Source organism: Aythya fuligula, chromosome 2, assembly GCF_009819795.1.
Source record: "Aythya fuligula isolate bAytFul2 chromosome 2, bAytFul2.pri, whole genome shotgun sequence".
NCBI classification, from domain to species: Eukaryota; Metazoa; Chordata; class Aves; order Anseriformes; family Anatidae; genus Aythya; species Aythya fuligula.
The window spans coordinates 131,899,837-131,971,925 of record NC_045560.1 but is presented as its reverse complement, the minus strand read 5'-3'; the positions used below and the strand labels follow the sequence as shown (position 1 = coordinate 131,971,925).

Here is a 72,089-nt window from a genome sequence, read left to right as displayed (position 1 = left end):
GTTGATAAAAGGACCTTTAGGATTTTAATGTTTAAATATAGAATCATAGAATCATTGAGTTTGGAAAAGACCTCCAAGATCGTCTGGTCCAACCATCACCCTACCACCCACTAAACCATGTCCCTAAGCACCATGTCCAACCTTTCCTCGAACACCCCCAGGGACAGTGACTCCACCACTTCCCTGGGCATTATATTGTATATTATTGTTTATTATATTGTATAATTGGGATTGTATACCATAAGGACTGTAACAACAAACAAAACTCAAACCTCTATTTCCGAACTAATATTTACATGCCTATACTCTTTTTGTCTTGGGTAACATACTAATATAATTGTCCTGTTGCTACCAGCATTGTATTAGATGCCTTACTCAGCAATATGAACACAATCTACTGACTTCAGAAAGGATGCTGACTTTTTCCTATCTTTATATTTATGTTGCAGATTTTTTGATTTTAAAGGCTATGCAAACAACCAGAAAGTACACACATCATCATAGCCTGGTTTTATTTACATTTCCTCTCACCCACCTCATCTTCCTTTCTCTTCATTCCAAAAATATATCACATACACACACAAAATGTTTTAGGTTCTCCTATGACTCTACTGTGTTTTTATTTGTGTCTTTGTTTTCTGTTTAAGGTAAGGAAGAGCTACACTGCATTTGGCAATAATCAATAGTGACTTCAACTCATGATAAATGAACATAAACACACCTGCTCCATTTGTATATTTTTTTGGTAGGATATTTCAGTTAATGTCAATGGAAAAATTGGTATGGAAAATCCAGCAGTGAAATATTACTGATTTTGAAATAATTTATGTCAATTGAAATTGAAAAAGGAAAGCTCATTACTGGTATTGTGTATGGTTACGGCTTTGCATTTACTCAGCCAAGGTTTAAGCCTAAATTTGTGGTTTCCCTCTGCTGATGGTGCTCTCTTAAATAACTACAGTTGGAAGCACAAAAACTCTTAAATCATTTAGTATAACAGCTGCTATACATCTCAAAAGTTCAAATCAGTTCACCTTTTTCACTGGCATGTGGAATCAATGCAAACTGTAAGACCAGGCTTGGTTACAGGGTTGGTTAGCCAAACAGTTTTCAGTACAGGCTGTGGAAATGTAAAGCAAAGGTGCCTTCATAGCAGTTTTCTGAATTTTGACCCACGTGGTTAATGAGGCCTTCCCCACCCACTGACACAAAGTACCAGGATCGCTATTTCAGGCATGATCTGTATCCAACACTTTCAAATGGGGGTAATATTTCATCTCCTACTCAGGACAGAGCATGATCTCAAAATGTCCTCTGCAGATTGGGCCAAAGGTGGTGTGATGGGGAATGTAGCTTAGAGCTGGCTGAACCAGTTTTCAGTCATTTCTGTAACAGCTGTCAGAAGTTATTGAAAAATATCAGTCCTGGTGAGTGGATAACATCATTGGTTAAACTACCTACATTCAAAGCTTTATGTTGCAATGTATGTTGTCTGCAATCCACTGTATTCCTTTCTACAAAAATCTTCCACGTGTCCATCTATCCTGGAAGCCAGTGATGCAGATTTCACAGAGACATCACTTTTGCTTGTCTAGGATGAAAATTACTCTGCAGTTACACTGCAAAGAGCCAGTCCAACTAAAGATAAAGGAGTGTCACCCTACCACATTCCCCGTGAATGATTAAAACATGCAAATGACAGAAGTTACCTTTGCCACAGCTTTTCTGAGGAAAAGTTGTCTTTAGGTGAAGCAGAGTAGCTTCTGCCATCAGAGGAAAATGGCAATTATCTCCATTAAAAAAATAAATAAATAAATAAATAAATAAAAGCAGTGAGGTGACAACATTTTCAAAGAGCATAGGAAAATGCAGAAAAGGACAACCGTTCATGACTTTCCGTGTTTTTAGCATTTTATGTGAGTAACCCATTGAAAACAATGCAAAGGTTCATGTCAGTCATGTTTCAGGCAGCCTACAAAATCAGGGAGAGTAAACTGCCTCTGCAGACTTCCTGTGGTTCATTAACTGTTCTTTGTGTCGATATGAGCCATACATTTTATTTTTTCAGAAATAGACAACAGAGGAAAATGAAGAATGACTACATTTATTTCTGGTTTACAGCCCCACTTGAGGCAGAATGCGAGCACCTGGCCCTTTAGAAGAACAAATACAAAGTAGAAGTTTTGAATTTGCATTATCTAAACTAAGCGAAATTGAAAATTACAATCACATCTGAATTTTTCTAATTTATCATATTTTGATTTATGACAGGCCTCACGAAATGGACTTTTCAATTCGGAAATTCAATTTGAGTAATGTAGCTACTATTTTTGTAATTCATCTTGTTTTTCATGATATTTCTTAAACATGCAGCTCTGAAAATTTCTATTCAGTAAGCATTAGCATCTCTCAATCTTCTTAAGGATTCTGATCGGATTAGTATTCTCCCAGGACTGATACACTACACAGAACTGGTTTGAGAACACAGCTCATGGTAAAAAATTTTTCCAAACGTACAAGTAACCATACATTGTGTACAAAATTGTCTGCTATTACAGAGAGTGGCTACAAGTAAATGATTAGCAACTACTACCTATTTTAAATCAAATTATTATGTAAACTACTTTTGCCCTTAAATTCTGAGTATCTTTTTATATTGGACTGGCAGCAGGACATAAACTCTTTCCCACCACTTGTTTAATATGTTTCAAAGAATGGAACTCAAACTGAACTCAGACCATAGTAATTAATTACACCTCATTGTCAGACTTCAGAGGAGAAATAGTCCTGATCCCCTGAAAGAAAACAAAGATTTCTAGGAAATAATTACCAGCACTGAGAACAGCTGTACCTTCATCTTCTTGGTCTTGTTGCTTACAAAAGCTGATTTCCACATTTCATTCCATTATCAAGCACATAACTTTTGGTAGTCATGATTTTGTCTGTTGCTAATTCCCTGGGAAAAAGGCTTGCCTACCCAGTTAAACTATGGACGTGGCTTCATCAGAATGTGTTGCTGACATATTTTGAGTAAGCTCAATTTTAACATGCAAATTGATGGTTTTGAAGATGTTGAAAAAAACAGTATAATAAGTTCATAGCAGAGCAGACACTTAGCACAATGGTGTATTGACCCAGAAAAAGGTCCATCGTAGTGTTGCATAAGCCATTATAGCTCTTTCAGTGGCAGTGATGTGTTGCAATTGCCAGTGCTGAGGACAAGTCTTATAGAAAGGGATGCAGAGAGAAGTGTGTTAATGTGAGGATAAAGATGTATAACAGGCAGTCCAGAATACAGGATTTTGTAATGAAATTAATAAAAAGACAACAGCACTGTTTTATGACTTGGTATTGTGATTTAGGACCATGGAGCAATGTTTCACAGTGCGAAAGAATTAAAAATTGGTTGTTTTCCTACAACACATCACACGCTGTGTCTGCTGAATTCTTCCTTACTGTGGTCAAAAACAGGCCTTATGGCAGTCAACTGCAGCTATTTAAAATTTCTACACACAGAGGAGAAAATTATGAAGCAGCCTTCCAGTATGAAAAGTAGTACTGAAGACAACTGGCATGGCTGCACTGAATAAAACTGGCTAGTGAGGCTGACTGTGCATAGCCACATAGGATGCACTTTATTTAAAGAAAGTGCCCAAATTGTCATTTTGTGTGTGTGTTGGTTTTACAATAAGAAATGGGAGCATTCTAGCTGATTTGGTGGCAATAAAAAGGCCAGTCAGCTTGTGATTGAAAGGGAAAGGAGCACTCCTTAGACTGTGTTGTCTGTCTTGGTCAGACTTACCTACTGACAGATTGGATTAAGGTCAGTTTGTCAAAGAATGAAGATCAATTTACAGGTGATGAAAGATCTCTGTAGTGGAAAGCTAGTAATAATGCACTCATATCCTGCAAATACTTATTTTAAGAAATCAAAAAAACAGTTTTCAGGCGAACAATTGAGCAATTTTCATACCACTTGTAGCACTATATAGAGGCATTAACAGGGAGCAGTAAAACCTAGATTTTACATAGCTTCCATGAGATTATTAAAATCTGTGATGAAATCAGAAATCTGGAGTTCGAAGACTCTTGGCAAGTCTCTCATGTCCAACAGCAGCTATCAACTTTGAAGCATCTCCATGACGAGATATACGGTAGAGTAAAGGTCAGTCAAGTCTTTTCTAGCACTTTGTTGTAATGAACATCAAAAAAGGATGCATCCTAGAGAATATTCTGCTTGTCTTCCTTAGGACATGAGGCACGATGATCTGTAACCTCCAAAACAGATCCTCAGACTCAATTCAAAATGCAAAAATTCATTTTTTTGTATGGCTTTGTAGGATGGATTAAACTGTTTGTGCTAATGACAGACTACTCTGAGCAACATTTTAGGCCTATTTTAGGCCTATTCTTGCTTTGAAACAGCTCTGAAGAAATCACTAACATTATTTGCTAGAAACCTCTGGATAGGAGTGTACTTCCCTTTTTGTATCCATCAATAGAACTGAATTTTAAGTCAATGCTGAGTTTGCTTACATTACAAGCACCTGGAATGACTATGCCACCAGAGACACACAGGCGATCTCCTGCAGAAGGAAAGAAACATTTCTGGCAGGCTCTCACAGTGAATATGTCATCAAAGGGTATCAAGCTCTCTGCTAGACTAAAGATATACCAAGTTGTTGTACCTACCTCTCTGTTGGACAAGATAAAACCTGGCTATTGAACAGAAGAGACATCTTTTCGCAACCAACATCATATATTTTACAACGTAATCAATGATGAAACAGCATACTGACTGTGTTTTCATCAAGACATTATTCATGATAGTTCCACCATGAGAAGCAAAACACATTTACATGCTTAAAGGACCAAGCAGCTCTTGTTAGGGAAAATGAGAATGTGAAAAGATGATCTGTAATTGTTAAGAAAGAGCTCCAAGCAGTTGTGAGCCACAGCCCAAAATGTTACTTGACTGTGGCCATGAGAAGCAGCAGATCCTCTGAGAAGCTGAGGGAAGAATAATTCTGGTGATGGTTCCTGGTGGCAACAGCTTCTCAGTGTGGACAGGGCCAGTTTGTGCATGCTGTAAGCACACTGTGTGCTGGTGTGAATCCAGATTCAGTGAGCCTGTACTAGCTCACTTCTTCCTACAGCTAGAAGCAACTCATCAGACCTTATGCTTGCAGTGACTCATTGTCGGTCAGATTACATACCCGTCTAACATGGAAGCTGTGCTTAAATTGCTTGCATGTTACAAGGAACTTATGTGGCAAAGTATGGCCACCTCTGCCCTGAACACACATTTGGCTAGGTGCACTTATCAATTCATGTGAATTATTTGCTGCACACAGACTAATGGAAAGTAGGATGATGCAGAAACTCCTCTGAGCAGGAACAGCTTGTGTTTGGGCTGGAAAGCACACAAGACAAAGGACTGATCAATACTGCCAGCAGAAACAGCAGCAGCAAACAGAAGGGCTCTGAACACCATTGCAAATTGTGCAATAGCGGCTGCTTATTGCATATGGAGCTGCACAGTCATTTGTGTACTCACTGACCTCGTTAACCCACCCGCTCTGCCTCATTGTTATTCTTTACCAGTGATGTACAGTGACAACAGCCTGATATTTCACAACAGAAAGGGTTCTGGAAGAAACCAAGATTCACTGTGGACAGTTACACTACTCCAGACCCAAGAAGTTAACTACAAAACTGAAAACCACTCTGGAAAGTAACTTCAATAACAAATGAAATTAACATCCCAGCAGCAGCATCAGGCCCACACAAATAATGAACTGATCATATCATTACATTTGTAGAATAATCTGTAACTGTGCTTAACAAATAATTGTAGTAAAAAATCCATGGATTTTTTATTATGTCTGTTATATAATGAGAATACTTTCTGTTCTGTATTAAGGGCAAAAACATACCGTGATATTTCAATGCATAAAAAGTATTATTTACACAATGTTTTAAAACTACCACTAAACAATTTTATCAGAAAAAAAAATGTAAATTTAAATGAGACTTAATTCAACATCCAACTTTCATTCAACTTTCTGCCTGAATATATTTTTATGTATTTCTTGTGTAGGTTTTGCACCTTTAACTGATAAACAAACTGAATTTTCTCTGAAAGAATCTCCTTTCCAGGAGAACACATCAGCCTTAAATCCCTCCCACTTCTGTGTATGGAAGAATAAGGTAGCAGGTGTGGATAGCTCAGAATTAGATATATATTAGATGTATATAGTAACAGTCTCGTGGTTTTCAGTCAAATTCTGGTCACTGAATTTTGTAGTCACTGGAAAGTAGATTTTATTAAATGGCTCATATGCAGGCATTTCATATAAGTGTATGTCCTCTTACATGGCAGACTTAAGAAAAGTGAGCGTAACTTAATGTTGCCAACCTTAGGTTTGGTCAGAACTGAGATGAGACTTGGGAAAGGAATTTGTATCATCAAATCATCTGCTCTACCTGTTCTACAAGCTGCATGTTAGAATTTCATGCCAGCATGAAGCCCATATAAATGCTATGCTAAATTTATCTATGATTACATACTAGTAAGAGTTTATATGATGCCAACAGCACGTGCCTGAAATGACTTCATTAAAAAAAAAAAAAAATAAAGATTTATTTTTCCTTTAAAATGACAGTCAAGAAAAGATAGGGTATCCTTTAATGTTAATAAAATGCTAAACAAACTTGACTGCACAGGATTTGGCTCTGAAACAAACAAAATATTTTGTTTGGTTACAAGGCATGTAATAGCTTGAGGATGTGGTATCAATCTGAGACATCTTCTGCTTTATGTTAATATTTACACAAGGGATGAACAGGGTTTTTAGTTTTAGTGTCCTTAATATAAAAGTCGGTATGACTAACATAATAGCATAGACACACAATGTGACGTTTAATTATCTTTTCTCCTATCTGGTTCCTACTTTACTTTCCAGCATTCACAAACTACCAGGTCTATGTAAATACAAGCTACTGGCAGCATTTCATGTTTGCCATGAATATTGTCCTTCAATCCAAATTTCTTCTATTTATAAATGATAGTTACTTCAGTAAATGTTGTTTCCTCCCCCTCCCTTCCCCCCTTTCTATTTATAAATGATAGTTACTCCAGTAAATGTTGTTGTGTGTCCCCCCTCCCACCCCCCCTCAGATATCCACCAGATATCCAAATTTATTTTAAAGCATCACAGTCTTTTTCCTGGTCCAACGCTGAATGAATCTTTCTGAACTCCTGATGTGTTTTATCCTCATTCTAGAATCTAGAAGGACCGTTTTTGGAGCAGACATAGCCATCCAAGTAATGATTTCCCTTTTTCCAACTTCTCCGTTTCATTGTTACCTCTCTCCCTCAAGACTCTCTCTCTTTCCTCTTCCACTTTTCCTCTCCTCCTGTGGCTAATTCATCCAAATCATCCAGTCCTTTTGTCTTTGTTTTTTCTGTATATTTTCAGCAGTTCATCTTGCTCTGTTCTGCACCATGGTTTGATGAACTTGTGATAATATCAGTTCATGCCTTATTTTTCAAATGTTAGCATGGCTTTTGATCTTCCAGACTGTTTTCCAGTGAAGTCTGCTAGAACTAAATATGGAATGCTCCCTCATATCTCCCTTACACTTTCCACAGTGCTTGTGAAGCTTTTCAGTCTGGTGGCAGGACATCTAAACTCTTCAGATAAACAACTTGTCTAATTACAAACACTTTTCCTGTTAGGTGACAGGTGTACTCCATCCTCACACCTAAGCTTTCAGAGTCTTTATATGTCTACAGTGATAATAGCCTGAGTTAGCAGACTTATCTTACAGAATAATAAGATCTGAATTGGCAAAAACATCCTATGAGACTGTCTGAATCTAATCTGAAACCTGCCCTTTTACCTCTAACATTTTTCAGGTTAAATGAAACAGAGTGAGGACTAACAAGGCTTAGGCTGAGCTGTCCATATTCACATTTCTGTGTCCTCCAGGCCTTGTACAAACTGGTTATTCCCTTCCCTCCTGCTCTTCTGTTTTCTGAAAATTGTATAGCCATACTGCAGGGGTGGTTAACCTTCACTTTCATCAAAGACTTCCATCATTAATATTAATTCTTGACCTCTCAAATCAAGAAGATTCTCAACCGGAAAGTGACATAGTACATATACTAGACTTCCAGTAGACAGATAGAAAGAGCAGCCTTGGAGGATTAGATTAGGAGATGCTCCAGGCATCATCATGCCATGATCATGAAATAGCAGGCACAGCTGGGTGTCTACAGATCTAGGCTTAGGGCATCAGTCAAATGCTTGTTTCTTACAAGGGTCATGTGCCCTACAACCAATTTTTCTGCTCCTTGAGACCCACTCTCATGCAATTTGGGTATTAACGTCTGCAGGCTTCACTCTCTGTTCTTTTTTTGCAGGTCCAAGCATTGTGGCTTTTCAGGCCTAAGATCCTGCTAGATCATGCAGACATTATCAGCACAGGATTTGGACGCCTTTGGGGTTGCTGGGTAACCAGAAATTCCAGGAATTTGGGGAAGGGATGTACAAGCAACAAAACAATGAGCTCACGAGCACAAGCCCCTACTGCGCTATACAAGGTGTGCTAACCATTTTACTGGGGTTAAAAAAGGAAGAGCTCTGCAGGCAAGCTGTTATATAACTGCTATTAGGCAGGCCGCCTGCAAGCCTTTTGTTTTCTCTGTTGAACATCAGTCTCATGAACTTAGGGTTAATTGTTTCACTTTTGAAATTTCTTGTATGTCCTGATCTGCTTGCGTTATTTCCCTGGCTGCTCTTGCTATATTTATTTGCTTAATATCTTTTGCTTTCCTGAATAGCTTTACGTTTACAAAAAAATAAATATCAATACTTACAGATAGGAGTTTCATGAAAATTTAAGGAAAAAATATATACAAAGTCTGTAAGAGAAAGTAACACAAATTGATTATAGTAGACAAAAAAAAAAAAAAAAAGTAATATGAAGATAAAAAATAAATTTAAAAAAAGACCTTTTGCCATAAGAATGGAAAGACATGCCTAGTCCTAAGTAACATACAGATGAAATAACGCATTGGATGTCCATTGACAATACAAACATGTTTGCATTCAGTCACTTAGAGACTTGTGGTGACAACTCTTACATTGCTTATCTCTGTTCTTGGCCTTTAACAAGTGCTACTATCAGTATCTTGGGTGCGCTCTTGAGAACTATTGGTCTACAGACTCCATCAGGTCTCACAGACAAGGAAAGTAAAAGCAGGGATAATAAGCACACTGAGGCAGAAAGTCACAGATTAAGGAGAGTTAGGGGAGACATTGTGTAGATTAAGAAATTATCCACAAGAAATCATGCTCTGTAAAAATAGTCATTAAATGCAACATTAGAAAAAGTGTATAGAGCTCCAACTCTTAAGTTTTACAGCATGTTAGCATTTACCCCTGATAACAGAAAAACAAAAACAAAACAACAATAGTGTCTTGAACAGCCCCAGGCTGCAATCTAACTCTCTTTGGCTTACTTTCTCCCTGCCTGAGACCTCACAGAATGAAAGAACATTTGAACTTTTTCTCCACAGGCTGTGCAAAGGTAACATGAGGACAGCTTCTCTGATCACACTGATACTGAGGCCAGAGTCTTCCAATGAAGAAGTGGAGTGAAACTCTTCCTACTTCTTTACTAGGGACATTCCTCAATTTAGATCAAGTTTAAATTAATCTATATTATGAAAAGTAGATGAGTCAGAATTATTCCTGAGGTTATAGAAAATATGACCTATCTAGTGTAGATAAAAATAGTTCCTTCATCCTTTTGGGATTCATCTTGATACATTTTTCCCTCTTTAGACCCCTAAAGACAAAAGGACTCGGATAAATTTGACAGATAAAATTGCCTCTTGTTTTTTAGCAGAAACATAGCAGAACTTCATGCCAGACGTGCCAGATATCCACCTCTGGAAGCATCACCCTGCAAGACTTACAGAATGATTTTCAGAACTATTGAAACTTTTTGTCCCTTTGAACTTTACTGGAAAGGACTTGATAGCTGTTCTACTGACTAAGGCTTTACATGTTGCATCTAACAACAGTGAGTCTTACCCCTGCCTCTGATAAGGTTTATATCATCATGAAAATGTAATTACTTGGATGCAGTATGCATAACATAATGCATACAGATTATGAGCAAGCATGTGAAGGGCTACAGGGAAATGCGTGATAGTGCTCACCCAAAAAGGCCCCCCAGAAATGGAGCTTGAAACCATGGTGTATTCGGAAGGCTTTATTTGCCTGTGTGCTGGCTGCATTATTACTGTACTGCAAATGTGCATATAAAAGTAGTTTCTATTGGTTTTCTATTATGGTGGGTCTTGTGTTTGTATGGAGCTGTATCAATGACAAAATTTCTGTGATGTTGAGAAGTTTCTCTGTAAAGTGAAGGCAAAGGACTACACTTGTGCAATTAAATCCAGCTTGCATATAGAGGGGAGATGAAAGATTATATCAAACATAAACACATTGCAACAGCCAGTACACATTATCAAGTTCAAATCCCCACTAATCTGCTCCCTGCTTTCAGCTCAGAACTGAATTTACATCTCCTCATGCCCCACATTTCTGAGTCTGCCTGCTTGGCCATGTCATGGATGCTGAGTTCAGCGTGGCCGGAGATCACTTTGCTTTCCAAACCAGTGGCAGACGGCAAAGCCCGTACCTCAGCACAGGCCGGGATTTAGACATCCTGCTTGTTCTCCGCTGCCACTGCGATGAAATCGCACAGCTTGGCATCAGGCAACCCATGACACACAATGAAAACTGACAGACGTGCAAGATGGGAAGCACGCTCGCACCTCAATCTGCTGATCCCTGCCTTTATTTGTCCACACAAAACCAACATAGACTACGATAACGGGAAACTGGTGCTGCTTTCGGACTGTCGGGAGCGCTGCCGCGGGTGAGGCAGGCTAACCAAACAATTCACCATGACGCTGGGCCCAGGAGGCGCTAGGACCAGACCCCCCCGCTCCCCCAGGCTCCCCTCAGCGCGGCCATGCCGGGCAGGGACCCAGGTGGCGGCGGCCCTTGGGCTGCTGCTGCCCCCTGGCGGGCGGAGCTCGGCTCTGCCCTCCCGACGGGGAACAACCGCGGCCTGGAGGCCGAGCGGGGCTCCTCAGAGGGCCCTGGAAGTGGGGTGTGACAGGAAAACCCCTGTAATGTCATCTCTTTCTGTGGGAACGGTGGGATTCCCAGCTGCCCGTCATTTATCGCTCCGCTTTGGGTTGGATCCGTAGCAAATTCTGCCTCTCAGAGATACCTCTGTTAGGAGCACCAATACCTTTATTTCTGAAATTCAAAACATAAATAAGTAGAAATATTTCTGCATAAGCAGGTAGAAAAAAATTGCAATGAATGTCATCAAGAATAAGAAGACTTGTTCAATACTGTCATAGCCTCATGTGGGGCAGACCACCATTTTAAGCCAGAGATAGGGCTGCTTTGCCCTATGAAGCATCTGCATTTATTAAACTGACTCTTTTTGAAAACCACTCCTCAGGAGGATATGTTCATATATAAATCCTATAATTCCATATTGCAGTATAGTAGATGCTCATGTCAGTGCTGAAAATTAACAGTCCTGGGACATGCACTCCTAACCTTCAGTGTGTTACATCAGTAAGGCATCAGTGCAAGAAACACTTTCACTACAAGAAACAAAGCCACAGTAGGCAAATGCAGGGTTCAGCACCTCATTGTAGAGCTTGTGTTCTGGTAAATAATTTCGTCCAAAGCCACAGATGAAAATACATGTGTGTGATTCAAGGGCTGACAATTATGTATGTTTATAAGCAGATGACAATTTGTGAGGATAAATTGTTATGCATCATTTATCAAAAACAAACAAACAAACAAACAAAAAAGAAAACAACAAACACCATATAGCTGAATTTGAGATGCAATTATTTTCTAGTCCTTTCAGGCCATCTATTATAATCACTGACAAAGACTAATGGCATTTATATAAGAGATGAAATTTCATGAATAAAAATGGCCCAAAGACTCTTAAGACAGTTATTTTGTATATGATGAAGGAGTTGCCGTGAGGCATGCTGCACTCATCCTATGACAGTGAACAGGCAAGGATTCTTCTTCTACTGATTTTTTTTTTTTTTATTAACTTTAGTCATTTCCACTATATCACTACTTTTATCTACTTTTTTCAGTTTCATAAGCTATAAGCAACTGGTCTGCATATTTAAGACCCATTACAACTGTTTGCTGTGCTTCTTGTTGCACCTCATTCATTATTTAGCACCAGCTCCAGCATGCCATGAGGTTATGGTACTGGTCTGCATCACTTTCACACATAAATGTCTCACTCTTGTCTCCTGTATTTAGTCCTACGTTTGTAAGGAGTTCCCTGGAAATACCTGCAGAGTTGTTGTTGATTGCTTTACAAGCTTCTGCTTTGCTATGGTGCCTAAAAAGAAGCTGACAGTGGCTAAATAACAGAGTGTGCAGACTCCCTTGGTTTTGAGGGTAATCAATACTACCTTCATAAAATTCTGATATTCTACCATCATTTTGTTGTTGTTTCCATCTGGATTTACTCGGAGAAAAACCTATGAATCCTTCGTGTCATATAAAAAGCTTATCCAATCAGCCTTTGTGTGTGCATCTGTCTTTTCCACAGCAGTAATGTCTGACCTAGTGGACTGATTCCAGTCATATCTATCTAAAAATTCATTGTTCTGTTGTGGAGGGTAACCATTAGTCCCACAGAGAAAAAACAAACAAACAAACAAACAAACAAAAAGAAAAAAAAACAAACAAACAAAAACAAACAAACAAAAACCAGCACAATGTGAGATGAATCTTTTTGAGGTCCCAAAGAACATGAATCTGTTAGAGAACATCTGTGGATGACACAATTAGAGCTCACACTTTAGAAACCAAAGATAAACCTTGAAAAACACATCAATGGGAAAACAAACTTCCATGACTATATGAGGCAGACAACTACTATTTTCTTTAGAGATTTGATTAGTAGCTTTTTGGAGCAGGATCTGTCTTTTCTTTCTATGCTTTTACACCAAATATCCAGGAAACTCCTGGAACTACTAAGACCTCCAATGAAAATGCAGTGGTGCTTTCTCCAGTTTTTGCTTCAAGAATGAGATCTAGTAGGATGGTGCTACAAAATTCTAGAGGCATATGAGAAATAGAGTTTGCAGGATGTACTGTCTTAGCTGTTATGCTCTCTTTCTACCCAAAAATAAGACACAAGTTAAGGAAGTAGCAGAAAACAAAAATATTGTTCACATATAAGAAGGGTTAAGCCAGAATTATCTAGTAAATCTGTCACTTCAGTGGTGAGCTGAGACAATTTATTTATTGTATTGCAGTGTAGCACATATATCCAGTATTACTGATAGCAGCATTAAAGCAAAACAATAATTCAATCAAGCTTTTGAGCAGCTGTAAACAGTGCTACCAGTTTATTTCATTTTTACAGGAAAGTTTAAATTTCCCTAGCTGGTATGATGGATGCCAGAAAGAGCATCTCTCTCTTATGACTCTTATTACATTTTTTTCAAGTCTAATTCTCAGTGTAATCCATGCCTGTTTTATCCACTTGCAGACATATTTAGCTGGTATTCATGAGTGTGTGTGCCTGCCATTGCCACCAGTGCCACACATAATTATGAAATTGCAACATATAGCCTGGAGATTGGGTGCAGTGACACTTGGAATGGCTGACCATGGCTGGTGTGAAGACATTGTTCCAGGAGACAACGAAACCCAAAATAAATTTGATAGTGCTGCCTACACATATAAATTTCCATCAAAATGGTCATTGTACTCTCTGTATCAGGCCAAGTGTTCAGCTGAATACTATGTGTAACTCTGGCTAGATGCCAGATAAATGATCAGTTCCTCTTTCACACCTTCTTAATACTAAAAGGAAAGAAAAAAAGATTAAAAAAAAAAAAAGAAAAAGAAAAAAGAAAAAAGAAAAAAAAAGCACTGCCTGAATTCCAGCTGAGATCAAAAACATGCTGCAGAAAATTGAACCAATGAGTCAGCCCTTATCTATTGTATTCTGAATGAATTTTATACTAAAATGAACATATGAAGGTGGGCAAAATGACAGCATGTTGACATTTTTATCCCCGAGGCAACAGTGACTCAGTAATGACTCTGCTTTCCTCCGAGCCACAGATAAATTTGTAGCTGATGCTATGCAACGTAGATAGCTAGGTCAGAAACACAGACCTGTGTTTTGGAGCCAGAAGCTGCTGCAATCACACCTGAATGCAAAAACAAGTTTCCAAATATCAGATAACTTTAGTATTGAGAATAAGATACGGAGAAGATGTTTCCAGGCAGCCTCACATTCAAATGAACTATATGAGTGCTGATATTTAAACACAGCTGTGCAATATCTTGTGTTAACTTTACCCTAAAGAGTATGGATCACATCATATTTGCAAGTGATATCATTGTTGTCCATTTTGTCATAAAACAATTACCAGACATACTAATATTGTATACTAGTGTGAGCCAATAATTTTAATCAGTGGCAGAAATGCTTATTCTAGTTTGTTTGTGCAATATCTATTAATCATCATAACCCCTAAGAAGTTTTATATGTGTGATAGTACAGAAGCATATGAAACATCTTTTAGTTGAAAAACAAATTGAAGTTCACATTCTCACTGTGCAAAAGTATTTAAACTTTGGGTACTTATGTGGACAAGAATTATCTAAATAAGAGAAATGACTGCCAGAAGCTCAACAATTTCAGTATCCTTGCAATGGCAGTGAAGAGAAACAGTATGCCTTAGGAAAATTTATAATAAAACTTTGTCTTAAACGCTGTTCATTTTCCTGAAGGACATTAAATATCCCTAGGTTGAAGCTATGATTTTTGAATTCTTCCATTTATGTATACTTACAGTAGATATTTGCACAGACCAAAAACAAGTGCTTCCATTGTGCTACTGTCCCAGTTAGCAGGTTAGAAGTCACCCAAAAACATTCCTTTCATTAGAATTAGTTAAGGTGATTTCCAAAAGTGTTTGGATAATATTTTACCTAATAAAATGTGTATCCCCTGCATTTTAGTAGGAGGGAATATTTTAGGTGGAACATCAGCCATCTCCAGGCTTTTCTTTTCCTCTTGGACTGAGGAAAAATCCAATCAGGACCCCTCTCCTCTGTCTAGCCCTAATCCTAACCCTCCTGAGCCCCATTCCTAACTTCTGCTGACTTTACCTGTCCTATCTCTGAGAGAGAGTAAAAATAATCAGTTCATATTGAAGCATCCCTCATCCTACCTTTTCTAACCCTCCATGGTCCAATAGAAATCTGCACTCCAGACTTTGTCTTTCCATCCACACTACACCTAATCCAGACCCCTAGCACTTACTCCACAGGGGCTTGGTGAGAGCTGTTGTTCCCTAACATTTGTGTTTCCCTAAATCTCAAAAGAATGTTTACAATGTCCCTGGGCTTTCCGTATCTTGGGAGACCTAGCTTCAGCCCCTCTCCCTTGCTCAACCTTAACCCCAAGCCCAAGTCTTCACTCCCCCAACCATTGCCCACAAATCATGTCCCTGAGCATGGTGAGTGATCACATCCTTCATCCCATCTTTGTTAACCTTTTTGTCGCAGACAATGACAAAGGAAATGTTATTTAGAAATTTTATGTGAGCCAGGTCACCTTCTATTCATCATCCACAGCTGAATTGTGGCCAGCATCCACAATTATTTCCTAAGTTATTTTACAAGACACATCCCTGCCTAGTACTTCTATTGTCCTTTTCTGTCCATGAATTTGTCTAACTCCAGTGGCAGTAAATTCCAGAAATTATGAACATTCATATAATTTTACGTAGACCAACAAGAAATATAAACAAATAATTGCATAGTGAGAACAGTAGTTTTTCTGGTGGCAAAATAAAGGAAGATTTCATATTGGACCATCTGTTACTTTGCAAAATTGAGACCTGTTTCTGCTGCCTAGTTCATTTCAGTCACAACATGATTGATATTATGATCTGCAAAGAAACAGCAAGATCAAAGTTAGTGCTGCTTATAGGTTTCAGGGTGTGTTCACCATAATGAAGTTCTGAGCATCCAGAGGAGGCATTTGAGGCAGAAGAAAGCAATATTTCCAAAAGGTTAATCAAGGTGAAACAACAAAGACAAGATAGTTTTGTTTGGCGTTCTTCACTGATTGCTTGGCAGTGGTAGAAGGATGTTAGGCATAGATGTGAAATCCGTTCTTGTCCTCACAGAAATGTGTTAAATCTAACACCAGACACTAGCTCTGCAATCAGAGGTGATAGCCCACACATAAAGCAGCATGATTCTTCAGCATATACAATGTTGTCTTTGCACTGCTCCTTTACGATGTGATAAAGGATAATTTAAAGGAGTTAAAAAATGTTAATTTAGTACAATTAAAATTTAGAAATGAGTAAGTATTTGTCTCACCACAATTTTTGTTGCAATTATGAACACATAGGGGGCACTTTGTCTCCCAAAATTATTATAAAAATTGTTTAGTAAAGATAAAGTAACTTGAAATGTCAAAGGAGCTAACAAATACAATTTTACATCCCCCCTTGTTCAGCAGGGCCCTGGCTGCACTGGGATCATAATTAACCAGAGCAGGAGCAAAGGATCATAATAAACTTTGTCACACAAATGAACATGTGGCATTGTGGTAATGGGTAAATTTTTGCCACTGATCACATGCAAGCAAATGAGAGAAAGGACTTAGGTATAAACTTTACTGTTGAGAACAAGTATAAACAATGATACAAGTTATTTGTGTGTTTAGTCATTTTGCATATGTGTTTACTCCTCATGGGCTCTTATTTCATTTGATTTCAGACAGAAGCAATAAAAGTTTGCTTGTGACTTTGTGACCTGTGTCTAAGAATAATGCTTTGCTTGGGTATAAAATACTTGAATTTCTTATTACAAATTTGACTTTGGTGTTACATTATGTCATCTAGTTTTACAGGTTTATAATGATTGTTTCACACCTTATTGTCATCACACAGATTCCAATTACTTCAGATTGATTTTCTTGAGACAAAACTGGAAATTATGTGTCTCACCAGAACACTGGTAGTTCAGCACATCTGTCATCATACGTCAGCTATGGCCATTTTCTGATATAGGAGGAAAAACAAAAACAAAAACAAAACAAAACAAACAAACAAAAAAAGAACATCATATCTAGACAGTGAGATCCAATTCATCTGGTCTATGGGATGTATCTGTTTATTTTGTCTTTTGTGTGTGTGTGTGTGTAGAAAAAAAAGAATGAATATTTTCATAAAGACCTCCCACACCTAGATGGCAGCTGCTGGTACTGCCTCGACATAGGGAGAGAAAGGTGAGGTTGAAGACTTATCACCTTCTGCAAACTTTTCTAATAGTATCCATGTGGAAGATACTGGAACCACAGCTTGGTCCCAAGAGCTGATAGTGATAAGCCATCTTGTTAATTGTGCCCAGAATACAGATAAATAAATAAAAATTATTCCAGCCTCCAGAGTAAAAATGTTAAGATCTTGGAGTAAAATTTTTAAACTGCTATGTTCTTAGTACAAAGCTCAAGAGAAAACCAAGTAATCCATACCGAGTAGAATAAAGAAACCTGAACAGGTTCTATAGATACACAAGGTCCAAGGCTAAAAGGAATCTCTCAAAAAATACATGCACACCAAGTCAAAAGCACCCACATACATACAAATGCTGCTGAGAGCATTTTTCAGGAAAATGGAATGATATAAATTATCTATAATAGATGATAATAAATTTAGCCGTGATTAAAATAGACAATCACAGACTCACAGAATGGTTGAGGTTGGAAGGCACCTCTTCAGATCACCTAGTTCAATCCCTCTGATCTAGCAGGACTGGCTAAAGCAAGATGTCTAAGACCATGCCCAGTCAGGTATTGAAAGTCTCCATGGATGAAGACTCCAAAACCTTTCTGGGCAACCTATTCCAGGGTTCAGCCATGTTCACAGTAAAAAAGTGCTCTTCTGTGTCCAGATGGATATTCTTGTGTTTTAATTTGTATCTGTTGCCTCTTGTCCTGTCCATAGGTACTACTGAGAAGAATCTGGCTTCTTCCTACCCAGTAGTTGCATACATTGATAAGAAGACCATCCTGAGCCTTCTCTTATCCAGGCTGAAGAGTCCCAGATTCTCCACATACAGAAGATGCTGCAGCAACACACGCAGAGCTCCCACTTCAACAAGAGCTATGGGCTTTGGCTCTTTCCCAGGCCTAACCTTGGATTAACCCTAATCCAATCCCAATCCTAGACCTAACACCTTAAAGCTAGACCTTCGGCTGGCCGAGCCTTACTAGGTAACCCAACATTGGCACAAATGAAAAAAATAACAGGCAGACAACTCTTATTGCTGCTTCCCTCTTCCACTGGCAGCTTTTTTGCAGTTCCTCTCCAATGGCAGGTCTACTCTTTGTCTCTCTCCCAGCCATAGCCATAGACTCTGGCCTTCACTGAGCACTCTAATTTGTTCACCCAAAGCCCAAGTGCAAAAGTTCATGAGGGAGAACCATTTTTGCTGCTAAAAACAGTGATTTAGTGCAAAGGACCCAAAAGACTTCTCCCTGTGAACTTTTTTAACAGCACCAAGACAGATGTTCTTGGTAAGGATGAAAGTAAAGGTTAGGAAATTAAAAGCGCAGAGATACTGTTGAAGTGAGCCTGCATAGAAGCTGCCAATAGAAGAGGAAGGATGAATAAATATATAAATAAATAAATAAAGTTCTTCCCAATTAACTTTTTCACCTGAGCTGCATATAGTGGGGTTTTGGTTTAAGCCTCAGTTAAGGACAAAGTCTAGAATTCAGGTTAGGGTTAAGTTTGGGATAGAAACACAGGATAGGTTTATTATTTTTTTATATTATTTGTTTATTTATTATTTATTTTTACTCTAGGATAGGATATAGGCTTAGCCTAAAACTCTTATCTGAGTGGAGTTGCTTAGAGGATGCCAGTGGAAGTTGTAAACCATAAAAATATTCTTTTTCTCCAAGAACTACTTGTCCAAGTTCTTGTACAGTAGTCTGGGCCAAAGGCTAAGCCAAGTCCAAGGTTTAGGGCCAGGTTAGGTGCAGGGCTGAGACAAAGCATAGGTTATTGGAGTAAGGATGCAATGGAGCAGCCAAGAAAGGTGTAGGCAGCAGAGACCCTCACCCTAGGTCTTAGCTTCTGTTGAGCTTCACACAGAGCTTCCCAGCCAAAGATGTGAGAACAAGTTCTCCAGGGAGAAATCTTTTTACAGCCTACCCCTTCTATCTGTAGCCGTTTTGCAGCTTCACTCCAACGGCAGGTCCACCCTTTATTCCTCTTTCAACCCTAAAGCTAGCCCTAAGCCATGCTCCTCCTGACAGCCTACTCTTCCCAATATTTCTCTCCTCACTATGTCTCCAGGCACCCACCATCCCCAGGTGCATGGGTGATGCATCACAGCTGCTGTGCCCTGGGCTCTGCAATGAAGGCTCTTAAGGCACCCAACCTCTCTTTGCTCAGAGCCACAGTCTCTTCAGTGGCAGTGAGACACAATTAAACAAGGTGGCTGTCACTAGAGGGCAGAGCAGTCCACAGGAACTCAGTGGCAAAGCGGTAGGAAAGGGTAGAAAGTTTCTGATATTCCAGATCACAAAAGAATTAGTGACACCCAGCTGGACTTCCTTCCCATGCTACACCACAGTTATGTCGACCTTTTTAAAGGTCTGGTCATATTTCTGAAGTGAGGAGCTAACAGTACCCTCACTTACAGTTACCATTCTGCATCCGACCACCTTTTCAGAGACCTTAGTAAGTGACTCTGACACCTCTGCACTACAGAGCCAAGATAAAGATTTGTGTCAGGGAAAATCTTCTTCCACCCCCATGAAAATTTGCCTACAGCTGTCCAAAGTAAAGCCTTGAGGAAATAATAATTTGCCACAGGTATTGGTATTGGGACTCTGCTGCTGTTTCACATCTTTGTTGGTGATGTGGACAGTAGGATCAAGTGCACCCTCAGCAAGTTTGCCAATGACACCAAGCTGTGTGGTGCAGTCGATACGATGAAGGGATAGGATGAACCTCATGAGGTTCAACAAGGCCAAATGCAAGGTCCTGCATCTGGGCTGGGGCAATCCCAAGCACAAATACAGACTGGGTAGAGAATGGCTTGAGAGCAGCCCTGGTGAAAAGAACCCAGGGGGGTTGGTAGATAAGAAGCTAAACAGGAGCCAGCAATGTGCGCTTGCAGCCCAGAAAGCCAACCATACCCTGGGCTGCGTCAAAAGCAGTGTGGCCAGCAGGGCGAGGGAGGTGATTTTCTCCTTCTGCTCTGCTCTCGTGAGACCCCACCTGAAGCACTGCATTCAGATGTGGGGTCCCCAGCACAAGTAGGACATGGAAGTATTAGAGTGAGTCCAGAGGAAGGCCACAAGGATGATCAAAGGGCTGGAACACCTCTCCTATGAGTACAGGCTGAGGGAGTTGGGGTTTTTCAGCCTGGAGAAGAGAAGGCTCTGGGGAGCCTTATAGTGGCCTTCCAATACTTAAAGGAGGCCTACAGAAAAGCTGGGGGAAAACTCTTTCTCAGGGAGTTCAGTGGTAGGATAAGGGGGAATGGTTTGAAACTAAAACCAGGGTAGATTTACATTAGATATAAGGAATAAATTCTTTATTATGAGCATGCTGGGGTACTGGAATAGGTTGCCCAGAGAAGCTGTGGATGCCTCATCCCTGGAAGCTGTGGATGCCCCAACCTGTTTTAATCTGCCATTGTAATTGTCTTTGTATTCAAACCCAGCAGCATTGCCTCAGGCTGCAGCTATATGGATCTTAGTTATCAGCTCAGTTCTCCTCTCACTCATTCAGTAGTTCCTTAGAAGTAACTCCATGTCATGGTACTGGATTTGCTTAGGGCTTTTCAGGGAGATCCTTTACCAGGGTCTGTGAATGAATGGTACCTACTCAACAAACATGCATTGTGGTCAAACAAATGAAGGCTGTTTTTGTCAGTGGTGGGAAAAGCTGCCCCATGGGCCCTACTGAGGAAGCTTTTCCATGGCTGTCTTTGACATTTGACCAAAATGTGAGCTAGAATTTTTAGAAGCCTTCTGGGGCTTGGAGTCAGAGACAGTGGTTGGGAAGAAAGACATCTGTGACCTTATATTCTTAGTAGAAACTTGGCAATTGCAATTGAGTCTTTAAACAGCAAAAAGTTTCTGTCCTTCATCTCCTGACCCAGGGTGACCTCACACATTCACCGAGGAGGAGCTGAGGATCCCCACTGGACATGCTGCTCAGCGGCTTCTCTGCAAAGCAGATAGTATGGGCATGGGAAATGCTGCTGTTACAGGAACTGGACTGTCCCAAGTGCTACAGAGCTGGAGAGGGAGCACATCTGGAGCAGCAGCAGTTCCGCTAGCCCATCCTGCTGTGGCCAGGCAGATGGATATTAGTGCTCTGTAAGTGCTCACCAGTGTGAAGAGCAAGGCCCAGCCAGTCATTTATAACAGATGAGCAGAACAGCGGATCAAAGGACCTTTCCCATTCCAGCTGAAGGTTCTGCTTGTTGTAAAGATCCTTTCAACAGCAACAGCTGCCACCCCCAAACAGTGACCAACAATCCCATTTGGGAGGTTTGATTTCTCATGTGACCATTGCCATGTGCCAAGATCCCAATAAATTATGAGTTGTTTTTTCCCCCTTTTAGCACACCCTCTGACCACTTGTCTGTGCAGCACACCACTGGGAGCTGCCAAGAAGTAGCAATTTTCACACTAGCAGAGGCAACATTGGGATAAGCCCAGTGGTTCTGTCTCTCTGTGTGGTAGAAAAGGAGACCAAATCCCATCTGCACAACTGTCCTTTCAGCCAGCTAAGAGGACTGAGCCTTTTCTGCAGGTTTTTCCTTAGCTGTTTTGAGTGTAGCAGGCAAATTTAAGCTGCAACCTTTTTTTTTTTTTTTCTTTTTTTTTTTTTTTTCTCATACTCCATTTTCTGATCCTGATGATCCTTGATGATCATCTGAAGCAATTCTGTCCAGCAACTTTATTGTTATAATTATCTGAGTCCAAATTTCCCTTCCTTCCTCCCTTTCTCTTCAATCTCCATTTCTTTTCCTCCATCTCAAGACACAGGATCTATAAATTAGTAAGGAAGGCAAATGTAGCTGTTACTTAATAAGTTGTTATATATATGTGACTTCAGGCAAATAAATACAATCACTCCAAAAGCCATTAGAGTCCTGTCATAAATATTCAGGAATTTCTATAATAATATCTATGTTCTTTAACATACATTTCTTTTTTGTATATATATGTATAGTAATTTTAAATTGTGAGCCCTATGACCTACATGAAGTGAAAAGATAGATGTGGCCACACTGATGTGGTAATTCTGCTGTCAATAACATCTCTCATTGCTATGTTGACAAGTTTCTCAGAAAAAAAAAAAAAAAAAAGTGTCTAGGATTCACTATGCCATGCACTGCATAAATCACCAAGGGGAAAAAAAAAAAAAAAAAAAAAAAAAATGAATTATGATCAAATGTTTGATCTCATTCTCTTGTGTCTGGCAATCATTTAAATGTTTTTCTGTATAGATTTTTTTTTTTTTTAAAGCTAATTGTATTAAATGTGTTAAATGTGTGCAGTTACAATGAATGAACTGATGTTCAGGCTTTTACCTTCCATGTTACACACTTAAGATCAAAGCATGACCTTTCATGCAACAGATCCAATCTATTTAAACCTATATTGTATATCAATTCGTACACTTAAAATTAGTATTATATAACATTCATTGATCATTAAATGAATAATTACATTATTAAGGAGCTATACTCAGCACTGATTTTGTGGGACACTCCTCATGCATGGTCCTTAAGATAAAGCAGAGATCATTATTAAATATTATATGTTTCATCACTGGACATGAAATGCTTGTTTTCCTGGCTGCTACTTGTAGCAAAGTTGCACACCTTGCCCTCTGTATTGCATATTGAATGGAGTGTGAACACTGCCTTGATGGCTAGGCTCCTGTTTGATATCCAGCTTCTGGAGGACTCTGTATTCAGACAGAGGTGGCCTTAGAGACAGCTCAGGCTCTTGCTTGTCTGTCCCTCCATGGGTTCAGCTTGAAAGCAGGCTGGGCTTGATGTGTTCATACATTTTTGTCAGTACTGCAGTCACTAATGCTCAGCGAGGATGAGGGGCTGAGGATGGATGACTCATAGGAAGAAACATTTGTTCACCCCACTGCAGAACTCCTGTGGCCAACAGACCCTAATCCCTGTTCCACCTGTTCCAGGTGTAAAAACAGCTGCATAGACCAGAAAATCTGAGACAGGGACTTCCATTGTCTGCATAGACTGCATTAGAGCATATCCCTGTTCATGGCCATGATTCCTATGTAGTGTTAAAATCAAAGCAGCGCATAATCAGCACCTTGTACTTGTTACCCCCGCAGTTACCTCTAGCCTTGTCCTCTGTAGCACTTTCCTTTGTATTTTGTCAAATTGGTGAACCTTTGCATCCCACTTCTGGTCCATCCACAGTAACACTGAACATACATGCAAATCCCTATACATCTAAGCACACGCATCTAGCTTCTCTATGTCATTTTCAGAAAGCTTATAAATCACTATAGCAAGGGAGATATAGAAGAGAGTTAACTATTTGTAGGTACCTAATATTACAGAAACTGTCTAATTTCATGTTCTCGGGTTTTACCTAAGAATCACTTATCTGAAAAATGCACCTGTGCACTGCACCAGTGCAGATTTGCTTTCTCAGGTTTTGTAGACTGCACCTATAAGTATTTTCTAAAACAAAGGAACGCTAATGGGAGAAAAGGTGAAATGGGCTACATGGAGCAGAAATGCATAAGAACAATATCGGGTGGAAAGACCCAGAACTAAACAAAGCCTAGTTAGGAGGTGATGGTGTGCAATTCATAACAGTACAATCCCAGGTACTGATGAACCCTAAGGTACTTCAGTATGTTCCCCCCTTTAATCAAGACTTTGTCCATGAATGAGTCTCTCAAGGGTGCTTTTCCAGGAAAGCAAAGAATGCAAACTAAGCACAATATTTCCTGAATATGCACTTTGTAAGATACTTAATATACACTTAATAAAACCCAAGAAATACCTATAGATGTTGAGAAAAAGGGATAAAAAAATTAAAAAAAAAAAAAAAAATGGTGCATCAGTGATCCCCAGCCTTTCTACATAAACAGCGTTGCACTTCATTTGTCATTACTTCCTTAAAAAAACACAAAAACATGCACAGCTAGTGCACATTGCACACTCCCTCTTTCCTTAGGTGATTATTGCCACACTGTCATGTGCACTGACTTGAATGGTATGCTTGCTGAAACTCAAGACTCCCATCAAGAATGAAAATCTGTCCTGAGCTGTCTGCACAAATGTGTTCTGGCAAAGTCTGATCAGAGTAATCCAGGAATGAAAGTTTGACCTAAGCTGTTTGGTTTTATCAACTCTAGACTCACTCAGTGTGAAATGCCACAGATTGATGACTGTCCTCTCCCTAGGCAAAGCCTGAGTGTGACTGACCTTCAATAGCAGCCTGAAGGGAATACATAATCACATGGAAACACCTCAAAAGAGGAAAATGGAAGACAAGGGATGCAATAAATTGGGATGAAGTTCCAAGAGCAGGAGCACAAGCAAAAGTTATCACTCCTTCAAAAACCCCAGCACCAATCAGTTTGCCAAGATAGGCTTAAGATCAATGATCTTGATCAGTGATCACAATGATGCTCACTGAGACTAATAGAAAAACAACCTTTTCTAAATTTAAGAACTGATTCTCAGTTCAATCCTAACCTGTTTATGCAATTTTTCAGTATCCATATTTCCTCTCGAAGGGAGCACATCTGATATTCTTCAGTGCCACATGTGTTAGGAAGCATATAGAATTTATATGCAAATATATAAGTAACCTTTGTCAGAGTAGTACACCAAATCCTGTGCCCTTCCTATCATTTTGAATGCAGAAGGACTGAAATACATTTGAACTGAGACAGTTATAGCACAGCTAATAACGAGAAAGTTAGTCCACATTCCTATGGCTATGGAAAACTATTCAGTGTAGTGCACCTCAGTACACTGAGAAACCTAAGAAGAGAGGAGTGGAAAAAAACAGTATTTCTACACGTAGAACTGTTTATGTTACTGTTACAGAGGAAACATTTTACACAAGGGATCACTGAGTGGATATGCTTGTGTTTCAGAGCTCACCATTAGAGAGTGGAGGAAGATACCACCACTGGAACTGGCAAAATAGCTATTTTGCTTAAAGGCCTGCATTCAGACTGAGCTCAAGAGATGGGGGTTATATTCCACTAACCAATCTGGATCTATTATCTAGATTTTATTCATCTTCACAATGAAAACAATTATAAAGGCACATTTTGCCTAGACAGAACATAAGATGTGTAAACCAAGAGCTTGTCTAAAAAGGCAGCTAACTACAAAACTTAAATAAAAGAGGTCAGGACTGGCAGTTACCATGGCACCTAAAATATGGTGGTACACAAATATATATATTCTAGCCTCAGAATTCTGCCATATTCCTTTCTATTCACAAGAAGAACCCACATAGCAAGCATATTTTTTTTCAGCAAACTGAAGAATAAAATCTTCTCCAAATGCAGATTTTGTGACTGTTCTTTAAAAGGATTGTTGGCACACTGGACATACATGATACCATGCAGTTACCCAGCTGGAGGGGAAGTGGGTTTAACACTTTTGCCAGCCAAGCTTAATATGCCAATAACTAGGTCCTGGGAGATTCTTTATCTTCTGAGAAGCAAAGCTGCTGATTTCTTGAAGAAAAAAATAAGTATTTGGAGGGCTAGAGAGGCAGAGAAAAAAGGAACCACGACTCTGTTACTATGACAAGTAGCATGCCACTAGGGAATTTCATGTGGTTATGAGGGGCCCCAAGTCCCAGTTCCCAGAAATGCTGCATTCATTATGGTCAGTGCCTGCTTACTGTAAGTTGTTCCTTGGGCCAAGTGTTGGCACAACTCTAGATGTCTTCCTGGGGAAATTTCCACGATCCATCTTCCAGATGAAAAGAACCTGCCAAAGGCCATGTAGTACCACAGTGGCTTGAGCCACTGGAGTTCACACTTAGGCTGAAATAATTTTGTAATGCAAGACTGATATCAGTTATAGTCTGAGGGCTAGCTTACACTCTGTGAAGGCATTGTAGGAAACGCATCCTGGCCTGGCTGGACAGAGCAAGACACAGGGAGACACCCAGGTGTCTGAGGTGAAACCCATAAGTATCACCTCACAGGTCTGCCAGAATAAACAAAGGAATACATGTAAACTACGCAGCTTTTATGGAGAGCAAATATACACTTAATCTTCTAGTGAATCACCTTTTTCACACAAAGATCATCAGTGATCCCTAGCAGAACAGCTGCTCAGACACATTCGGCTATGGCCTCAGAAAACTCCCACACCAATGTCATGAGTAAAAAGATATAAAAGAGCTGTTCTGCCAGGTTGGAGGGTCAAATAGCAGCCTGTAAATGTTTGTAATAGGGGAGAGTGTGGCCACAGATATTCATTTCTCTCTTAATGGCCTTATGCAGAAGTAAAAAGTAAAGAGAATTTTATTATTATTTTTTTTTTTTAAACAGGAAAACAAAATATAGGTGCCCTTCACAAGAAATGAATAATTTCCATCACACTTTATCTTTTATATTGCTGGAGGATTGCTCTCAGTTTTGAATTTGCTCTGATTTTATTGTTTTTTGTTATGAAAAAAAAGATATATATTAGAAAGTGTCAACTCCTGAAACACTGATCTAGAATGAAGACTCTTCTGAAGAGTCTCATTCTTTTTATTTCCTTACAAGAGAACCAGGCAGGGGAAAAAATGAGAGTGATTTAAAAATCTCAGTACCAAAGAACAAAAACTTCTCAGTTTCAAACAAGAACCACTGACTAAAACAAACTCACTTCTTATTATATGCCATCAATTAAATGCATTATATCATGTTTTGTCTTCAGCTCATGTCTATGGAACTTACTGTGGTGGTTTTATTCAGGTGGGCAGCCAAGCTCCACCACAATCGCTCTCTCACTCCCCGTCCTCATAGGGAAAGGGAGAGATGAGAACAGTTCAAGGGTTGAGATAAGGACAGGGAGATCACTCATCAATTACCGTGATGGGCAAACCAGACTCAGAGTAGGAAGATTAGAGAAATTTGTTGCCTATTACTAACAAACTAGGCAAGTGAGAAACCAAAGAAAGAAACTAAAACCACCTTCCCCCCATCCACCCTCTCCCACCTCCTCCCTCCGAGCAGCACAGGGGAATGGGGGAATGGGGTCTGCAGTTAGTCCCATAACACTTTGCCTCCATTACTCCTTCTCAGTCACTTTCTGCCCCTGCTGCAGCATGGGCTGCAGGGGGACAGCCTGCTCCACTAGGGGCCTCTCCACAGGACGCAGGGGAACTTCTGCTGCGTGCCTGGTGCAGGGTTGGTTCTCACTCCTCTCTCCTAGGTGCTGTGTAGCAGCGTTTTTTTGTTGTTGTTGTTTGTTTGTTTGTTTGTTTTTTATTTGTTTGTTTGTTTGTTTTCCCTTTCTTAAATATATTCTCACGGAGGCACAAACAACATCGCTTATTGGCTCAGCTCTGGCCAGTGGCAGGGCCCTTATCACACATGGGGCAGCTTCTGGATTCTTCTCACAGAAGCTAACCCTACAGCAACACACTACACTTGTATTGCTATAATTCAAATTAATAAATTTTAGCAAAACAGTAAACTCACAGAAAGAGTGTCTTTCTCACCTTATAAGAGCCAGAAACCTTTCTGAGATCATGAAATTTCATGTGGACTATTCTCATACTTCTTTGTCCTTTATAATGATCTTTTTGTCTTGACAGACAAGTCAAGTTGTTTCCTTTTCCTCTTCTTGGAGAGTAGCCCACACAGGAGCAGGAGGTCTGGGGGGAGCTGCTGCCCATGGGGGACCCGTGCTGGAGCAGTTTGTTCCTGGGGGATGGACCCCATGGTATGGAGCCGTGTGGGAGCAGTTCTTGAAGAGCTGCTGGATGTGGGCAGCCCCCGCAGGATCAGTATGAAATGGACAGCATCCTGTGGGAGGGACCCCATGTGGAGCAGGGTAGAGAGTGAGGAGGAAGAATCAGCAGAGACCAAGTGTTATGGACTGACCACAACCCTGTTCCCCTGTGCCACTTGGGGGGAGGTGGTAGAAGAGGGTGGATGAGGGAGAAAATATTTTTAGCTTGCTTTCAGTTCTCACTGCTCTAGTTTGTTATTGGGAGGTAATAAATAACATTAATCTCCCTATGTCGAGTCTGTTTTGCCTGTGACAGTAATTAGCAAGTGATCTCCCTGTCTTTATCTCAACCCATGAGTCTCTTTTCATCACATTTTCTCCCCCTGTTCTTTTGAGGAGGGGGAGTGAGAGAACAGTGTGGTCAAGCTTAGCTGCCCATCAGTGTGGAACCACCACAAACTTCCAGAAGAAACATGATAGTAAAGGTCAGAGTATTTCAAGCAGGAGCTGGACCACTGCTGAAAGGTTTATGAACTTTCAACTAAGTAACTGACTTAACTCTCAGTATTTCAGGCCAGACACATTACAGTTGTTAAAGGGAGCAGCCCCTGCTCAACTTACAGTATTTCTATGTCCTTCTCAGCATTTGAATGGGGATGAAAGGCAGAAATAAATTAGGGGCAAGACTTGAAAACCGGCTAAATGGAGTTATGATTTTGAGTATCCCTCTTATATGTGATTCACAAAAGCAGGCGGTGGAACAGGAAAGAAAAGTAAGGATTTCTGCCATATACAGAAGGTGCTTACTGTCCTAAGAACATGATCCCATACAATAGTGCCAAATAGTAACACTCCAAGAAATGTGGTTTAAGTATGTGATGAGATTTAGTTTGAGAAAAGAATAAAATCTAATCAAAGGACAGGTTGGGATTGCTAGAAGAAAAGGGGAAGAAAAGTAAGAAGGGCAGCTCTGAAATGAAACAGAGGAGGAAAAAAAAAAAAAAAAAAACCAAACACATTTTAGCAGCAGCATTAGCAATTAGATCTAAAAATATTGGCAAATTTTGTATTCATTTTTTGCTTTTGCTTTAAAAATTAAACCAAACATAATTATCAGTTGGTCACAACCAGACTAGATTCAATAAAAGTTAAATATGGAGTTTTTCTTCCCATAAACTCTATTTCCATCATGATTATAAAGTATAGTAAAAAGATACAACATAGTACAGGACTTGAGAAATCAATTATTTTTGGCTTACAGATTTATGTCAAAGTATTGTAAATACAAGTGACATGAAAAAATGATCTATTATAAAATTATTACTATGTGATATCTTGTCTGAAGAAATTATATTGGCAGATCTTCACTTCCTCTTTGCACATGCAAGATGATGAAGAGGCTGTAAGTGTCAGGTATGTGAAATGCTTGAAATAGCTTTTGTGCTTATCTGCTGTTCCACTACAAAGCAAAGTCATCTGTATGTAGGACAAACATATACACCAATTCTATGACTTTAAAAAAGGAAACTTCAGCCAGAGTTAGGAGTTGCTTACTGTACTCTACTTCTGTGAATATTCTTGCCTGACATTGGCTTACAAAGAACCAGTTTCAGAACTGCAAAATATTTCAAGGGTTTTGTTGAATAAACACATAGCATCCTCCTCAGATGCTCAGCTGGCTGCTTTCTCAAAACCTTACACTGATCTTGGTGGTCATTCTCTTTCTATCTGTTCCGATATAACAAGACAATGTTGTACTGTCTCAACCAAACTGTTTATCTCTAAAGTTTGGGTAATGTTCTATTGGGCTATAACACAGGCAAAAACATAGGCAATATTTTAAGTAAAAATGGGACATAGCACCTCCCCACATGACAGTATCTACATGTCATTAGCTCTGCTGAAGTTAATGGGGAGTAAGATGGGGGGATATGGTCATGAGAATTTTATTTAAACCTCTTAGTCCAGAAAAGAATATGAGAAAATGGAAAATTACTACTATATGTATGACAAAAGCTACATTTTTTTATTGTTTAAGGTAACTAGCATGTACAAGAGTATGAAAGAGGTATGTCACACTGTTTCAGATTGCGGAATGCTATAGCCAAGGTATCAGGTTATAGCAAAAAACTCAGATGTGTGCCAAACTATGGAAAATATCACAGTCATGTATGGAAACCCCAGCAACAGCCAAATATTTTCTGGAATATCTGCCAGAGCAGAAAGAGCTCAAATCTGGTTCCACAGGCCCCATCTGCAAAGTTTTCTTTCTACCTGTCTATAGTTTTCCACCATATCTAACCAAAATATGCCTGATTTAGTTGCTTTTTTTCTCCTTTCTGTGGCATGGTGATAGCTATCCTAACTCCCAAAAGCTCTGCAATATGCCTATTAAAATTCTAAGCCTAGGCAAGACCTAAAAACACTGTTAGTGTCAATGTTGTTACACTAATCCAGTATATATATGTGGTCCTTGATGAGATTATTCTCCATTCACTTAAGGAATTCACATGGTTAGCACTATGCTGTCATGAACAAGACATACCCTGCTGAAAACCATACCTGCACTGGCGGAAAAGGCTGTTAACATAAGAAAAAATTAGACAGCTTCAGTGCTAATCGATATTCATACGTACAATGAATGAGTTCAATACACTGTAGGACTTAGCAGTACAGCTGTTAATGTGCAGACAAGATATGGAAACATTTAATGTCAGAGTTCCCAAGACTATTACGGTTTTATTAAAATAATTCAAATTCAAGTAATTCAGGTAGTGGAAATGGCACCTGCATCTCTTTTTAAATGTTCAGGCACAGTGTGACTGGAAAAGAAGTCAAGAATGAAAATTCAACTTGAATTATTTGATTGTAAAAATGCTGGATACATCTGTCGTGAGCTTTTATCAGACTGACATTTCTTATCTACTGAAATATGTTTGATCTGGACCTTGGACCACTAGTGCTGATACTCAACCCTAAGCCCAGAGTACCAGAATATTCAAACAACAGAAGTTAGTTCTAATAAAAACAATGAAACATTGTGATATGAAAGTCCAATAAGATCTAGTGAACCCAAGCTTCTGTCAGAATATAGTATTAACAGTATCAGCATGACATAAAAGTCTTACCTGGCAGCACACCTACAGAAAACACTTGCCTCTTACAAATTCTTCCACAGAGAAAAGAGAATCAAGATCAATCAAAATATAAGGTAAATATGAGATAATGCACAGGGGGCAATTCTGCCACAGGTTTAGAGAGCTTGAGTGCTCTGCTTCCTCTTCAAAAATAGTAGTAAGTACTATGTTGGTGAGTGAAGCAATGTTCCTTACAGTCTTCTTCCATGGGATTTTCTCATATATTTACCTGGAAAGCAAAAACATCTTCAAGAAGATGGTCAGGAACACATATTTCCTGTGATACCAACTCCTGAATAAGGTGATTGATGTTATCCATGCATCCGTATTAAATTTTGTCCTGATCTGGTTTCCTGTATCATCTTCCTTGAAAATTCCAGAAAGCTTCAAGGCCCCAAAAGAGACACAACTGAGAACCCTCACTATTTCAAACACTCGTGTACTGTCAGGAATAAACAGAGCGATGCTTGGCCTCCCAGTGAACATTCCTGCCATGCATTTCACACCATCTGGCCATTTCATGGGCTCCCACCCATTTTTGTCCTACTACCCATTTTTGTCCCTCTGCATGCTCTGCCACTAACTGCATATGGAAAAAGGGAATACCTTCTGTTTTCATACACTGTAAATAAGCATTTGTTCCATGGCCTACCCTGGTACAATGCCCATCATTTTCTTTCATGTCTGCTGTCTCTCATTTTAAATGTACAGTCTTTTGGGTGTTTTGTTTTGTCTTGTCTTGTCTTGTTTTGTTTTTAGATGAGGGATTATCTTCTTTTTCCCTGCATTTTGACACAGTTTAACACAACAGTTTTCTGGTCCATGTCTGGGCTTTTATGCTCTGTCTGCATGAGCAAGCAGAGTGAACCAGTAGGAGCTGACACGGAGAGCAGAAGGGCTGTATGATATTTCATATAAGCATTTCATGAGTGCACCAGCTGCCCTCTGGAGCACATTGTGCATTTCATTTTCATCTAAAACTTCTCCACAATCCAAACCAAAGTATAATAAATGGGAGTTTCATTTATAAACTACACTCCTGACCTGAAGCAGAAAACTAACTCAGACAGATGTCTTAACATTAGTCACATGAAAAACGAACAACAAAAAAAAAGCCTCTGCCCTTTATACACTTTCAACATTAATTGCTCAGCCATGAAGGTCTATTCTTTAGGCATGATTTTTCTCTCATGTATCAACTTGTGTTGCTAGATAATGTTAGCGAAGTTATTCTCAGTTTACTCAGGTGCGATGGAGACCAGAACTAGGCTTTGGATCCTGGGGCATACCACCCTGCAGGTTTTACACACATTTAAAATAAGTCATTTTAAACTTGTCTTCTGGCTGCATTCAATCACAGTCAAAATCCCCTAGTAAAACAGGTCAAGCTCTTCCCTTCTTTCCCACTTCAATTTTCTTCACTTGGTCTTCCCACCTTCCATCTCCCTTTTTTCCTGTTTGTTTGGATGTCTGCTTTCCTCTCTACATGTCTTTATTCTGTGGCCAGCTCCACCCCCACATCCTTGCAGGCAGCTTTAACAAGCAAAACCTCCTCATCCATTTTTTTTTTCTCCTCAATATAATTTTACACTACATTACCCAATCTTCTTGTGGCTCTAGCTGCAACTGAGAAAAATAGCTCATGGTCCACCTTACAGCCAGTCCAGCCTTCCACTATGCCCACACTTTCTCCATCCTTGCCCTAGATTATCACCACGGCTTCCTTGTTTTTTTCCTTTATAATTGGAAAAGCTGCAGCTTGATTTCTGGATTTCTCCTGTACTCCGGTCACATCTCTGGTTAAGAAACACCACTTTAATCTATATACCCTCTCTGTAAGTATCTTTCCTTCACACACTTAGGTACACACGTGGAGACTACTCTCATCCAGGAAATGACTTGGTACCTGCCGCTGCTGAAACAGCAAGTTTTTCCAGTGCAGGTTGGTGTTGGATGCCTACCAACCTAAGGGCAGGTGGCATGTGTGAAGATGGGAGCTGGGGATGGAAAGAAATGGTGTTATGTAATATACACAACATAGCACACTTTTGCAGCATACCAAGTGTTTACCGCACTACTCATACTCAGCAAAGAGGAAAAAAATCTATCTCCATTGCCTGTCTTAAAGTTCTTAACAACTTTGGCACATTAGGAAGACACCTGTTTTAAATCACTTTCACATCCATCTATTTCCCTCTGCATTCCCTGGAATATCCTGCCAGTAGATTCCAGTTATTCAAACTTTAATCCATTATAAATGCTGTTAATCTAGTAGGACTGCTCACATGATTAAAGTTAATCATGTATAGATGTCTTAACCCAAGCACTCTAAAACTTACCAAATCCCAAGATAAAGTTCTGAAAACACAGGTGGAAGCATAAATGAAGCTCCTGAGAAAAATCAGTGTAGAGATTCAATACTTTGAGAAGGTATATGTAGCAATGCTACTATTGAACCACTATAGAAGAGGGAAACAGAAAAATTTCTAAATAAAACATCATGCTTTCAGCTAGTTTTAGATTACTTTACCATACCAGCAATGAGTTCAAATGATTGTCATATACTGCTCTGAAACGGTGAGATATTTGGACAAGACACAACATATATTGTTTTCTCTTGTATTTATCTGCAAACTGTATCAACTACTCCAATCTAGACTTATGCATCAGTCAAAAATCAAAAAGCCTTAATGAGATGACAGAGAACAGCATTCCCATATTGCAGCATGTGTTAGCATACCTGCTACAACGAAAGAAGTGCACAGCCTCCTGGAGTGCTTCTAAGCTGTGTTAGATTGGGGTAAAGTTTTCCTAATCATGTCCAACATGAAATTATTTAATTCTTCTACTGTAACTACTGCACTGAATAAGGAGAAATTTGAGGGTTACAACAGAAGCTAAACGATTTATTAATTCTACAATAAAATACATATAAATTCTACAATAGTAGTTTTCTTTTCAGTAAACTACTAGAAGCATAATTACTCATACAAGTAGTATTCTAATGTTTGGCTTATTTGAAGACTAGATAAAATTCTCCTATTTTCATGTTTTTCTATGTTATCAGCATCTTTTTATTTGAATTATGTCTCAGAGTTCCCTCACTAGCAGACTTTAAGTACTGGGGGAACCATAAGCCAGCACATAACTGGGATACATAATAAAGCAATAGAGTTTTAATGAATAAAAGTATCATTATGTTCTTTACAGTAGCTTTATATTGTAGTAATGTGAAATCTCACTGAGTAAAAATGATTGTGAGCCTGTCTGGTGCTGATCGTTGGTAGTCAACTTGAGCACTTGTGCTTGTGTCAGATTTCACAACAAAATAACCTACTCAGCCTGCAGAGATCCCAAGTGGAATCATTACCCCAATCAGTGTCAGGGAACTCTGAGGATCCGTAGCTCTAACTATGTGAACAATGCTCCCTTATGATGACAGCATAAATCTGTGGCATATCAGATGTGCAAAATGGTCTTAATTCCTGACATTCAGGGCTTTTTCCAGTGCTTTTGAAGCTGTAATTATTAAGTAACCTACAGGGAATTATTTTAATCTTCCCTGCTTCTCTTAACAAAGAATTGTTTTCTCAGCAGTTTTACTAAAATAAAGAAATAAAAGGAATGACCTTCACATATTTTATCAGAAAAAAAACTGTAGCCAATTATCTGAAAACAAGCAGCAACACTTTGCAGTAGCAAAACTGATGACAGTGTAGTACAAAAATCAGAATTTAAACTTGGAGAGCCACAGAGGTCTCTCTGATTAGCTGGGCTGACAACCTGGTCCTTTTGTCTTACATAAAGTGGTCTCAGCAGTTACAGTATTGTTAAGTTATATAACTACCCAATAATAATAATAATAATAATAAAGGATATTTCAATCTATACCCTGCTAGTGAGAGGTATAGATCTCATTGAATGCTTGGGTATCTGGAAGAGCACTCCTGCTACTGATGGGATTAATTGAAAATCTGACCTGGTGTCTGTTTTCTGAGCATAACCAACCCAGTGCTTTCCTTTGCTATCAGACTAGACCATACTAAACATCATCTGCAGCTGCTTTCATACCCTATCCAAGGATTTACACCAATTAGCCAGGCAGCCTTTGGGAACTACCTCTTGGAGAAAGGAAGAAATTAGTTTAATTTTGTTTTGTGTTGTGCAGCAGTTGTTGCAAGACTGCTCTATCTTAGAAGTCAAGGCAGTGAATTTCTATCTTGTTAAAAAAATAAAAATGCTCTTAACCTCCTGTTACAAGCCTTGCAAAATTGGAGCTTTCTCAGGCCAGAGGCCAAAAGCTTTCTTTTTACAATCTCTAAAGACCATGTCAGGTTTCTGATTCACTATAAGCACAATACTTATTGTGAAACTCAGTTAAATGCTCTCCTGAACGTACTTCCTCAGCAACTTTATGGTGTGAGGGGGAGAGTTTAAGTTAATTGTTCAGTTTCAGAAGGGGATTAAAGATAATTATGAAAACAGTGGGTCTTTATACCAGTGATGGCTCACAGGCTCTTCAGCAGCATGTGGTTAGTCAGCAGTTTAAGTGTTGCCTCCATGCCAAGGTTTAACATGACACAGGTGCTGCTAGATAATCTAAAGCCAAGTCTATGGAAAGCAGTAAAGCAGAAGGCTCTGTTGGGACAGATATCCACTCTCCTTCTCTTACTCTTCAGTGTTATGCAGATATGGTGGTTCCCAGAGACAAGAGAGCTGGCTGCTTCTTCTCTCATATGAAACACTTACATATGTTAATGATTATGGGGAGATCAATAAAACTTCCCCCCAAATCCTTTTGTCTCTGTCCTAGTCTATGTCCTAGTGTACTGGCTGTGCTCACATTGTTAGTGTATCTTCCCTCAGCATTCTGATTCTTCTCATGAACACACATTCTGAAAGTCAATGCATTTTGGAAAGCCACAAAACTGATCTGATCATTTACTGTGAACTGCAACCATGAAACCTCCCTACCATGTACCATAATCTCTGGAATATTACCCAGTGCAGAAAATCCTGGAGATTTCTGAGCGTTTCCACTGGAGACTTGCTGACGTGGTTCCACAGATTTCTGCATCCATTCTCCTCACCTTGTTTTTGTAGAGAGTCACAAACTGTGGACAATACTCAGCCCCGCTACTGAAGAGTAGAACAAGTACACTGGCATTAAAAGAAGTAAACCCAGGAAACACACATCACTTTTTCCCACAGGTATACAAGGCAAGAATGCAGGGTCAGTGCAAAGAAGAACCAGTCTCATCACATCTATTTCAGACAACAACATGTGCTCTGAAACTAGGGAACCAGCTTGTGTTTTGTGTAAGTGTGGTTGTTAATCCAAGCTGCCCTGTGTCTCTGTGTGGGATCACCAAGCCTCAGTCTCATTGTAGCACATAAAGAATGAAAGGCACAGCCATCTCTCTTCTCAAAGAAGTTATTTGCTCAAGTTCATTCAAGTGGTCTTTAATCAGTCCCACGCCTTTGGTATGCCTTGCCACCACTTATCAGTGAGGTACACTCCTGGTTTTGGGAGTCCTGAAAACCCAAACAGTAATAATGCTTATTTACATAGCATGCATGTGCTTCATGTATGTATGGATATACATTCAGATAGATAGATAGACAAATAGTGCTTTAAAAGCACAGAGTCACAGGTCTATGTGAAAAAGGCTTTGAGGCAATGGAGTCAAACATTATCCAAAACAAGCCAGACATGTTTCAGCTTGAGCCAGCATGTTCAGTTGGAGGTGTGATATGTTCTCTAATGACCATGGTTAGGGATTATCACATGTCCTTCTGGAAGGATGGATTTCTCCAGCTGACAGATTGAAGAATTCAGGCCCAGAGAGCTGTCACTGCTGTACAACTGCCTGTGAACAGGACAGAACACCTGTGCCAATCATTTCTTGTGATCACAAATATTCACCATAGGGTGCTTTATTACAAGGATGTAAAAAATGTACAACAGCCTATTCTAGCTGTAAGGGCTGTGTTTTTGATGAAAAGATGTCATAGAAAAACCCAACATCAGAACAACCAAAAAACCCCACAAGTTTCGAGGAGTGAAATTACACCTGAGGTAAGTTTCCACATGCTTTTCTTTGAAGTGGCTGAAAACAACATTTTCCCCAAGCACCTGAGGAAGGAATGTACATTGAGATATTTCAGTGAGAATGTGATCCTGTTGTCTTCCATGGGGGGAGTATCTAGTAATTCTCAGGCTGATAAAGTGAGACTATGGGAACAGGTCTGGTGCCATGTGTACCACAAATCAAAAGCCAAATACAGAGAGCCCACAACTGTTACTTGGGAAGCAGCATAAACTGCAGAGCACAACTGTGATTCATCAAAAAAAAGCCCAAAACTTAGAAACTGTTCCCACTGTGCATAGTGTGTTCTCGGCACAAAGCCTTTATGTGCGCTCTGCAGAATAAGGCAACAGAACCAGGGTAGCTGGGGGACAGAATGGAAAATGAATTCCCCACCAAATCAATGTACATCAGGCTGTACAAACCACTCTATTCAGCTGCTGTCACCAGTTAGCATCTTCCTTTCTAAGAAATTCTACAAAAAGAATGAGATATTTACTTGGATACCTCAAATTTTTAAGAGAAATAATTTAAGCACAAGTCATAATAAAAAGGAATAAAACAATCTTCAGACACACTCGGGGGATTAATCTTCCTCTCTTTTTCATATCTTATTACCTGCTTTTCCCATCTTTCTCCCCTTATTAATAGGTAATAATATTTGCCTAGTCTTGATGTTATATTGGGTATCTTGAAAGTGAGTAAGGAGGCAAATTGCTAGCCATAAATACATCAAAGTCTGAAAATACAGAGCAAATACAGAAATACATAAAGGTCAGTTGTGTTGCTTTGACTGTCTTGTGTCCTGACTCTTCCCACTTTACCCTATTCTTTCATGTCATTTTCTGCTTTCGAAAACATTGCTGTGGGGCTTCTGGTTTAAAAGCCAGAAGCTTCTGGTTTAGAAGCTTCTTTCTTTCATCTATGAAAAGATTAAAGATTATTTCCATCATCTATGGAAAGATGATTCTTTCCATATATACCTTCTTACTCATTTTCAAGGATGCCAGTGACCACAAGTACACCTGTGCCTTTAAAGTGTTTCAAGCTTCAGGAAGACTCGCATCACCACAGAGCTCGACCCAGCTGAATTATTTGTGACATCTGCAGAAGATGAACAGGGACTTGGAGAAAAGGCTATCAATGAATCTTGCAATGTGGCTGAATGCCTCATGTCTGCATTTCTGCTTTAAAGGGACTGTTCCTCATTAGCACTTAATACAGCCGAATATGCATATAAGCCATATAAAATAAAATATAGTAACCCACTGTTTTCTACCTGACCTAGATGAAAGTTTTGTTCTCCCTTTTTAGCTGGTATTTCTGCTAAAAATCAGAGAGCTGGGGCTCCCTGCTTTCACTGTGCTTAGAACTACACCCCCACAGAGGAAATGAGCAGATAGAAGTGAGATGTGTAGGATGTTTTGACTACAGTGACCTGTGTTCGTGAATTAATTTTTCAGTGATTAATTTTTCTTATAGTTACAGAAAGCAGCAAGCTAAAGGCATGGGAGGACTTCTGTAAAATAACAATGAACATGGCCTGAGGGGAGGGAAAATTGCATCAGGCATGAACACATTCTAAGTGCTGACTCACCCCACATTTCCTCCCTTGCTGCCTTCAAAACTCTCCTTAATCTCCTCATACTTTCAATTTACAGCTCAATTTACAACTTCAGTGCCCTGCCGCCCCCATTCTTTAGCTTTCTGTTTTCTTTCTACTCCTACACTTTTTTTCCTGATGCTTGCTGAACCGCTGTTCTTGATGTCATCCATTACCTCAGACAGTCCCTTGGACTTAGGAAGGATGTCTGCAAAACAACTTCTAAAGCCCATCTGCACACACTGTCTCGTATCTGCAACTGAGGGAAAACAGTCCTGAGCCTAATTTATTTTACCTTTTACTAATTATGAATAAAAGTGCTATGGAAGCACCTGCATGAGAAATTCAAATGACACTTTTTTTAGAGAGGTTACTTGGCTTGCAAGTTTAAAAGAGCTAATAAATGTGATTCTAAAGGATGAGGCTGACCTCAGCTTCATTTACAGAACCCAGACAGCTCCTTCACAAAGTGTGTCTGGAAAAGCACCATATCATTAAAAAAAAAACACCTGAGATTGCATGTCCCAGTTTTGCATTTTCATAAATTGCAAAAAAAATAAAGCCTACTCTAAGCTCTAAGATATACAACTTAGGTTATTTTATAATAACAACTATCTTCTAATTCACAGGACATATACCACAGAACTGACTGGAGAAAAAGAAGTGTTTATAGTATTGTTTTCTCATATTTGTATGCATCAGGACATGTTCTTATCCCTGCAGCTAACACTGTGTTGGGTACTGGTGTTCCAACAGGAAGCTATGCTTAGAGCTGTCCTGGAATGACCCAGCTGGGAATAAAATACATTTAATTGAATATTTTAAAAATAAATATATTTGTTTTCAAACACAGGAATCACCATAGGCTTTACTGGTATAAGTCATTCATTCAAGTGGAAGTCTACGTAAGACAATGTGTCTAACTCAGAAATGCATACATGCAACATAAACAGCGTTAACTCATCTGAATTATTTCACAATATGGCTACAAGCCATAACATGAACACCACAATGCAACATATTTGGAAAATTAGTTGGGAAAAAGCTAAGAATGACTAAGCTAAATTTCCCAACCAACACACTACCTGTTTGAAGAAAGAAACAGAAGTGAGGACATGGTCCAGAAATTTTCACAGTGAAGAATCTAGAGACAGGATGCGTATTCCCATCAAGAAGCTCAGCAACATCCTCCTGCCCTAGAATGTGGCAGCTAAGAATCTATTCATGACACAGCAGTAGATAATTTTTATTCCTGGAGCTGAATCTTAATTCCCTTTCAGATTAACAGTTTTAAATACACATTGAACTTCTCTGTTGTACAATCAGCTTGTGAAGGGGTTGGTTGATTCATATGATATTACATGAAAGTCATTGTGTAATCTCACTAAAAGAATTGCTGTAGATCTCTTAAGCATGTAGCACATTTAAGATGCTATTTCCTTGCGGTCACATAAAACAGTATCAGTACTCTTGTGGTTCAAAGAAACATCTGAAAAAGATACCATCCATCCTTAATTTCCATGAAGGCATATTACAGAGGATATTGACAAGTATTTCCATAGAATTATTATTTTTGTATGGAAAACTGGAAAAAAATTGAAAATAAAAACATACAAAACAAAAATTCTTAAGTAAATGTATTTATTAATGTTGCATTTCTTAATGCAGAGATACTTTTATTTCAAGTATACGCTTACAATCCTGCTTCATTGTTTTTGATTCCAAAACAAAAGACAAGGACACCCTGGTCAACTGCTTTTTGATTAGAAGACTCAAACTGTGGTTTCAGATATTTATGCACAAATCTCATTGATAGCAGAATCAATATATTTGCACATGAACAGAGAATTTGCCTAAAAAAAGAAAAAAAAAAAAAACACTAAAAAAAATAACTTGCTATCTTAATATCCTTTTAACACAAAAAGCTAATCGCATACATGAAAAACCATATATTTAGGATACTAAGATAAAGTCCTCAAAATCCATGTCACTGATTGCTACAACATTAACATGCAAATTAGTCTTTTAATATGGACAACCAGTTGTGACACAAATACAAACAACTCTTCCCTGATTCCATAGTTTTAACTAAGTATAATTCAGCAAATGCTATTTGCAGAATAGACCTCTAACTGTCCTGTTACACCTGTGCTTTGCTTTAAGAAGTTAATTGCTGATTTTGCTATCAATGGTAATGAAACAATTTTCTATCCTTTCATATTTTATGTGAATATCAAATACAAAAAGAGCGATCTCATTTATTAATGTGCAAAACTGGTGCAGCTCAGAGCAGAATATGCTTAATCTGAAAACAATTATTGAAAAATATGGTTTTATGCTGAAAACAACTGCAGTATCTTTAGTTTGTAGCAAGACAAGCACCAAGGGACACGTGAGCAATAGGAAATGCTTTTATAGTTGTTAGTAGCATCTTCTTTTGTCCTTCATATTAATAACAAAAGCTAATTCTAAAGCAGTAATGAAGAGGCAAACAGATTCTCTATTTCCAGTTTAACGATAGGATTTTCCTATGTAAATTTTGCCCTCCGAAAGTAAAATTCCCTTTTTACAACTCAAGGTTTCAGTCTCCAAACATACAGCTGGAGTTCCATCTAAATGCAACAAATGACCCAAAACAAGACCATCTTCTAGTTCTAGAGGTCATCTCGCTTGGGAACAACCAACCTGAACCAGGTCCTAAAGGAACGATGCGCTCACCATCCTGAAATACCGAGGCTGAGTCGGGCGCCAGTTATCAACCAGGGGGAGATCAGGTTCATTCTCAGCATTCTTGGATAAGCTACGGAGCTTCGCCATCTGCAGGAGAGCAATATCGAAGTGTCATGACGGAAATCCCTTGGGAACAAATCCACAGCTCAAGAGTTAAACCAAGGAGGCTCACCCAGCCCCAGAAGCTAGGGAGAAAACCTCATTCAAAGTTGTGAGGATGTCCTTCACCCCATCACAAGAACTGTACTCACCTTCTTTTCCTAGCACTAATATTCTTAGAAATAGTCAAGAGACAAAACAACGTGAACAGAATTGTGAGAAGTTTAGTACCATCACTTACGTATTGTCTACAGAACTGTGTACAGCTACAGAAATAGGAAGTTCTTGGAATATGTGAATAGAGCAGCCTGTCCTAATAAGCTTCTACTCTAATCCTGCCTTAAGATCTGATTGTTAAGCAGCCACTGGAACTGAAAGGTGTTAAGGCTAAATTTTAAACTAAATTCTAAACTAATTGTTCACTTCTGTGGTGGGTCTGTAGCAGAGGATAAATTCTGCTGCAGTAACACAGAAAAAAATTACTAGTGACAGGAATATAAACCTGGATGATGACTTGGTCAAGTTTTCAGATGGTTTGTAAATAGTGTCTGCAGCTTCACTTTTTTTTGCTCATGTTTTAAATCAAGGTCTATTCCTGTTGAGGGATGCTGTAAAAATTTTGCCCATGCTCTTCAAAATTGTATAATGGTCTTCCTCTACAACTTTCAGATTTTCAAAGGAAGCAAAACACACACCCACTCAAAGATAGATTATATTCATTTGTTGCCACTGCCGTGCATGACATTAAATAGGAAGCATATCAGCTGTGATTCAGACACTTGACATTTCACGTTCTGAATGGCTTACTGTGAAGAGGATTGCATACATTTTTCTGTGCATACACTTAAAAATGTAACCTCATGCATGGCACACATCAAATTGGCTCATAACTGGCTTCAGTACTCTGATGAACCTAGCTTCTAGAGTACTGAGTTCAAGCACAGTGGAAGCAGAACTTCTGTCTGGACTGTAAAAACTGTGTTCACAGTGACTACACTCATTCCAGTTTATGGATTGAGCTAGCTCACGCATCTCAATGCTGCTCTTCACCATGTGGCACAGCAAAGCCAACTATCTCAGTTTGTCTGACAAATGATATGTGAGGGTCACATTTACAATCAGCATAATATGCATCAGCTGGATTATTCATCTGAAACTGAGTTCCAGATTTCAGATGAAGAACAATTTCAGATGAGAACTGTGAGAGATAAAAATAGTTCATCAGTTTTGGTAATGTTGAAAAAGTACTGTTAGAGAAGAGACTGATGCTTTTTGCTTTGTGGAAGACACCTACACTGAGTTAAAACAAACAAACAAACAAAAAAAACAACAAACAAAACCATCATTACATATATCCAGGCTATAACTACATAAAGGTGAAAAAAATTAGTCTGTAATTGGATAGAGGAATTCCACAGTTAAGTTCCTATCTTTTCATTAAATGTAACCTGAGCAGCTAGGCCACCCTCTCTACATCTCACGGGGATTTCTGGTGAATTGATTTTTCCTACAGAGTACTGATTACCAGTGCCTGCACTTATCCTTGTGGCTAATATGCTACTACCATCTGGCTGCAAAAGCATCCAAGTGATCCAAATGCATATGCACTTCAGATAAGCACCATTAACAGGGCTGCAATGGTAATACACCTTCTAGGATCAGAAATAATTAGTAACATGATCCTTTCCTATGAATACATTATTTAGACTGCAGATACTCTGGAGTAAGTGAAGTTTTTCTATTGCACTTGCATACAGCACTTCACATACAGTACTAATTCTGCCTCAAAAGAGTTATCTCAGGAAAGGGACGATGTCCCATCTCTATGTCAAAACTTCCTTTTTACCTTAAATGCTCCATTTTTTTGCAGTAGGGTCAGTTAGAGATCTGCCCGTATGTCTCCCAAGACTCGCTAACTTCAGGTAAGCTGAAAAAAAACTATAAACCCAAATACAGACTATAACCCAAATACAGACTATAACCCAAAGTTGGATCAATGATGTGATTGGATATTCCTTGCAAAATACATTTTAAATCAGAGATGCTCAGTAATGACTATACCTTCCCTAAAAAAATTTGTAGTTGATATTCTCTAATATAAATCTCTAAGTAGATTTATTTTGTAGAAACCAGCCAGAGCCTATTTGTATTTTTCACACAAGTACCAGCTTCAGAGTATCCCATATATTTTAATTTTTGGATGGGCAGAGAAACAGGAGGCAGATCAAATCCATAAACTGTGAGAATTAAGCTGTAAGTTATTTGAATACATTACCATATTTCACCTCTTGCCAGCTAAGGTTCACATCATACCTGAGTTCTATTATTTGAAAGATAAAGAGCCACATAAATGCAAAGTAGTAGCAAACAGATTTTATTTTGTGATACATGGATATCAATGAATACAATGAAATGCCTTATCACCCTGACGACCTAAGATGACAAGTTATGTGTCCATATATAACACCTACTTAACATGTCAGTCACTTGATTAATGTTCATTTTCTCACTGTGGAGTCTTGAAATTGGTGATATCATATCACTGCAGTCTGCTAAATAGAGGAATAATCTCAGATGAGAAAACTGACTTGTGTGGTATTAGGCACTGGCTGAAAGGTGATGAAAGAGGGCATTCAAATTTCTATAAATGGGACTGGGGAGAATGAACATTAACAAGAAATACCTCTTCATAGTAAATGACCAGAGAAGGCTTTCAGGTTAATGTGAAATTATAGTTATCTGATGCTTCTCCTGTTTGTAAAGATACAGACAAGGGTATCAAGCAGGTAACATAACACTTCCATAACTTTCTTGGGTACATGAGAGAATCAACAAACCTAGCAGATTTATATTCTGATAAAATATGTTTTTTAAGAAAAGCATACCATAAGACACTTTTGAAAAGTAAAATGTTCAAAAAGATGGAAATGCCAAGCTGCATTAGATGAGATCTGTGGACTCTGGCTTCATTCAGTGCAACATATTTATGGTACCTGTTTATTATTAGACTGACCCACAGCATTTCATTGCAGATGGTCACTTTTTCACAGCAGCTTTATTTCATAATTTTTCCAGTGATTGCCCTCAAACATCATGAAAAACAATAAACGCTTTACCTAAGGAAGCTTGAGAGAATACAAATGATTGAAAAAATCCTGCATAATCAAAGTTGTTGGTGCAAACCCAACAATAACCTTCAGCCAAATGCTTTAATGTTCTGATTTAAATGGCTGAAGAACACAAGTTAATGGTTACAGCTTTCCTACAGTGGGTCTGGGATAATGCAGGGTTTTGGGTTCTGTGTATGAGCCACGTCTAGATCCTTCCTTAACTACTAGCAAGAGTTAATACCATGAGAACACAGAGACAAGAACAAAAAGAGAATTACCTCTTTTCTTTAGCTGATGCCACAAGGGATCTCTTGCCCATGAGAGCAAGAACTCTCATAAATAGTAACTACTGCTTGCTATCAGTTCTGCCCCAAGCAGCTATAAACTCTTACCATCTACACTGTGTTCTGACTTTATTGATTTATAAAGGTCTCTCTGATGGCTGCTGAGTTGAACAACCTTTCTGACATGGGCTGGGAAACAATCAGTTGTTCCCAGTAGAGGAATAACAATTGGAGAATGATAATGCAGAAGTCATACAGAGATAGATAAGGAGATGGGTCTAATAGGTTGATTGCATATATTAGGTTGTAGACTGCAGTCTTTTGAAGATTTTTGCAGGTTCCCTATGGATTCCCAAGATAGTTTCTAAGGCATCCAGTTCTTTACTTTCTTTTTAATCAAGCAATTTCTCACAGAAAGCAGTAAGCATTTCATTATCAAAAGATAAGATCAGTTTACTACTTGTAACTAAAAAGAAGTGTGTAAAATATTATCTAATTGAAGTTTACCTGGTCTGAGCTGACTATGATAGGCTCTCTAAGTATAATCCAAGTGATGCACTCTTCACAAGGTGGAGTAGTGAAAGAACCATGGTATGTCCAGTAGTCATGAGACTTAGGGAAAAGAATTGAAGGATCGAAGTTTGGAAAAGGAGCTTCTTTCCCCTTAAAACAAAAAAGCAAACAACATTTTCAACAGCTCTAGTTAAGATTAAGTGAAGATTTAGCTCTGGCATAGAATTTGAAAACTATAGTCATGCCTCTTGATGTTTTTTGTCCTGAGAATTCCCAGCAATCTTCCTATTAAAAACAAACAAAAAGACCCACAAACCAAACAGAAAACATTGTTACCTTTGTTTTGATGGCATTTATTTCTTCAAGAATTCTCTTCATCTCTGGTTTAGGAGTTTTCCCTACCTGTAAGGAAGAAAGCATGAGCAAACCAGAGTTCTGCTGATCAGTTTTCTTCCTTCTGGTATTTTTAATATGTGCATCCAAACATATATTAACTATAAAATTATAATGCAACAACCCAACCTGTCACTCCTACCAGCTAAGTAAGATACGTATTTCATCTGTACCTTCTCAACCTTCTCTTTGTACTCTAACAGGTATTACGATCCAAATGAGGAAATCACACCAGTACAGAAACCCTGCATCACAGGTAATTACACAACACAGTTATTCCTATTGACAGTGAATTTTAGCCTGAGAAAGACATCCAACTCTCCAGACTCAAGTACAGACTTTGGAAAAAGTTTAATTCTAGTTTAAAGTCAAGACTTCATGGTCAGATCTATTGTTTGCAATTGCTGATCTCAACACAGATGTCCATCTATCTCTGGTGAATATTAATTAAACAAGAGATAACAAAGGCTGGTATTTCAGGCTAAGACTGCATGCCCCAAAAAAGGATTTTTAAAAAGGATAAGTCCATTTTGCCTAGTAGAAAGCTCATGAAAAGCTTAGGAGACGTATCTGTCCCTGAAATCAGTCCATGACTAGCACAAAAAACAACTGATTGCTATTGGTCCAAGGGCTACTATTGACATTGTGTCCCTAAAGAAGGGAAAAATGCATATGAATTTACAGTTTCCAACAGCCACATGGTGACACTATAGCCACTGGGACAAGCGTGTGGAATATTGAATGCCATTGGAAATACCATGACTCACGCTCTGTAACTTGAAAAGCATGCATTACTGAAAGTCAAGCCCTTCACTGTGGTATAATCCATAGAAAATACAGAAGAAAAAAAACTCAGAAGTTTTTGTTTCTTTAACCCTGCAAGAATAGAAATGTGTACAGTAGGAGTACAGAGAAGGAATATGTGCTTCTACTTACTTGCAAAAAAATGGCCAAAACAGCTATACCATCTGTTCTTCTCACAGCATCAAGGTAATTACTATATTTTGGATTCCAGTGTAACAAATGTAGCTGGAAACAAGGAGAAACAAATATAAAGAGATCCATTACTGAACTGCAAACTATTAGAGGCTGAATTTAGAGTTCTTCATGTATATGAGAAAGTTTGGGGCCACAAAGAATGAGGATTAGGCCTTCAAAAAAATTAGATGTCAATTCATACACAAATTATACAAGTCATATTACAATTTAGACTACTATTTTGTTTTAAAATGAACTACAAACATCTCAGTGTTAAAAGAAGTTTCATCCTAAAGCTGAAGAACATAGACAAGATGTTTAAATCAGCAGGCAGAACACACACAATTCAGAAGTGATCTACCAATATGTGATTCATTACCATTTAGTTTTCAAAATACAGTAAATCTAGTAAAGAACTTATAAAAATGTATGTTCTGTATATTATTAATCTACACTCCTCATCTTCCCTTACCATCTTAAAGGCAGAAAATTAATGTAAGGCATTCCTTCTCATTTCTGTGTCACTTCAGCCATAATACTATATTTTCAGAAAAGTGTTTTAGTAAGTTTCCATTGCTTCTCAGTAATTCAGTCTTGATGTCCTGTTTTTCAAGCCACAGTGTCTTAAAAACATGGAAACTTTTATTTCACATACACAATTTTTCTTTTCTTATGGGGTAAGAATTACTTTAGCACAATTCACATTTATAAGAATCTGTAGAAGAAAATGCCACAGGTAGTTAAAGATAATTGGACTATTTGAAATGCTGACAAATGACAGTTCTTGTCCCACTGAACAGAAATGAAAATCCTACTTTATAACGTATTTTAAAGTAAAAAGCAGTGAGTCTTACCTCTCCTGCATATCTCACTCCATTCACAACATGTTCAGAGCCATGGTCATCAGACGAACCCCAATGAAAGTGAAGTTGACGCAGCCTGTAGACTCCTGGAAGTGGCCCACCTCTCAACACTGCAATTGATAATCTGCATCAGCATTAGACTCAGGTATTTTATTTTTATTTATTTTTCTGTTAAGAAATATATATACATTTAAAATACTAACAAACAGTTACTGTACAGAGCTCCTACGTTCTCAGAGAACTGCATACCTCTTGGATATCTGCAAGAGCACTTCAGGCAACTGTTTTCAGCTACATCTACTTACAGACAGCTGAAAATGCATGCCTGGCTTCCATAATAGTCAATTGAGACCACTGTTTTAATTAATTTACATAAATGTGAGCATCTGAGCTATGCCTATCTACACAGGGCTGGCAAATATGGTACAGAATCTGTAGGAAAACTGTACATTTGTAAAGCTGTATCTGGAGGCAAGGTGATTTACATTAGGTCATGAAAAATGGCATGAGATACCTATGTTTGGGTAACTGAATTAAGCCCCTAATCAGAACAGTCAAGCCTCTGAAGTAATTCTGCTTGCCTTAAGTAGGCACGCAGCAGACGGTGACCTGAATTGTTCTGCAGAATCCATTGATTCAGTGTGACTCCATCTCCACTGGCTAGGCCTATATTTAAAAAACCCATATGAGACACCTAAATTTAATATTTACCTATATGAAAGCACAAAAAAATAGCTATGACTAAGATCAGCTACTGAAATGCTAGGTGTTAAAGAAATTCCTGCAAAATTCTACAGATTTTATCTGCTACAGCAGACGATGACTTCTTTGTTTAAAAAGCTACAAATATACTGATGCTGCTTCTGCTGCTGTAATGGCTGCTCCCTCTGGCTGTGGAAGAGGGGAGCAAATGAGCCAGAAAAGCAATCACTAAGAATGCAAACCATCTTCCTACAGAAGTTCAGCCTGTGACAAGCAATAGCCTGCACTCTAGATAATCTTAGCATTTTTACACAGCAGATGAAGGCAGTGTATTTGAAAGGAGCTCACAATAAAAAGGGAAGAACTTCTCAACATTCACCAAATACTAATCAATCTTGAATTCTCATTCACTTCTTTTTTTGGAGATAGAAGTTAATATGCATTCCTATAAGCCATTCAGCAGTTCCCAGGAACAGGTTTCTGTACATTAAAGAAAAATATCCTTAAATCTGAAAAGATAAAGAATGAAATCCCTGATCACCTCAAGAAACAAAGTACTAAAGACATCAAGAACGTTCTTTAATGAATATTAAGAGCAAGCTGTTACTTTCAAATGCCTTTTACTTGTTCCCACAGTCATTCAGTACCACAGCTGGTGCAGACACAGTAAGAGTAGTAGCTGACAAAACCATCAATTCTCCATTAAAATAGATCTGTAAGACCAAATAATCCAGTTTAAGGTAAAAACGTGTCATTATTTCCACAGATGGGCCATCAGCAGACAATCGGGCATTAGGTGAAGCTCTGCATCACCTCATGCCAACATATTCGGGCTTCACTCATCTATAAATAGGCAGTGGGTTTTGCTTAGCAAACTTTCAGCAGATAGAATGATGCAAAGATTAAGATGCCTCTAAACCAACATCTCCCAATGGACAAAAGTGTTTTTTTGTTTGTTTGTTTGTTTGTTTTAATATTATTTATTTATTTAAATTTAATAGCAAGTGTGCAGTATAAAAAATAGAAATATATGAAATGAGAGTAAGTAGAAATTATGGGACTCCCTCAAAATGGGCCTAACTGCAGGGAGAGCGTACCACCAGCCCAGGAAGGCAAGGGAGAAGAGAATTCAGCACTTTTTAGTTGCTAGAGGGCTCTTATCATTGCAAACTCTTGTCCTACTGCTCTTTTTATCTAGGCTTGCACACTGACCCTCAGCAGTGCCTGCTACCAGGCACTGCAAAATACTAACAAAAATGTTGTGTCAGTCTGAAGAACTTGCTCAAATTCTGTGTCTTGCTAAAGTAAAACTGGTGGAGTTATGTGAACACAACTGTCTTTCCTGCTGGCTGTGAAAGCATACCGTGAAAGTCAAGTGGAAAAACACAGGGAGCACCAGAGTCATGAAGTGAGTTGTGTTTATAAAGAACTAACTGCTCCTACAAGATTTACGATCCTTGCATGCTGCTGCATCCATAAAATGAACTGGTAAAGCACAGTGAAATTAAATTAGTAAGGTATTACTGCTCAACAACTGAAAAAGACGCATCACCTTTGTTATGCTTTGTAACAGCATATATGCTGCTTTGTAACAGAATGTGACAGTGTAGAAACTACAGCTTTGTAATGCCAGTGATAAATTTTAGCCATTATAAAATCCTCTGCTCAAATAGGATCTCAGTACTTAAACACGCTTGCTAATTGCAGGGGTCAAATGTGTTTGCTAAAAGCTTTCTGAACACACTTCCACAGTTCTCACTGAAATTTTCCTTGAGTAAACAGTGAATAGATATGCAAAAGAATTGCTCTTGTTTGTATGCGAACTTTGTGCTCTTCAGGGGACAGACAGGGAAAAAGACAGTCTGCCAGAGACCTTCACCTGAATGCAACACCCCCATTCCAGCTCTGTGCCTCTAGATCAGAGCCTGCTCTCACTGAGCTCCCACATTCTTGTAATCTCAGGTAGGGCTGGCATCCCGGTCTCCAGGGGCAGAAAGCTGACAACCCACTTCATAACCATAGCCTCAGAAGGCCCTTGACTGTCCAAGCATTTGTACCTCCAACAATAGCATGGAAGTCCAAAGTTTATAGAAATTCAGCTCCTAAATCCCTTGGACCCATGTTCTGCATTGCTCATTTACACTCAATACCTTCCTGCAGACACCACAAATGATAAATGTGCTAAGAACTGAAGGAAGAATTTAACTTTGCTGCCTTTAGCAATATGCAGGATAACCATGAAGTATAGTGGTAGGCAGCATAGCTACTGGGGTACACAAGCACGGGGATTTAGCTGTGGTATTACTGTAACACCCACCAACTTCTTCCAACGTGAAGTCTGTACACAAAATGTTAAGTAACTTTTTGCAGTTATTCAACCAAATCTACCAAAACTAGATATCTACCAAAATCAACCAAAACTAGAGGGTCTATGGACAGACTTCCCCAGTTCTAATTAAAGTGACTGGGCTTTGTACTAATTGTTTATTCACCAGAAGCTGATTATCAAAATCTCATCTGCAAAGATAAATGAGGTTTCCCACAAGGTGGTACTCCAGGAAATGGTGCCCACAAGTACTTGTCGTGCTATTAACAGACCTATAAGCAAAAGTTCTCACTGTTTACAGTAATCATCTGCTTAACTTCTTTTTTCATCATCTACTCCCAAAAGGACACATTCCTTTGATATGAAATCAAGAGATTCTGAAAAAAAGCATCAGGGTAGCCTTATAAAAAAGCGTGCCTGCACTGAGGTACTGCATAACTTATAAATAGCTGGAGATAAACTCTCCAATTGCTTGTATTAGAGTAGCTCCAAAGATAACAGCAACAGGCCCCTTTACAACATAAAATGTGAATTACATTAGATTGTACTACTCCCAGAAACTTCTCTACAATAATTTGAGTTTAAGAGACTGTCCAAAAGATGAATATGCAAAGCCTTTCTGGCAGAGAAGACACGATGGAAGTAAAACTCTGAGAGAGGTGCATAGTAATTTGTTTTTATCATTTTTGCAATCTACTAAGCAATTAGGGAATGTTTACGTCTACTTCATGTACCACTATTAAAAACCTAGATGTAACTACAGATACAAGTATGACCACTCTAACTGAAAAATTTAGGAAAAGAAAAAAAGGCTTTAGTTTTCTGGCTAACTCAGAAATAATTCAGATAAAGTGATAGATAAATATATGGGTAGATAGAATGGTTTTGTTCCAAAGGAATAAAAGCTTCATTTTGATGTTATTGCTGTTATATATATTATGCAGCAAGTGGTTTCTTTACACACAAAATAAGTCACTATATGTATCCAAGAAGTTTCAAACTTGCTCAAGTCAGTAGGAGTATGCACAGTGGAATTTGTCCTGCAATTAGCATTATATTAGAGAAGGAACACCACCCACATACTCAACAGACAATGGTATAACAAAAAAGACATAACAATAAACACTGAATGTTTCTTGCCTTCAAAGAGTTGAGAAGTACACCTACTTTTTTTTTTTTTTTTCCAGTGAGTCACTTTTTATTTCTGAGATCAGAACATAACAGATACTGTGCAATTTATCTGAAAAAATTTCAGAAAGTTCCAAACCTTTCTTCTCTTTGTAGCCACAGTTCTGCATCTGTGTTATATATTGCTGTGCATCATGGGGAGTATCCAGGTACAATCTCAGTAATTATAACAATAACTGACATTAATGCAAGATATATAACTCATTGATATACCTGATGCTGTTCAACAAATAAAAGAGATGGTAAAGAAAAAAAAAGTAAGAAATGGTCATGGAGGTCTTCCCATATGCCACAGCTACCTGTCTTTACTTATGTATAATGCTATCTGACACTAAGAATAATATTTTTATATAAATAACACTAAATATTACCACTTTGCTAGAAAGGTAATCAACCTCTTGATGATGTAGTAATCTGTGAGTTTTGATAGTGTACTACCTAGTACATTACACATATTTTGATACTCAGTTTTCATGAAACCCAAGTCAATTAATCTAAATTAAAGTAGTGCATGTAGGTATTTATGACCAACAAACCTATAAACAAAATTCTGCATAGTAATTACAGCAGTCAATCCTAGTTATATTGTAATGAAGCTTATACTGTAGTTAAATTAGTCTGTTCACTATAGAAGATTGACTTTTTAATACTTTACTGAAATTGACATTTCTTTTTCCTTTTCTTACCATTTCATGTGCTATAAATAATAACACAATTCTGTTGACCTTGATATAAGAATAGAGTGAGGTATGCATTTGATTTTTCTCTTTTATCTTAGTACTAATGCCATTTCATACTTTAATGGGATGTTTTTCTTTGAAATATAGCCAACATTGTCAACATGAAACTTCAATGGTTATGCCAACGCAAACTAAATACTTCTAGCACCTGTTGAACAGAACAGACACATCTTTTCAAAATACATAGCCCCACTAATTCTTAAAAGCTCTGCATTATGAATGTACCATATTACTTCTTGTATTAACTGTGAGTGATGAGATAAAAGATTCTGGGCATTAAAATATTTTGGACATTGAAACTGAAATACTGGAATTTCTCATCCTCATTAAGACAAAATTTTATGAATGTCAAAGTGATTAAGTGATTAAATAAAGTGACTTAGTGGTGATATCTGATTCAGTACTTCATTTATCAAACATTACATGGGTACAGTTTTCCAGTATTGTGACTTCAGCCATATACATAGTTACAGATGTTCTGCTGGGCATGTCAAACAGCCCCAAATGGATTTCAGTCCTCATAGACAAAGCCTAGACTGCATGGGCCCCTGGAAAGCAACACAACAGCACTGTGGCAAGTACAGAAATTTACCCTTCACCTTAATTCATGCCGCAACAAGCTTATCTGCAGTTTTCTCCATTCCCTAGGATTTAACCCATGGACTTTAAAAGTAGCCACAGGCCTTTCCCACCAGTTGTGAGGGGCACTGGAGTCACAGCATCCTGTATGTGCCATGCAGGCGCTACATAAAGACCTCCTTACAGCCATGAGCATTCAGAGCACTCTGTCTTTCACACAGGTTGAGAACTATTCGCTAACATACCATAACAGCTCAAGGTAAAAACGTAACTAACCTGATCTATCGAAAGAGTCATCAAACACAATTCTGCAGGTTTTCCCATTATTGAGGATGGTCTTCGCTGCACCGGGGTCGTAACTAGCAAACCATGGCAGAAGGGAGCGATCATAATGCACTTCTTTGTTATTGATTTCAATAGGTGACTGATGGCGTCCTTTGGCAATAGGGTAATTTTTGTGCCACTGGTCTGGTCCTAGAAAAAAATACAGAGAAATATCATGAAAACCTTTTCCAGCTAGGTATGAATTGCACTTGTTTCACAACAATTGCAAGTTTGTCTTTGCCGTGCTATGGAACATAAATAAAATGTATTAGCAAGTGGGTTACTAATCACCTGGCTGTTAGTCACGGCCTGTCAAGAGCTGTGTAACAAACAATTAGATCATTCCAGCTGGGATATTACACACCACACATTCTTCAGCTGAACCCAAACCCACACAGCACCCCCCAGATCTTATGTAGCGGGTGCCTGACAACACACCGGGGGAGGAGATGAAAGGTGTGTGCTCAAAGCCAGGCAGTGGCTAGAAACAGGACGGGGTACCCCCAGATGGTGACCCAGATGGCACACCTAGCCTCGGCCCCGGGCACCCCACTGCAGAGCAAAGCCGGTGCCGGTGCTCACCGTTGTCGCTGTCGTAGCCCCACGGGTAGTAGTTGGGGTTGATCATGGTGCCTCTGCCTCGCCCCAGCCTCTCCCGGCGGCTCTGGCAGGACGGCAGCCGGCCCTGACAGCTGCTTTTTATACCCTGCCGCCAGCTCCATGCCCGTCCCCGCCGAGAGGGACCGCGGGGCCCCGGGGCGGGGAGAACCGCGCTCCCCGGTACCGCCCGCCGCCGCCCCGCCGTCAGGGGCCGCCCCGCATTTAGGGTGCACGGGGGGATGGCGGCGGGGGTACGCTCTGTGGGGTGGCCCCGATGTGTGGCGAGCACCTAGGGGATGGAGGCTGGGGGTCTTCGGCCATCCTGGATGGGGCACAGGGGCTGGAGCACAACGGGGCGGTGCTGGGAAGGGCTGCTGAGGGGACAGGGCTGCTGCTGTCTGCCCCAGCTCTGAGTGGGGTGTGGAAATGTGTGAAGCAGTCTCAGGGCTGCCAGAGCGAGCAGTCCAGTTTCTTCACAAATTTGGACTTAACTCCACTGAGGAGTGTTACAGGTTCCATTGCCTCAGTTCTCTCCCTTACACAGAAGCAGCAATTCACCTGTGCACAGCCGGTACAGGCCTGCCCCAGCTGCTCAGCTACGCTGCCGCTTGCCCTCGTGTTTCTCCAAGCTTAATGGTCTTTGTGTGGACGTTTCTGGAAAGCCCACTTGCTGTGAGGCTGCCTCAGGTTAGATCAGACTGGGTGTCTCCTGAGGGGACCATGTTAGCAATGTTTCCCACTTGATCCACAGTGCAGTGATCCTCCAATTTGGAGGTTGTCTGGGAGGGACTGTGTCTGACAGCTTCTGCGTGCAAATGGTTATCACAGATTCACACCCTTGCCTATAAAATTTCCACATATACAATTGGCATCCAGTGTTGCTCCCTGTCTCCCACTGTTGTCATAAACAGCTTCCCTACAAAAACGGTGGTGTCAGTTGTCCCTGGCCTTTAAAAAGGTGCTGCTTCCTACTGCAAGGATTCTTGGAAAGTGGAAATCACCCGAGCTGAAGATCCAGCTTCTGCCTGCTGCAAATAAAGTCTCCATTATCGAATTAAACATAATATCTGTTTGTTTTGCTTCTGTTCTCTTTTCATTTAGCAGGGTGTTATGCATCAAAGTGTACTTAAAATTGTAAGCATACTTGTTAGCATGTGCACGTTCCTTAGGCAACACACGTGACGCGCAGAACTCAAATAACTTCTGAAAAATATTTGTTATCCTGGCACATGGGGAATTATTAGATGAGTTAGATACGGAGACTAGCACACTGTTGTAAAATGGATGACAGACTAACTGGGCAGAAGAAAAGATATTGGACTGAAAGGTGAACTACTGTGGGTTATGCTTTAGTAGACTTTCTGAATAACAAGTGGAATTATCTTAATAAATAGTAGTGAAGTGGGGAAAAAGTACAAGTCTGTCAAAGAAAAATGCAGATGGCACAGGTTGTAAGTGCGGGGTTGTCACATGGAAAAGTCCAGGACCCCTGAACACTGTGTAAGCTACAGTAGCAGAAAATGCAACACAATGGTCCAGAATCATGGTCTTGGCTGAAAGGTTTGTTTGTTCATTTGTTTGTTTGTTTCTGATCCAAAGTGGACGTGAAAGAGGAGGGGAAAGAGTGGGATTTTTAGTCATACAATGTCAATAGGGAAGGCCAGGGACTGCTTGTAAAAAGCAGGTACAAAACAGGGCTTATCCGGATGTGTAGTTTCACTGGAGCTGGATAGATGCTGGTATGACCTCCTCTGAAATAGGTTTGTTCTTCTTGTTGTGTGTACTGAGTAAAGCAGAATGAAGACGATTTGGAACAGGTGCTGGGGAGACCAGAGCACCAAAGAGCCTCTTTTACAAGAGGAGTCTATAAAAGCGCAGTGTTCTTTGCATAGCAAACAGGGGGAAGAGGGAAGTGACAGCTGTCTGTATATACAAATCAGAGAGGTAAACACCAAGAAATGGGAAAAGTTACTGAAGCTAAAGAGCAAAGTCAATCAAAGAACAAATACATATGCATGTGCCACAAACAAAGGCAAGATAACTGATGAAGGTTTTGAGACACCCAAGGCAGTCCAGTCGCTTTTTAGTAGGAAAAGGGGGTCATGAACAGCATAAACAGGAGCTATGTGTTCATTCTCTACGGAGCACATACTATTTCCCACCTTTTCCTCATTTTGTTACTCCTAGTTCCCACCATCTACTCACTGTTGTGACCCACAGACAAATCTCTAGATCCAGAACATCTTCTGGTGACTCAGACCCTTGCCTGTCTTCTAGATAGAGCTACATTGCAAACATAACCACAGCCTATCTGTAGTAGCCCAGGACTATGAACAGCACCCTGGAAAACAAGTATAAGCATTTTCCAGTTTCTCAGCCTATTTTTGTGAAAACAATTTTATGTTGCTTCTTAAGTCCAAATTAGTGGTAAGTCAGGGAAACCACAGAGAGAAAATATCTGGGAAGAAGAGAGAAAAAAATAAATGGAGTTCTGGTATGTGAGTATAGACATATACATTGAAGCTAATCATTGGGTCTCACCTTCCACATACAAATATTTCCACAACCACACAATTTTTTCAAATATGTGCCCTGCACCCACCAAGAAACCTGTCTCAGGTCACCCGTTTTTCACAATCAGACCATTTCTCATGTTCAGCCATGTCATTGGGGGAGGATTACTTTGGGACTGTTAGGTAGGCATCTATGAATTTACAGTGAAAATGTGCACTAGTAGATTAGTAGATAATAACTAGTAGGTTGCAGGGGTGCACAATGCCCCCCAACACCTCTCTCCAGGTGAAATATTCATTCCTGTCTTTCTCAGAAAGTTCCTGAGAAGAATAACTTAAAAACATTGACCTTACTAGCAGAAAATCTGGAATGAGAAAACTATTAAAAGTCTTTGTTGGTCTTTTTTATTGTTGGACATGGCCTAAGCATTATTAGAGAAACATTTTAAGTAAATACACAGATTGAATAGAAGAGAACAGTCACAATTAAATTTAGTCTAAAAAGGTTGAAACAAAGAGCTTTCACAGAGAAAAATGACATTCACTGTTGGACAATGACATACCCCAGTTTGCCACAAACCAGGTTACAACATACACACCAATGCCTCCAATGCAGACACTACCGGATTTAGTGAAATACTTTTACAGACAGCATGGCAATAACTAGTTTGAAAGCTATAGGAGAGTTATGGGAGAAAGGTATATGAGAAAAATTAAAAAATATATTAACATGTTCTCTATGTGATCTCTATGGCATGCTTTATGGCAAAAAAATAAAAATAAAAAAATAAATGCCCCCAAAGTACTGATATTTCACTGATTAAAATGCATGGCTATGTGTCTTCCCTGTGGAGTTCCGATTAGTCATTCATTATTTTTTCCTATACCACATATTTTCTCCATATACATTGCTAAGATTAACATCACTATAGGTTTAAAGAGAATCTTTTTTTTACTTTGAGAACATAAGCTACTTCCTCTGGATCCCGCTTTTTTTCCTCTGGCTCCTACTTTTTTTTTTTTAAATGTGTTTCCTTCACATATGTGTTTATAGGTTGTATTATATCCTAGGATTATTATTGATGCTAATTAGCCTTTATGTCTAGCAGTAACAGGACCTATCATGCTAGACAGCACACAAACATATATTGAGACCTTTTTCAAAGGCCTGAGAGACAGATGGGAAGGAGGTAGGCAGTCAGGAGCACTAACAGTAGCTCATGATTACAAAGCAGATTAATGACACAGTAAAAAATAGTATTCCAGGATGGTTGATGATTCATCCCCTGCACAGATCACTAGAACCCAGACTTTCAAAAATTTTTGTTGTTCTAATTTCTTGATGGGAAGCAGAAATTTATTTCAGGGTAGATCACAGGTCACAATTTGGTGGGTTGCATTGGAATTAATAAATACCTCAGCTTTAGATAATGACGAAGTCCGAAAAGAAAGAAAGAAACAAACAGATTTGATTTCTGATTTAAAATCCACTTTAGAAATAATAGTAAAGTTCAGAGATAAAAGTAGTCAAGAAGTGAAGAAGACATCAGACAACACCCATTCTTTAAAAAAAAAAAAAATAAAAATGCACATTCAATACACAGAACCCTATACACTTTATAATAGAATAGCTATTGTGGTGTTACTGTAAGATTACCCACATGGCATGTACACTGAAGTCAAAGTCTCCATTCAAGAATGAAATCTGAGTTGAGACATCTGCTCATCTGTGCTCTGGCACTGAGTCTTAGAACAATAAGAATTTGACTCATCTCTTCATAAAAATGGAGTATGAACATGGCTGCTGTGACATTCCTGCAATTTAGTGACTCTTCTCCACTAACGTATAGTTTGTGTTTTTTATTTGGTTTACATTGACCTTAAACTGTATGTCCGAAGGGAAAATGTCTAGTAAAATGTTAAACAGATGACTATGTCTCCCAGGGTAATTTGTTGAAGCTTATATAAACCATTTACTCTCAGTCCTTGGTATTAACTGATTTGATAAAAATTCTCAGGCTTAGGATTGGAACACACATAAGGAAAAATTGGAAAAGAAATCCAACCTCTTTATAAACTTAAACAGCCGTGCTACTTCCCAGTCTAAGGTCCCCAGCCCTTGCTCTTTCTCCCAAAGGGAGACTACCCGAGCATGTGCACTGATGCTTGTCTTTATCAGAAGATAATTTAGAGGCAAGACAAACCTGAGCACTTTTAGAATTACTGTACAAATCTTGCCCCCTACTTATTTTTTTTGAAGGACTGAAATATATCTGAACTGAAATAGTTCTGCAATGTAACTAATGAGAGGAAAGTCCTAGAAGAGAAAGCAGAACATGAATCCACTTTGCTTACATGTCATGGAAAAGTGCTCAACAAAAGTGTCTTCTGTGTCAGTAAGCTAAAAACTCAGAGGAGCACTGTGGGAGGGTAGATCTGCAACTGAGAGGATCTTCAAGCCAAAGCCTTGATGCTGCTGATGGTGATGGCTATACAGATACAAAAACTGCTTCCAGAAATAGATAATAGGTTGTCTTTGCTCATGTTTCATAACCCACTTCCAGAGAGTGGAGGAGGTTGCTATTTCCAGCTATCCTGACATAGTGATTCCTCCCAAATGACTTTATTTAGGCTTTGCTCAAGGGACCAGGAATTAGTGCAAGGTCCTTGGCTGATTAGAAGACTATTACCTCTCTTTATTGTTTCCATCCCTCTAAATTATTCACTTCTTACATATGCATAAGACAGAAAATCATTAACTCAGGAGTGTGTAGTCTCAGCTTGAACACGTAGAAGAACAATTCCAGTTCAGAGAGACAAAGGCACACAGCTGGCCAAGGGATTTAGGTTGGGCTTCTTATAAATATGTTGTTTGGACTTTATACTTCAACTAGATATTTTTCCACATAATAATAATCATGATTAAAACTAAGTTTGTTAGGATAAATGAAGAAATTATTAGAAGCTTATTCTGAATTTGGGTCCAAGGCATACACAAAACAGTTTCAATAAAAAGTTAAATATATTCAAAGTATCAGCCTAAGAATTGCTATATTTCTCATTAGCATGTGTATAAATATTAGCATAAATACCTGGATCTAGATTTATGCATTTCCAAAATTCATTAAATCACTATGTGCAAATTTTGCTTTCATTATAAATGTGCATTTATTCTTCCAAGTTATTCATATTTCACAGAATCTCAGCAACTCAGATGCTTTCATCTCCAGCTGCAGAAATTTCCCAAGCTGACATTGTGCTGAGAACATCAGGAAGAAGCTATTAAGCTATGGCTCTACCTAGCCACATCAGAGGGTCAAATTATATAGCCAGTGAAATTTTTGGTTTTTTAATGTGTAACATTGCCAGTCTCTTTCTTTTGCAATAATAAAAAAGTAGAGGGTGGGATACGTCTGTAGTATTTTTGTAATTCCTGCTACAAGGTCTAGGAAGAATCAGCTCCTGCTGCGTTAGTTTATTACAGGACTTTCATCCAAATAATCTTGTTCCTTGCATACTTTCTTTTCAAAACTAAGTGAAGAAACAAATATAAAGACTGATTGAGAAAGTTCACTGTTAAAACAGAGAAATTCCTTCTTCCATTATGAGGCAGATCAACAGCAATTACAAGATCAGACTCTCTTTCATCACATGCTACCTACCACTTATACCACAACCCCAAATTTGGCTTATTCATATAAACACTGATATAAATTACATTTTTAATTCAAGCATTTTTCTTTTCCAGACAGTATTTCCTTCCTTTGCACGCTTCTTCCCCATTCCTATCTTGTTTGTATGATGGAGAACAAGGTAATGGAAGAGCACTGCTCTCAAGTACTGAGCCTTTGTCAAAAGGCTATGTCTACTGAGGCCATACTTACTTCTTTGGAGTTATATCTACGTTTATAGAAGAGTGCTTCTGCAAGAGAATGAGCACAGTAACCCACCCATTCACTTCTGTTTTACACCCAGAATGAATTTATACTAAAATTTACAAAATGGAGCAAGGAGCAGAATGTATAGATACGAATCCTCTGGGAACCAACCTATCTATGGTTCCCGAATTGTAAGCAGTAAGACTACAGCAGGTATTTCACAGCACCTTCACAGATCACATCCAGAGACTTTAAATATGAAGTTTGGTGGTAAGTATACATAACAACTTAAGCAGAGACATCTGTATGTACTTTGTATAGGTTGGGGATCACCAAAAGGGTGCAAAGAATTCCTACTTCAGAAGAATGGCTACCAGCTCCTTCTGAAAAACACTGGCAAAGCAGTTACTTGAAGAAAGGAACATGCACAAATTCTTTAGTTCCTCCACCTTTATTCAATATAGTTCTTCCCTTTCCCCCCCAAAACAAAACAAAACAAAACAAAACAAAACTTGGAAATCAGCTGATCACACCCAGAAAACTAACTTAAGAAATATTAAATAGAAAATATTTTCCAATCTGTCGTGTCATGATCATAGCTCAACATAGCTGTGTTTTTATGGTAAAATATATGTAGAGAGGATACCATATGAATTTCATATTTTAACATCAAAACCAGTTGAAAATATTGCTGAAGGCAATGGCACATCCTTTTAAGGGAGTGAATGAAGCACTGCTTTTCAAAAAGGTATAGTTTGAAAGTGTCATCTTTGTCTCATATCTATACATGGAAAGCATCTGAAGGGGATAAAATCCCAGTATTATTAGCTACTAGGAAAGCCTCCTTGCTGAACTGCTGGTAAGCTACACTGCTACAGGTATTTGCACAGTAGGCATGTTATTCAGTAAATCTGGAAAATGCACATATCCAGGAGAGTAAAAGTACAAGGGAGATGTGCTGACAAAAGGGAGATGTATTAGTACACAAAACTTTGTATATACAAGTCTGCCTAAAACTGGTTTATAAAGACTCAACCTCAGACCTGCCGTGTATTTCAAAACTGTGTTGAGATCAACATCACATAACTGATTTGGCTAAGCATTATGACATCATCTTGATGACATTTCTCTGTCTGTCTGCTTGGAAGTAATGTGATAACTATAGAATGGGCAGCACCATAGCACTCTAGCAGCTAAAATACCTCCACAGTTTTCTGCAGATCAAATAAACAGCCAGCTGGTCACACCAGTTAATACCGCACTGCCCAGCTATAAACTGAATTCTTTCCTTATTCATCTTCCCAATTAGGCATATTTACAGATAAATCATTCACTGATTTATTGGCTGAACAGGAAAAAAAAATAAAAAAGGAAGAAAGAGAAGAAGAGAGATGTGAAACCTCTCTTGAGTGGCAGAGAGAATAGCTTAGGCCATAAGGAGAATGGGAACTGGGTATGGAAGAAGAATAGTAGAGGCTGATATGAATTCCTGGGGCAAGCAGAAAGGAGTAAGAAAGGGGACTGAATAGGAAGGGGCAGCAGTGAAGAAAAAGATGGAAAAAGACTTGTGGCATAAGAATTATTTGCATGACGGAAGATAGCCTAGTTGCCAGGAGTGCATAAAACAGAAAGGAGAAAAGAAAGGCAGAACACAGTGTCTGAGTGCAGAAGTGTAAAGAGATAACGGCAAGGTCAATAAATATGTCCAGTAAAAGCAGAAATGCACTGTGACAATCCTCCAGTATATAAAGTCTCCATCCTTAAAGTCTGGCAAGCTATGATAAAAATGAAAGATGAAAATCAAAGAGATTCTGATAATTTAAATGAAATTAAGGTAGCTATTTATTCAGGTACTATGAACAAGGCTTGCTGCAGTATAATATCTTTCTAAGATAGACAGAGTGACATTTCTTTTATTTTACATAATGGCAAAACTGTAATGACCTGACCAGTGGCATGAAATACACCCTCAGCAAGTTCAGGGATGAAATGAGATGCTGCTCTCCAGAGGCACACAGAAAATTGGGTTCATAGGAACCTTGTGAAGTTCATCCAAGGCAGTGCAAGGTCCTGCCCCGGGCAAGAGCAAGCCCAGGCACCAGGACATGCTGGGGGAGTGATGTTTTCCCTCTCTTCAACACTTGCACAACTGCTCTGGAGGCTAGCTTTGAGCTCAGTAGCACAAGAAAGATATTCACAGTGTTTTGAGTCCTGTGGAGGGTCAGTAAGTTGTTTAGTGCCTGGAGGAGGTGACATGCAAGGAGAAGCTGGTGTTATTCAGCCCATAGAGCAGGGTAAGTAAGATATGCCTGCTTCAGTTGTTCCACTTTGATGCCTTCATGCAGAAAGATTGCAGCATATTACAGAACAGATTCAGAATGACTGTTTTGTGCCTAGTACAAGTATTAATATAGTGTAGCTTCCATTTTAGCTATGAATTTGTGGAAAACAATGCAACAAAACAGAAGCTGCAGAAGGCACCATATTGTTTTGCAGCAGACTGGCATGTGTAAGATGTTCATGTTGTGCTTTTCATTGAGCATGCCATAGTTGGTGTGACATGTCACAGCCAAGAAGCCAGTTTGTCATATGCCTTCTACTTCACTGAAATTTGTGCCAGGTTATGGAAAACATGGTAGGCATGAATGGAAACCTATTAACAGCCAGATCTTTGTCTACCAAAATAAAAAGAGCAGCATACTGAGTGAAATTAGGTTGCTAATATGTCACAATTTATCTGTTTTCTCACAGTTTATATTGTCAAAGAGCAGAATCTGATACTGCCAGACTAAGAGTAGATGGCTTATAAAATATCTTCTGGCCAGCAATTATTCTATTTTTATTGCTACTGATCTACAGAATTGCCTAGCTGCTATGGCTTTCTCCACTCTACCACTTACCTTATTTAAAAGTCCTCATGAACAGAATTCTGTACTAGAACGAGAAAAAAATGCCAAGTTTGCTAGTATCAGTAATTTTGTCACCTTTTCAGGTAGAGGCTTTTATATGTGGATGAGCTAGAAAAAAAAAAAAAAAAAAAAAGTAAACACATCTAGGTGAATGATCAAAATGTGTTGGCAGTCTTGTCTGGAACGCTGGTAAAACACTTGCTGTATTTCAGCATATGTTCCCATCTACCCACTTTGCAATGCAGTGCAGCTACAACACATAATTGTGAGCTCATTTGGATACTTTCTGAATGCCATCCAGCCATTTCTGTCGACTGCATTGTTTTGTCTGCTACCTTTCAATTCCTTTCAGAGCCCTGGAAAATATTTGCTTTTGTGCCTGCGTGCACTCACACAAACATACATTGTCCATGTGTAATTGCCAGAGGCAACAAGTTTGCTGCATTTAATATAAAGCAGTCTAGCTGAACAGACACAAAAATACCAAGAAGAATATTACTGGGTGGGCAGAGGACCATGTGAACTTCTGCATAATAGCTAGTATTAGGACAGTAGTGGAGATGCTAATGCAAGACAACCCAGAAGCATAGAAAGAACTCACTTGCAAGTCTACCTGACACTCTGCCCAGAGCTGGGAGCTCATAAAATCCTTCAACAAGTCTGGCAACTCTAGTCAGACTGCTTCTGTGAAAAATCCAACAAGTGTATTTTTTCTTCCCAGCCTGTACAGTTTGCAGCCTGCACTGACCATCTCCCGTGCAAAGGGAAGCGTGCTTTCTTAGACCAGTTACAGGTAAGCAAGAAGACATCACCACAAAAAAAGATTGATGGTGGAAGGGCCCTCAGAAAGCCCTCCAAAATTTAAAGAAAAAGAAAATGAGAGCAAATTTTAGAACAAAACCTGCCACTACCTAGAGACAAACCTAGAGACAACCTGCCAAAGCTAGAGACAACCCTAGGACAAGTTAAGCAGAGAGAGAGCCAACAAGGACCGTTGGTCTTATCAACTACACAGAGAGAGAGAAGCAGGAGGAGGAACCATGTCTGTAGCAAGATTTGAAGCCTGATGCATAACACTGAGCCATAGATTATTTTGGAAAATGAGTGAGAAGGATTTCTGGGCTGTGGCCAGTGTAATTATGTTTATGGAGTTGGATTTATCTTCTATTATGGTGAAAGCCGTACAATTTCCTTCCTCGGGTGCCATCCAGCGAGTGTACTAAATGGAGTAATTCTAAATAACAAAGTTGTTTGTATGCATTAACTAAGTGTCCATATCCTGATGGAATAATTAGATCATAAATTCCAGCCAACATTAATGTTCAGAGTAAATGGATTATATAGTGATTCCCAGTGACAAGGAGTCTATGGTAAAGCTTTCTCTAGGTAATACTACCTTGGTGCCCTATCCATCTGAGCTGTTTGGCAAAACTCCACATCCCCATTTCAGAGAATATGAATGTTCTTGCTTATTTCCACCACCAGTTCTGACTACTGAGGTTTGACATTTCGTATGCAGCAGACAGACCAGATGGTGAGACAGAAGCTGAGGCAAGGAGATGTTCAAGAGCTTCTCTCCTTCTGACTGATTATAACCATTCATTGCTATGATGCTTATTTACCAGTCCTGATTTTTTTTTTTTTTTCGCTACACACTCATATTAACTTACTCCTTTTTCTGCCACATAAGGTATTGAGTTTCCTTGCTGACATGGAAATATGTCCATTCATGATGCCTATCTGGGCAACACATTTAAAATAAGATACCTTTTATTCAACAGTTCAATCACAGTATATATTGCCAAGTGAAGAGGTTAGAGTAACATGAACAAGTGCGTTGTGAACTACCCCTCACAATCATACAATATGAAGATATGAATGCAAGTATTTATTTTAAGAAATGCTTAACTTGAAGCTTTATTGCTCTACATGTAGTATGGCTGAGATGCTATTGTGAGGATCTTCCAGGCAAATCTTTTCTGAATCATGGAACTTAAATTCCCGATTAAAGATGCTTCAATACAACAAGAAAACAAACAAACAAACAAAACAAAACAAAACAAAACAAAAACAATAGAGATTTGCAATGTAGTGTTGCTTTTTGTGCTGCACTTAGAGAATTACAGAGAAAGAAAATAGCAGAAATATCTAAAAATGACTAGCCCTTTAGGTAGATCTTGTGACAAGCAAACACCCACCTTGCTTCCAGCGTGGACGACAGAGAGCTCAGCAAAATAGCATGAGCAGCAAATTTTGTCAGGTTTCCAAAAATTGACTGGTAATGCTCACTTTTATTAATTTTAAATAATACACTTTAAATTAATTTCATACTATTAAATTTTAACCCTTGAAAGTTCAAACTGATTGAAATATAACACAAGAGAAAGCAAACCTCTTTGTAACTCAGATCATACCTTTGAATAAAAGGTCACAGACAGGGGTCTAGCAAGAAGTTGCTTTTATAAAGAACTGCCAGGCAAGATTCTCTCCCTGAGATCTTCACTCCTCATCAACTCGGAGATAAGAATAATGATTGCTGAATCCATAGCAAATATACCCTTTGTTTATTAAGGGTATGGGAAGAAAGTATAGGAGCTCTGGTTGGGAATGTTCAAAATGATTTATGAGACTCCTTACAGTGGTGCTGAAATAGTCTTAACATGAACACCAGTGTATGAAAATGATCTTTTTAATTTTTGGTTAGTACTGTACAGATCTTCTTTAATGTAAGTTCTATGTCAGTTACTACTTTTAAGACACAAGACATGTTCCATATCTTCAACCTTAGATTTCACTCGTTCCATGCCTTTTTCAGAATTTTTCAGTGGAAGGTCTAGCAAAGTGCTCTAAGACACGAGGCATGGAAAGGTTTGTTTCTAAACTTGCATTGCCTACCTTTCCTGACAGAGACAATGAAATCACTGTTTCAATTATAGGTCTTACACATTGTTGGGCAACAAATCAACTTTCATCTGTTTATTCAAGGGTCAGTAGCATTTGTTTAGCTATAAATTTAGGTATGTTGCAGACACTGATGCTATCCATTGCTCTATGATGTCTGACAAGAAAAATTGTTCCTTGATTATATTCTTTCTCCTACAGAGATTTATTACACAGACTATGCACAACACCGTGGGAGCTATTAAATTAGTGTTTAATGGCTCGAAGCCTGCAGTGTTAAGGGAAAAAAAAAAAAAAAAAAAGCCATCACTGTTCTCTGAAAGAAGTGAATTTTTAATGGAGTGTCTTTGTTTTTTAATTCAGCAGAAAAATATTCATTACCATGCAGGATGATTGAGACATCATGTGCAGAGAGAAAAGGGATCTGTAAGCTGAAAGAGCTAGTTAGACAGCCTCTCACTGACATGCAGGGCAATGCATCCTTTAGTCCTGGTCTCATAATTACTCAGGTCAGCAACTAATGTAGTAGTTATCATTGAGAGATTTTAATCTGTAACTCCTCTTACCTTGTGGTAGGATTCTCTGAGACTTTAAGAATGGAATTACGTATCCTCGCTGGACTTTTCTGAGCTTATGGAAGAAAAAAAAATAATAAAATAAAAAAGCACTTATATGCAGAGGCTTTGCATCACATAAACATGCAGGCAAAATATGAGATTTTTATGCAGAAATGGCTACCAGTCTGTAGCTATCAACATTTATTTAAATGCAGAATCCTATAGTCCAAGTATCAAAGTAGGGAGTATTCTTTACCATACACATAACATTATTTTTATATTAAACTCTATTTTAAAATCTTTACCATGACTTTCCTCCTTATTCTGTGTGGGAGGGCTTGTGCATGATTCAGTAGCACACATCAAGCTGGACTTGCCAGCGAGCAGGAGGAGAGCTGCACCTGAGAATATCCAAGGTCAGAGCTGGATAAATATAGCCCAGGGGCTAGGCAGGAAGCCTGAACAAATTTACAGCCTGGTCAAATTTACAGCCTGGTCTGGGTTTTGGGGGATTTTGGGGGACCTTCAGGTGTGTGTGCATGTGGATGAAGTGTACATCAGCAAGTGAGGCTGTGTGTACATCAGCAAGTGAGCTCATTCCCTTGTGTTCATGTTTATGGGAGTGCTGTTGGTGTTTTTTCTGGGTGCTGGCAGAGGCACTGCTCTCTGTCTGTCTAATCCGTGTGTGCACACATGGGTGCATGTAGCTCAGCCTCATTATGGGCTGGATACCTGATGGAAACATCAGCAAACAGCCTGAGGAGGAGAAATCCCCTCTGTCTTGCAGTTCGCAGGACTCAGTTGCCTTTAACAAGGGCATGTAACAGGTAGCTGGTCCATGTTCAAGGTAAGCTGTTACTGCAGACTGCTCATGGAGCCACTGCAAACTGAGGGTCCTGGCATGAAGATCAGTACCACTGATGAAGCTAGGCAAGAAACATTATTAGTGATGTTAATTGCTCCATGATTCTGCCATTAAGTGGTGAAGTGAACCAAGGTGTAGATTACATTCGAAATCAGTGGCATGGGATGGGTCATCTACAAGGAGTTTTGAATACCAAGAGAAAGACATTTCAGCTTCTCTCATTGATATCGTTTCCACCTACATCTTTTCTTCTCAGAGTTTCATCCAGCTGTCTGCTCTGTCGCGTAGGTGAATAGCTGTTAGACTTCGTGGAGCTCCAGAGTATCCTTCAAGCTGTCACCAATTTCCTATTCAAGATCCACAGCAGGAGCTGTGGATGGGGGCCAGGATCTTGTCTCTGAACGGCTCAAAAGGAGGAGGAGAGTCTGACAGCAGCCAGTGATAATCAAAACAGTGCAAGGAACTTTGAAAGCAATGTGTGGGAGATGTAAGATGTGTGAGAGGGGAGTGTGCTTGTGGATGAGGCTGGGACAGCCTCTCTTATGCAGCATTTCTCCTTTTATCCTTTATAGTTTCTCCATGTTACTCCATTACCTGTACCTCCATTCGCTTCTCTCATAAAACTATTTCAGTTCCCTTACAAAAACCTTAGAACTTTTTATTAGAAAAAATGCTTCCGTCACCTCTGTCATGTCTGGAAAATAGAAAGAAGTGTGTAGGAGAACCACACAGCTATAGAAAACAGGGTAAGCTGGTGTAATGGCCTACCCACACCTCTGCTGATTGAAGAGTACAGTGGCTGCCAAATATTTATGTGTCCCATCAGGTGTACAACAATGGCTAGAGTGGCAAAGAATTTCACCGCCTTCACCAAATATCTTTTGTTTGTGATCTGAGTTACATTCACATACCCCATTTGGCAAATATATCAATACTTTATTTCTCTCTTGCTTGCTTTTTCTCTCCTCTTTCAAACACCACTACAGTATAGTTTTTATATAATAATCAGATTATTTCAAGGATGCTGTTAACATAGCTGGCTCTTAAATCTAAACTCTATAATTTGAAACATGAATGTATTTAATGCCTAATATCTGTGATGTGTCTTCACTGAGGAGGGCTTCATTCCACCAAATGCCAAGAATCAACAGACAGATCACTTCTGGGGTTTATTTAATCATGGCTATGGTGAGAGTTTAGTATTATGAATAGTCTTTATGTAGTACAGCAATACAGGTCTAATTTACAGGTCTGAACAGTGCTGGACTGAGATTCCAGTCATCAAGCACTGATTACACACTTGTCAAGATAAGGAAAACCAGAAAACCATTCCGAGTCAAATTGAACGCCTTCATTTTAGCACACTTTGCCATAAAGCTGTCCACAGTAACTCCCTTCTGGGAGATCCTAGTGCTATCTTTTCTCCTTTATTGCCTTGGATTGTACTATTCTTACCAACTACATCATGTACAAAATTCTTTGCAAAGTCTGAAGCCATTTGCTTCCTTTCTAAACAAGTATAAAACCTGTACAATGGAAAGAAATATTTGCCTTACCTTTTAGATTTCTTTTAGTCTCGAGCAGTCATTTTTTTCCTTGAACTGAGCATGGAAACTTCCTCTCATGCTATGCCTTTCCCTTTTCTGTGTCATGACACCAAAAGTTTAAAATCCTGAAGTAAAATTTCTGAAATGAACACCCTTTTCTGGATATGGGCAGGCAGGCCAGCATTACAGTCACCAACAGGACAGAGAAGCAACATGGGCATTGTGATGAATTTGTCTATTGTTCTTCTAGCTCTTATTCCACCACCAGAATCGCACAGAATCAAAAGTTGAGTTTAGAAGGGCCCTCTTGAGGCCATCTGGTCCACCCCCCTGCTAAAGCAGGGACACCTGGAGCAGGTTTGCCCAAAACCATGTTCAGGCAGCCTTTGAAGATCTCCAAGGGAAACTCCACAACCTGTGGGCACTCCAGTCACCTTCACATTGAAAAAGTGCTTCCTGGTGTTCAGAGGGAGCCTCCTGTGTTCTGGTGTGTGCCCATGGCATCTTGCCTTGTCACTGGCAGCACTGAGAAGAGCCTGGCTCTGCCCTGCACCCTCTGTTCAGGTATTTATGGACATTGATGAGATTCCCCCCTACACCAACCCTTCTCCAGGCAGAGCAGTCTCTCAGCCTCTCCTCACAGGAGAGGTGCTCCAGGCCCTTCACCATCTTGGTGGCCCTTCCTTGGACTCTCCAGCACGTCCATGTCTGTGTTGTACAGGGGGGCCCAGGACTGGGCACAGTACTGCAGGTGGGACCACACCAACACCGAGCAGAGTAGAAGGATCACTTCTCTTTTGTTCTGCAAGCAAGTGCCTAATGCAACCAACCATCAGCCTAATGCGAAGTTGTTGGTGTTGTTGGCTTGCCTTTGGTATACGGAAATTATGGATGAGAGAACTCATTATAGTGGTAGGTACTCTCTGTAATTATTTGAAATCAATAGGGGTAAAGGATACTCAACTGGAAGCATTGTTCAGTAAAGGGTTTGGTCTGTGGCTCTCTGTATCCAAAGTAATCAAACCGCAGAGGAAACCAGAGGCAGCATATAGCCCAGGAATTCATCTCCTTGTTTGACATAAACACATACGTACCCCTCTCTGCCTGAGGGTGTATGTCCAGGGTCAGGGTGTGTTTAGTGGGAAGTTAGGTGAGGAGAAAGCAGCCCGTACCTCTGTTATTTTTGGAGTCCTCCAAGTGCTGCACATGGGGCTTTGTGAATGACCAGCTCCTTGGACACTGTACGGGGGACATGCTAGTGGCAGGAATGAAAGAAATGAGGACTGGCCTACGCAGGAAGTAAAGATCAAAATATCGGATGTAGAATTTAACTCAGCCATGGGTGTGTGGTATCTATTACTGTAAAGCAGTCTTTTATGCCGTGTTCTACCTGTAATTAACACATGGGTTATGTTCAGATGATCAGCTGATTTTACATGATCCACCACTGCATGAAATGAGCCCCACTTTGGCTTGACTGAGGGAGAGCCACTGTCTCTACTCTTGTAGACAAAAGTATAATTTCACAGTAGATGGGATGATGATCATACATTCCCCAGAAACTTTTAGGATGCTTGGATCTTTCTTTGTTCAGTACCTTTGTTTCAATGCTTATTTCATTAGTCCTGATGGACCAGAGGAAGTCTAGACCGCATTGTAGCTCAGGCCTCCTGTTATTTGCAAGTGGTATCAGACACTGTGAATGTTGGGGAACTGGCTCCACCATGTGGGCTATAGAAAGTGAACATTAGAAAATCTAGCAAGAAACTTTAAAGGACTTCTAAATAATGATGATAAGGAAGCACACTGTATAATTGAATAAAACACAGCAAAATTTTGCCACCCTTTGTCTAGGCTATTTGTTAGTGGTATAGTGGCTATGGGAGAGCTACATTCAGAAAAACAGGCTTTGGTAAGAGAGAAAATAGGGTAGAAAGTTAATACTGCATCAATGCTGAAAACCCATTCTCTTATATATATATATTAAGTGAGAGGTACATAAAGTATTCAGTTACTTCTTTGGTGTACCATATCCATAGCTGGATCTTCTCCAGACTGCCTGTTTTACTTGCTTTGACAGCTTCACGTTGCCTCTGGAAATAACGCTTTCCCTGAGACCAAGTGGGTCACATCAGAGGAAGCAGCTCTGCCAAGAGGCCCACAGCACCCAGGAAGCCATACCAGTGAAGTCCTGCAGGGAGCGACAAGGCCAGTCACCAGAGGTGACCAAGGAAAGAGGCTACAAAGGGACTCACACAGAACTGTGTAGTATTTTTTGCAACCTAGCATATCATATGGACATTTCCTGACTCAGAGCAAGCCTGAAGGGAATACTTTCTTAATAATTTTGTTTGAGATGCTCACATTTCTATTCTGCCTTTAGTAGACCTGAATTTTGTCTGTTAAAAAACAAACAAACAAACAAAATCTATTCTACTTGATGTCACGAGCCTCACTTTTGGGGTTCTGAGCCTTTTGATGGTGCTCGAAGGAAAAGAGAGACAGTAGACCCTCCTTTT

General features: G+C 39.2%; 1 protein-coding gene across 1 annotated transcript; it reads right to left on the bottom strand.

The window, feature by feature from the left end:
• Positions 1-41,650: 41,650 nt before the first annotated feature.
• Positions 41,651-54,428, bottom strand: LOC116486477 (carbonic anhydrase 3-like). The gene is made up of 7 exons (XM_032182746.1): positions 54,383-54,428; positions 53,753-53,950; positions 47,933-48,051; positions 47,037-47,129; positions 46,044-46,109; positions 45,702-45,857; positions 41,651-41,788 (listed from the first exon to the last, which is right to left on the bottom strand). The coding sequence occupies exons 1-7, from the start codon at positions 54,426-54,428 to the stop codon at positions 41,669-41,671; spliced, it is 798 nt and encodes a 265-aa protein (XP_032038637.1). The 3' UTR covers positions 41,651-41,668.
• Between the last annotated feature and the right edge of the window lie 17,661 nt (positions 54,429-72,089).

Excerpts from the sequence above, each read along its gene's own strand:
- LOC116486477 (XM_032182746.1), bottom strand. The coding sequence starts at position 54,428 with ATGATCAACCCCAACTACTACCCGTGGGGCTACGACAGCGACAACG. Across the intron at positions 53,951-54,382 it reads GGGCTACGACAGCGACAACG|GACCAGACCAGTGGCACAAA; the intron begins GTGAGCACCGGC and ends ATTTTTTTCTAG. Across the intron at positions 45,858-46,043 it reads TAAATGCCATCAAAACAAAG|GGGAAAGAAGCTCCTTTTCC; the intron begins GTAACAATGTTT and ends TTTTGTTTTAAG.